The 72,089-nt window shown below is 36.9% G+C and overlaps 2 protein-coding genes across 4 annotated transcripts; both read left to right on the forward strand.

Moving 5' to 3' along the window:
• The first annotated feature begins 17,667 nt into the window (after positions 1-17,667).
• LOC148198282 (agamous-like MADS-box protein MADS1) lies at positions 17,668-24,720 on the forward strand. Of its 3 annotated transcripts, none has more exons than XM_088092066.1 (9): positions 17,675-17,961; positions 18,180-18,415; positions 21,941-22,022; positions 22,603-22,664; positions 22,743-22,842; positions 22,994-23,035; positions 23,346-23,387; positions 23,491-23,663; positions 24,415-24,720. In XM_088092066.1, the coding sequence occupies exons 1-9, from the start codon at positions 17,959-17,961 to the stop codon at positions 24,416-24,418; spliced, it is 744 nt and encodes a 247-aa protein (XP_087948192.1). In that variant the 5' UTR covers positions 17,675-17,958; the 3' UTR covers positions 24,419-24,720. The 3 variants fall into 3 exon arrangements, with proteins under 3 accessions (XP_087948193.1, XP_087948192.1, XP_087948194.1); XM_088092068.1 differs by having other exon boundaries at positions 17,677-17,881; XM_088092067.1 differs by lacking the exon at positions 24,415-24,720 and having other exon boundaries at positions 17,668-17,961; positions 23,491-23,667.
• Positions 24,721-33,744: 9,024 nt separating this feature from the next.
• On the forward strand, positions 33,745-46,340 carry LOC148198283 (uncharacterized). Its single transcript, XM_088115738.1, has 6 exons — positions 33,745-33,803; positions 33,923-34,089; positions 39,778-40,886; positions 40,989-42,815; positions 42,948-45,084; positions 45,139-46,340. The coding sequence occupies exons 1-6, from the start codon at positions 33,745-33,747 to the stop codon at positions 46,338-46,340; spliced, it is 6,501 nt and encodes a 2,166-aa protein (XP_087971864.1).
• The last annotated feature ends 25,749 nt before the right edge of the window (positions 46,341-72,089 follow it).

Consider the following 72,089-nt stretch of genomic DNA (forward strand, 5'->3'; position numbering starts at 1 on the left):
TTAGGAGTTCACTAAGAGCGTGCCCCAAGATCAAGGTGAGAGTTCACGAGCGTTCCTCACCGTTCGGTTTAGATTTTAGGAGTTCATTAGGAGCGTGCCCTAAGATCAAGGTGAGAGTTCACGAGGAGCGTTCCTCACCGTTCGGTTTAGATCTAAGGAGTTCATGAGGAGCATTCTCTAAGATCAATATGAGATTTCCCGAAGAGCTTCCTCACTGTTCGGTCTAGATCTTAGGAGTTCACTAAGAGTGTGTGCCAAGATCAAGGTGAGAGTTCACGAGAGCATTCCTCACCATTCGGTTTAGATCTTAGGAGTTCAGTAGGAGCGTGCCCTAAGATCAAGGTGACAGTTCACGAAGAGCTTCCTCACCATTCGGTTTAGATCTTAGGAGTTCACTAAGAGCGTGCCCCAAGATCAAGGTGAGAGTTTACGAGGAGCGTCCCTCACCGTTCGGTTTAGATCTTAGGAGTTCACTAGGAGCGTGCCCTAAGATTAATGTGAGAGTTCACGAGGAGCATTCCTCACCGTTCGATTTAGATCTTAGGAGTTCAGTAGGAGCGTGCCCTAAGATCAAGGTCAGTGTTCACGAGGAGCCACTAGTGCAAAATTAGGCTTTAACGTTTCCCCATAGACGTCGAACAACAAAATAACCAACGTAAATTATTGATCGGTGGCATTTTCGTAAATAAGTGGGCATATAGACGTCTGTTAGGAGGGCCCCCGACGTTTATAATATTATAGACGTCGGGGCAACTCCTACCAGACGTCGGGGCCCCTCCTACCAGACGTCTTAATGCCTGACAGGTAGGTGAAAAGTCATTCTTGTTCGCCTTCGCGACGTTCGATCCCGCCACCCCGACGTCTATATTTGATTATAGACGTCAGTGCCCCTCCTAACAGACATGTATATGTCTGACAGGTAGATGGAAAGTTATTTTTTTCAGCCGTAGAGACGTCCGATCACTCAAACCGACGTCTAAATGGCCTGTGAAAGGTTTTTTAGACATCATATTAGTGAGGGCCCCAACGTCTAGTTTAGAATAGACGTCGGTACACCTGGGGAGTCGACGTCTAGTTTGCTGTTAAATAATACATCAAACCCGCTGTTACGAGCACTTCATCGTCTTCCTTCTCGCCTTTTGTCTCCGCGACATTGCTTTTCCAGTTGCGTTTTTGTCTCTTTTGAACTGTTTAAATGTACTTTTATTCCAATTATATTAGTCTTTGGTTGATTATCTTTCATTTGAACCGATTAAAATGAGTTTTTGTTGTGTTTTGGTGTAGTTTTTCTCGTGTCTTTGGGTAGCGTTGTACTGCATTCTCCCTTTCCTAGTTTCCTCGTAAGAAAAGCTTGCGTCTTTTGGATGTCTTATAGCGTTTCAACCCAAAACCGAACTTCAATCCTTGCCTAGTTCTATTGTCACTGTTCGTTTTCATTGTCGGCTGAGATGATCTTTCCTGCATGTTGATCGTTCGGTTCCTTAGGGTCGTGTGTCGTCCTAACCATCGGTAATATATGAGCCCAAAGTAAGGTAGAAGCTCTCTTGCACCCTTACCGTTCGATCGAAAATGAGCCCATAGTAACATTAACTAATACTAAAGGGCGGTTTAATAGACGAGTTAATCTATTTCTTTATCACTTCATTGATAGAGATGTTAATTTTGTTGTGGCCTATGGATCACTCTCAATCCATTTCTAAATAAGTTTAATTTTTTTATTCATACTAAATACTAAATGAGAGATTTTAAAAATCCCTTAAAGCACGTTCTTAGAATGAGTTAGGATAAGGGAGAAAAAGTGTTTGATTCTATTACAAAGTGTTAACTAATTCTTAAATATATAATCTGTATTTTGAGTTGAATCGATTCGATCTAGATGGAAAGTTGAACTAAGTCAACTTGGGTTGAATAGTTGAGTTTCTAGTTTAAAGATCAATGTTAATTGTCCTGGATCAACAATTGAGCTAAGACGGTTGGGTCGAGGGTTGAACCAAGCTAGCTTGGATCGAGAATTTAGCCAAGATGGCCTAGGTCAAGCTGAGTTGGCTCAATTAATTAGTAATAACTAAAGGTCAAGTCAAGCTAACCTGAACTAATGATTGAGACAAGTCGAGCTGAATCGCCATGGGTTAAGGGTCGAGGAGATCGACTTGTGCTAAAGTTAAATCAAGTCAGTCTAAGATTAAGGTTGAGTTGAGCTCGCTTGAGCTGAATATTAAAACAAGTTCGTCATAATTGAAGTTGAGTCGATTCATCCCAAATCGATAGTCTGATCAAGCCTCGACAATTGGAGCTGAATATTAAAACAAGTTGGTCATAATTGAAGTTGAGTCGAGTCATCCCAAATCGATAGTCTGATCAAGCCTCGACAATTGGTTTAGTTAAGTCAACCTGAGCCAAAGAAATGAATTGAATCAACTTAGAATGAATGGCAGAGTCAAGACATCTCGAATCCAACCTATCTTGACCTAGACCAACTCACACAAATCAAGATATAGGACTTTTGTTACTATTTTAACTTTTTTAACTTTTTCTTATGTGAATTTATCACATCTCGTAAACTGAACTAAATTAATAAGTCTATTTAGATTTTTTTTTGCAAACTAGAGGAATACCAATTGTACTAATAAGACCTCCCGGCATAGACCGAGCGCCCAGCCATCTAGTAAGACCTCCCGGCATAGACCGAGCGCCCAGCCATCTAGTAAGACCTCCCGGCATAGACCGAGCGCCCAGCCATCTAGTAAATGCATGTTCGCCCAAGGATTGGACGTCCACCCAAGAGTTGGACGTCCGCCCAAGGAGTGGACGTTCGCCCAAGAGCTGGACGCCCGCCCAAGGATTTAACGTCCGCCCAAGAGCTGGACGCCCACCTAGGGTAACATCCCTGACCGACCATCATTCCCAACCGACGCACTTTGCTAATTACACGGTTAAATGCTAAATGACACGTTAAAGTCCTAAATAAAGATTAAGGCATTATTGGGCCGTTCCCAGGCCCCCAAAAGGTAAAAGCCCATTACAATTCACTATAAATAAAGGTCTCAGGTATGAACTCTAGACTAACTTGAATAACGATGCATACACGCATCACAATCGCTCTGTCATATTACTGACTTGAGCGTCGGAGTGCCTTTAGCAGGTACCCGGCCCCTCCCCAACTGGGAGTGTGGAGCAGCGCTAAGTACGGAAGGACGCCCGTCCAGCTTGGAGCAGAGAACGAAGGACCATCCGCCAGGAGAGGAGGACGTCCGCCAGGTTTGGAGCGTGGAGCGAGCGTCCGGATTGGAGGACGTCCGCCCGGCTTGGAGTAGAGAGCGAGCGTCCGGATTGGAGGACGTCCGCCCGGCTTGGAGCAAAGAGAGAGCGTCTGGATTGGAGGACGTCCGCCCGGTTTGGAGCGTGGTACAGCGATCGTCCATCTTGGTGCCGCCCGTCATTGCAGCTAGCTCCGGTTCGTAGGATTCAGCAGTGTCCGCCTGGTCCATGTATCTTCGCCGCCCGCCCGTTCGTCTTCGACAGTAAGTTTGTGTGTTTTTACAGGGTCCCCACCGATCCAGTCGAAACATTTGGCGCCCACCGTGGGGCCGTGTGACTTTAGTTACCCAGTGGTGACCACGAGAAATGAGCATCCGGCCCCCATTCTCGACCGTCCGACCTCAAGTATTAGCCGTCCAGCCTCAACCTTAGCTAAATTTGACATCCGGCCGTTTGGCCGCCAAGGTACGTACTCTAAATTGTACCAATTAGCCTTTCGGACCAGGTGCATAGCCAAATTTGGCCGTTCGGCCTCAACTGTCGGATATTAAGTCTACATTATATTCTCGGCCGTTCGGCCTCAACTTGATCTTGGCCGTTCGGCCTCAACATATTCTCGTCCGCTCGATCTTAACAAGAATACGACCGTTCGGCCATAAAGGAACAATCCTTTTCATCCGGATATCTTCAACCAAACAATCCACCTTACCAGGTATGAACACATACTTTCTTTAAACTAGAAATACGATCATGTTTCCCTCGTAATACAGGAGACCCGCCATAATTACACAACTGCACAAAGCAAAAAAGGTGCCTCCTTAATCGCGGCCGTCCGGCCTCACCTTTCGGCCACCCAGCCGCTTTCCAATAGCGCTCGTCTTTCCGGAGCAAAGGGCGCTCGTCCAGCCGGCCTGAACGAACGCACGTCCGTCAGGCCTCATCAGGCGTTCGACCACAGAATCAACCGTTCGCAACTTTGCCATTCGCTTCTACGAAAGCACGTCCGGCCTCGAACTTTCTGTCGTTCGTTTAAAGTGACCAGGACATCCGTCCACCAACCGTCCGGTCACTCAGCCTCCAAGGTACGTGTTCAGCTTCTACTTCCTGGCCGTTCGACCTTAGGTACTTAGCCAAATCTGCCATCAACATTGAGCCGTCCGGCCTCGTCAGACTCTCGGCCATTTCGGCGTCAACTACTGACCGTAGGGCTGAAAAGAACGCTCGTCCAATATGGACTCAAGCGCTCGCCCTTCCTGTTTCAATGTGCGTTCGTCCGTCAGCTTTCAAATAGCCCTCGTCCATTTGGCTCAAAGAGCGCTCGTCCAAATGGCCTCAGCATGAGCTCGTCCGTCCGGCCTCATCAAGCGTTCGGCCATCAGGCCCCAACTCTCGGCCGTCCGGCCTTGGCATGCATTCGAGCTCCAATTTATTCTATCATTACTTTTCTAAGTGTTCTTTAGGAATAACCATTCTCATCCGAGCATGCTCAACCCGCTAGTCCACCTTACAAGGTATGGGCATATACTTTCTTCAAACTTGAAATTTGCCATCTCCCTTTCATAATGCAGGTAGCCCGCAATGGTGGCACGAGTGCATATTTTGCAAAAGCAGCCCTTCAACGGAGGACCAGAACCGTCCGCCCTACCAAACCCAAGCTGGTGAAAAAGAGTGTTCCAACGAGAACAACTCTCAGCTTGGTTGGGCGACGAAGCGAAGAACCGTCCTCCCTACCAAACCCAAGCTGGTGAAAAAGAGTGTTCCAACGAGAACAACTCTCAGCTTGGTTGGGCGACAAAGCGAAGAACCGTCCTCCCTACCAAACCCAAGCTGGTGAAAAAGAGTGTTCCAACGAGAACAACTCTCAGCTTGGTTGGGCGACGAAGCGAAGAACCATCCTCCCTACCAAACCCAAGCTGGTGAAAAAGAGTGTTCCAACGAGAACAACTCTCAGCTTGGTTGGGCGACGAAGCGAAGAACCGTCCTCCCTACCAAACCCAAGCTGGTGAAAAAGAGTGTTCCAACGAGAACAACTCTCAGCTTGGTTGGGCGACGAAGCGAAGAACCGTCCTCCCTACCAAACCCAAGCTGGTGAAAAAGAGTGTTCCAACGAGAACAACTCTCAGCTTGGTTGGGCGACGAAGCGAAGACCCGTCCTCCCTACCAAACCCAAGCTGGTGAAAAAGAGTGTTCCAACGAGAACAACTCTTAGCTTGGTTGGGCGACGAAGCGAAGACCCGTCCTCCCTACCAAACCCAAGCTGGTGAAAAAGAGTGTTCCAACGAGAACAACTCTCAGCTTGGTTGGGCGACGAAGCGAATGACCGTCCACCCTACCAAACCCAAGCTGGTGAAAAAGAGTGTTCCAACGAGAACAACTCTCAGCTTGGTTGGGCCATGAAGCAATCGACCGGCCGTCCATAACTTAGCCAAATCTGGCATTCAGCAATTGACAGGCCGTCCATAACTTAGCCACATCTGGCATTCAGAATTGACCGGCCGTCCATAACTTAGCCAAATCTGGCATTCAGAATTGACCGGCCGTCCATAACTTAGCCAAATCTGGCATTCAGAATTGACCGGCCGTCCATAACTTAGCCAAATCTGGCATTCAGCAATTGACAGGTCGTCCATAACTTAGCCACATCTGGCATTCAGAATTGACCGGCCGTCCATAACTTAGCCAAATCTGGCATTCAGCAATTGACAGGCCGTCCATAACTTAGCCAAATCTGGCATTCAGAATTGACCGGCCGTCCATAACTTAGCCAAATCTGGCATTCAGAATTGACCGGCCGTCCATAACTTAGCCAAATCTGGCATTCAGCAATTGACCGGCCGTCCATAACTTAGCCAAATCTGGCATTCAGCAATTGACAGGCCGTCCATGACTTAGCCGAATCTGGCATTTATCATCAATCTGAAGTAGGAGGACGCCACTCAACCGCCCGGCCACTTGTCCTGCAAAGTACGCCAAGTCGACCTCCACGACAACCCAGCAATTCGGGGGCCATCTAAAATATCCCTTTGCACAATACAATTATGCTCGGGCTCGGGGGGCTAATGTACTAGGTCCGCCCGGCATAGGCCAAGCGCCCAACCATTCAGTGACGTCCCCCCGAGATAGGACGACCTCCAAAAGATGAAAAACAGGACGAGCGTCCCGCCATTTATACGTCCGCCAAGGACGGCAATCTGGCCGAGCGTCCCGCCATTTAGACGTCCGCCCAAGGACGGCAATCTGGCCGAGCGTCCAGCCATTTGGACGTCTGCCCTAAGATGGCAATCATGACGAACGTCCAGTCATTTGGACGTCCACCCAAGATGGCATGTCCGTTCAAGATGACGAGCGCCCACCCGTGTCAGTTACCAAGACTGAACGCCCAAAAGAACAGTTGTCCGAGCTTTCATAGATCCAGCGGTTTTCCAAATGTCGCCCATCCAAGCGCGGACAAACCCCTTCGCACAATAAAATTATGCTCGGGCTTGGGGGGCTTATGTACTAATAAGACCTCCCGGCACAGACCGAGCGCCCAGCCATCTAGTAAGACCTCCCGACATAGACCGAGCGCCCAGCCATCTAGTAAATGCATGTTCGCCCAAGGATTGGACGTCCACCCAAGAGCTGGACGTTCGCCCAAGGAGTGGATGTTCGCCCAAGAGCTGGACGCCCGCCCAAGGATTTAACGTCCGCCCAAGAGCTGGACGCCCACCTAGGGTAACATCCCTGACCGACCATCATTCCGAACCGACGCACTTTGCTGATTACACGGTTAAATGCTAAATGACACGTTAAAGTCCTAAATAAAGATTAAGGCATTATTGGGCCGTTCCCAGGCCCCCAAAAGGTAAAAGCCCATTACAATTGACTATAAATAAAGGTCTCAGGTATGAACTCTAGACTAACTTGAATAACGATGCATACACGCATCACAATCGCTCTGTCATATTACTGACTTGAGCGTCGGAGTGCCTTTAGCAGGTACCCGGCCCCTCCCCAACTGGGAGTGTGGAGCAGCGCTAAGTACGGAAGGACGCCCGTCCAACTTGGAGCAGAGAACGAAGGACCATCCGCCAGGAGAGGAGGACGTCCGCCCGGTTTGGAGCGTGGAGCGAGCGTCCGGATTGGAGGACGTCCGCCCGGCTTGGAGTAGAGAGCGAGCGTCCGGATTGGAGGACGTCCGCCCGGCTTGGAGCAAAGAGAGAGCGTCTGGATTGGAGGACGTCCGCCCGGTTTGGAGCGTGGTACAGCGATCGTCCATCTTGGTGCCGCCCGTCAGTGCAGCTAGCTCCGGTTCGTAGGATTCAGCAGTGTCCGCCCGGTCCATGTATCTTCGCCGCCCGCCCGTTCGTCTTCGACAGTAAGTTTGTGTGTTTTTACAGGATCCCCACCGATCCAGTCGAAACACCAATAATAGCTTTTTATTTTAAGATTATGGCATATAAATAGGATGGTATACAAATTGGATCATTCCAAAAGATTTTATATATATATATATATATATATATATATATATATATATATATATATATATATATATATATCTATATATATATATATATATAATATATATATATATATCTATATATATATAAAATAAAAAAAAATGGAGTGAGTGAAATTTCTAAAATCATATAGCTTTAGTCAATTATTTTTCTAACAAATAATCATCGTAATTTTCAAGTTTTGAAAGAATAGTAAAAGGAAAAGTGAAGTCCAGTGAAATTTTCATTGTAAAATATTATTGCTGATAAAAAAATGAAAATGTTAATTAACAATATATTCATGGTGTGTTATGTAAAAAAAAGTTGCTATAAAGTGAGTTAAGTGATGGGAGACATTGGATACATGAAAAATATTAATTAGTAATATATTTCTTAACAATTTTAATCGTGCTATTGTTTATTGAAAATTTATAATTATTACGCTCTATTCAATGGAGTGTACTCATGTTTTTAGTAAATTAATAAGTATTTTTTGAATGTGTTGGAAGTCCACATCGACTAGAGATAATGTTAATTTATAGTATATAAGTGGGTGCAGACCTCACCTTACAAGCCGATTTTGTAGGGTTGAGTTAGGGTTAAAGTCCACTTCTTAGCATGGTATTAGAGTCAGGTTAGAGCCTATCCTAGCGAGATTTGTGTGGACATATTGTTCCACCCACTATCGGGCCACTATTAGACCACCCATTAATGTCTAGTCTCACGCTCGAGATGTATATACCTCGGCGTGAGGGGGTATGTTGGAAGTCCCACATCGACTAGAGATAAGGCCAATTTATAGTATATAAGTGGGTGGAAACCTCACTTTATAAACCAGTTTTGTGGGGTTGAGTTAAGCTTAAAGTCCACTTCTTAACATGGTATCAAAGCTAGGTTAGAGCATATCCTAGCGGGATTTGTGTAGACATATTGTTCCACCCGTTATCGAACACTATCGGACCACTCATTAATGTTTAGTCTCATGCTCAAGATGTATATACCTCGACGTGAGGGGAGTGTATTGGAAGTCCCATATCGACTAGTTTCACGCTGGACATGTATATACCTCGGTGTGAGGGGAAGGTGTTGGAAGTCCCACATCGACTAGAGATAAGACCAATTTATAGTATATAAGTGGGTGCAAACCTCATCTTACAAGTCGGTTTTGTTGGGTTGAGTTAGGCTTAAAGTCCACTTCTTAACATGATGTATAAAAGACTTGTACAATTGTGTATTATGATAAAGTTTGCAATTATATTCTTGTAAACATTATATGAAAGACTTTACATTTTTATCCTTGTAAAAATTGTGTAAGAATATTTGCAATTTTTATGAGTAAAATTGTATATTGAATAATAATATATTTTTTGGTATTTGTAATGTAGGACTTGGAATGTCAAATCACATTTTATGTGTTTTTATTTAAATGTGTGGTTTTACTAGAAGAAACTATTTCTTATTATGTTTAATAGAGATATCAAGTCTAATTCTAATCTCGTTGCATGCTTATGCCATAAGAAATTATTTTTTATTGTTATATTTAACAGAGGTACCAAAGTCTAATTCTAATCTCGTTGCGATTTTGGTTGCAACACAAATCAATGGAAAAAGATGAAGAGTTTGATGTGTTGAATAGAGTAAATGTTGTGTTGCATCATTGGAGAAAGATTAATATAGATCATTCTTATAGTTGTGCAATCACTTCATTGATGCATGTGTGGTGAGATCTGACTTGACCAAGACGGTGTTGATGATTAATTTCACCTAAAATAATGATGAGTTGTTATAGCAATGACATGAAATGTGAATCTCATGTATAATGTGCAAGGTGCCAAGAGAAAATTTATTGACAAGATGTTTACATTAGAGCATAAAGAAGAAGGAGATGATGTTTGTGTATTTGTTGAAAATGGTATTAATCTTTTTGATGCATTGCTTTGAGATAAGTATGCAAGTTTTGTTTTTTCTTATCAAGAAAGAATATTATTAATTATATATACAAGAGATCCTAGGGTGTCTTAGTTGGGTAAACTAAAATGGGTGTTGGGTGTTTTTTTTGTTTTGTTAGTTATAAAATGAAAATGTCAAGAGTTTATTGTGTTATTGATAGTCATTAGTTATATAATCATACATAGGGCAAGGATGAAGAGTTTAAAGGGTGATAAAAACTATAAAATGAAAGAACATAATAGGTTTTCTTAGGCTTGTATTTTGACTATTATAGTTTCTAGTTTCTTTTTCTTAGTTTGGTTGTAAAGAAACTTATATATTCTTCTTTTCTTTAAGGTGTAAGCAATGTGAGACTTCATATAGCTTGGATTTAAAAACGAAAGAAGAATAAATAAGTCCTTTCTCCTTTTAGTTGCTTGTAATGCAAGTTACTTCATGTATAGTTTTAGTTTTGATCTTTAGACTAGTTAGGTAGCTTATATATCCTTAGGAGGTTGTAGAATTAAGAGATGTAGGACTTAAAATAGCCTTGAGAGTTGTTGTCCATACTTGTAGGCCTCCAAGTTCCACATCCTTTAGTTTTCTCCACCTACTTCATCTCCTAGTGCTATATAAGCAACCTAAAGTGTCCTTTGTACATACACCTTACACACCTTCAAAGTTGAATATAAAGAGTTTTGCATTCAATTGCATTACTTCTTTGAGATAACATTTTGTCTCTTAGTCTAAATTTGGGTCTTATCTTGTGAAGAACAAGTTGCGATCCTTCTTAGCACTTATCTTGGAACCTTCCAAGTGACATGTCTTTAAATCATAAGTTTCCTCTTCGTTCTCTTTTACATTTTTAGTATTTTAAATATCATTTCTTAATTGTTCTTGTTTAGTTCTTATTTGTATTTCTATCTAGACATGTTGTTCCATATCAATTAGTGTGTCATGTTTTATAATAATTAGCAAGCTTGTAGATGGAAAGCCAAAAATGAGTCCATAAAGTTCAAGTTATAGTGTTTGATCTAGTACAAGTGTATGACAAGTATTTGAATAGAAAGACTTTCAATAGTATCTCTGATATGAAAAAATCATCCAAACTTAAACATCTATAACCTAATAGAACCAAACCCTAATAATCCAAAATTAAACAACTATAACCTAATAAAACCAAACCCTTCCCATTTAAGATAATGAAATATTTCCTTATACTCAGTAATAAAAGCCATCACATTTGGCACACATTACATACTATTAAAATAAAGTTTTTAGTTAGAACAACCATGCAAACAAATACAACATCCAATGCTATGAGGTTGCCTATGCACCTACATCCAATCCCTATTTGAGACATATCTTTGTGCTATTGCCATGTCTTGAAACTGTTGAAGTTGTTATCTATTTAATTGAGAGTTTACAATTTAGCTAAAGCTTTGATTGTCAATTAGGGTGCAACTTTTTTGACTTAGAGCTTAGTAACCGAAGAACCATGATTTGAATATTGTAACTTGATTCACTTGTCGTACACCATAAAATAATTGATATTTGAACCTACAACTAGTGTTGTCAAATGAGGTTAGAACCCACGGGCTAACTCGGTCCACAATGAGTTAAGGTTGGGTTTGAAAAAAATGTAATTAGTTTATATGGGTCAATTTTCAACTCGGTCTACTAAGAACCCGACTCATCCGGGTTCAACCGTGGTGAGTTGGGTTGGCTCACTAACCCACCAAATTTAATTTAATTATTTTTTACTTTGTGTTTCAATATTATTAGTTAAAACTTTTTTTATTCTATTGTAGATGGAGATAAAGAAAATGTTTCAAGAGAGCAAAATATTATGGATTTATCCATTCAAAACTATAATCTTATAAATGGATAAATGACACAAAAATTATCAATATTTGAAATTTATTTGTTCGCATTTTGTGTTTGATTTTGGATTATATGCTACTTTTTTATTTTCAATTGTCTTTGGAGTTTAAAGACTCAAATTTATTTAGATTTGAATTACAAAATTTGTAATTTTTTTTAGATCTGAAAAAAAAATTATAATTAAATAAGCAAGTGAACCAACTCATTTAACACACTTTTGTACTAATTACATTACATTTTTTTATGTGATTTTATTTAGTCTTATTTATTATTATATTTTTTTCTTTACAAGACATCATTTTCTATTTTCTATTGTGTGTATATTGCTATTGTGATATTCTAATACCTAAGTATATTATTTCATGAAAAACAAAATACGAGTACAAAGGAGTTATTAGAGGTTAAACTCATCTATAAGGATATTATGAAATTATTTTAATAAAAACTATTTTTAAAATAATACTCCCTGAAACACGCAGTTGACAAAAGACTGGTCTCGTCGTGAATTAAGGGTGGAATTATGGGTGATGGTTTCATGTGGTCAAGTGGGGTGACTTTGAATTCTCAGTAGATATATCTTTCACATTACCTAATAATAATTAACGGACACAACGTTGAGGAAAATTATCGTTTTCAAAATAATATTAATATTTATAAGGATTAATCAAGATTTAATTATTTAATAAATTTAAATATTTTTAATTGATTCTTTATTAAAAAATATTTCATTAATAAGTGTTTAAAATATCTTTTAAATATCTTATTGTTTCATTTTCTTTTCAATAAGGTCATATGAGAGTTATTTTTATTGTCCTTTTATCTCACCAATCAATCTACTTCTTATTTCTTTAATTTCTTCTAACTTTTTATCAACTCGTTCTTAAAAAGAAAAAATCAGCTAACCAATAAATTGAGAAAAAATTGAAGAAAAAACAATAGTTAATCAATAGGTAGAAAACCAATTATTCGATAAACGATAATAAAATATAATACTTATACGAAAATAGAAGATATTTTAATGAGGAATAATATACATAATCTTTTTACATTCATTTAACACTACTCTTTTTTATTTTTTATTCTATTCTTTTTTTTAAAATCTACAAAAATTCACTTTTTATGTTCATCTTATTATATATGTTAAATGAATATAGATATATGTCATCTTATCATTACTATTTTAAACACTAATAAAATCAAATTTTTTAATTAACGCTTGATTGAAAATAGTAAAAAGAATATGATATAGTAAATATTCAATTAAATCAAATCAAAATGTTAAGATATTACTCTAACTAATTTGCATAAAGATAATTGAACAACAATCTATGGGATTCGGTGGAGTAAAAAATACATGGCAGATGCAATGACACACATGGCATATTCATATTGTAACTGCCCGAGTAAAAATCCAGAGAAATTTCTTGTTAGTTCTTTCCTTATGTTTCTTTTTTCTTTCTGATGTTGAGTAACTTAGTGTGAAAATAATAAGTACTTGGAAATCATAAGGGTGTTTGGTAAGGTGTTTGAAAAAGTCATGGATGATAAAAAACAATTCAATATTGTTTGAAAAAATATGAGTTCATAGTATAAAATTATCACAAAAAAAGGTGTTGTTATATTGATCTTCCTGCTGCACTAGTATCTTTAGGGCTCATTAGCTATCACTTCATCACTTTGACAAGATATTTTTGTTCCTTTACGCATGTTATTAGTTTTCCATATTATTGTCTTTACAATACAAAGTTTAAACATTCTGATTTAGAAAGTAAATGTTTAATCTACGAATATCTTGTGAATATATAAGGGATAAATGTTTATTCTACGATATGAAATCTTATTTGTGAATATATAACGGGTTTTGGTAGTCTATTGATGTTGTGTGAGAAATTCTGTATGGGTGAATTTAGTCACTAAATCAGTGGCTATTTATGCACAAATGGAGGTCAAGTTTTTGGCGTTTGAATTAACAACTTAAAGAACTATTGTACTAGCAACTGAAAATTTGATGTTCGTTAAATATATTTTTAAGAAAAGATCGTCTAAGAACCTTTTATTTTGAGATTCAACAAAATCTTTTATTGAATAAGAGTTTATCAAAAAGACTCTCTTGGATAACTCGCTAAATGCTATATGATTAAACATTATCCTAAACGTTGTAGTAAACGAACTATCCTAAACGCTACAATAAACAGTCTATTATTCAGATCCAATGTACGAATAGTTCTTTTGTCTATTGTGTAGTATATCTTTCTGTGCAAATCATATGAGGACAAAGTGCTTTATTTAAATGTTCTCTGTTGATTCAGAAAGACGTCAAGAGATACAAAGACATTCAAGGAATGTTTCCTCGCTGCTTTCTGTCTGACCATTCGTACAACAACACAATTTTTCTCTACATAACCAAAATAACATTTGACATTGTACAAAAGGCTACATTAACTCCATCAAAAGTCAATGATCTACTTTAACGAATCTTTATCCAAGTTCTCTATAAATTGAAGACTTCATGAAGAAGAGAAGAAAAACAATTCATTGCACATATTCTTACACTGTTGAAACTCTTTCTCTAGTTGTGCACCGTCTAGCTTTGAAAACATATCTTTGTAACAATTTTTTCATATCTATGTTGTTTATATTGTATCCTCTCTAAAAGACTTTTCATCTGTACTTATTTTAAACATACATTTGTTTCTAGATATTCAGAAGTGATTCTGGATATTTTAAACATACATTTGTTGGTAGTCACTTATGAAGGTTCCAACAAAGTTAAAAGAAACAAGCTCAATTTGTTTACTAGACAATATGAGTTGTTCACATGATAGATAATGAAAGCGTTCAAGTAATGTTTAGCCGCTTTCAAACTATCCTGAACGAGTTCAAATCCTTAGGTAAGACAAATGAAAACTTTGATCACATTGACAAAATTTTACGTAGCATTCCTTGTCAGTAGAGACCTCAAGTTACAATATTGAGAACATCTAAGAACCTTAATGGTCTCAATCTTAATGAGCTGGTTGGCTTCTTAAAGGTCCAAATCCTCCATTGCGGTATATATCAAGAGCATACTGCCTCGGTTCAAAGGAACCGAGTTCTAATCCTATATTGTTTTGCCTCGGTTCACAGAACCGAGGCATAAAAGTGCAGACCTTTTACCTCGTCTGTATATGCTTCGAGTCAAGAACCGGTGCCTATAGGCTAAAATAACCGGTGCCATAACCTCTGACTGCACTAGTGTGAAATAAGATTTTATCAAAAAGGCTCTCTTGGATAACTCGCTAAATGCTATATGACTAAACATTATCCTAAACGTTGTAGTAAACGAACTATCCTAAACGCTACAATAAACAGTCTATTATTCAGATCTGATATACGAATAGTTCTTTTGTCTATTGTGTAGTATATCTTTCTGTGCAAATCATATGAGGACAAAGTGCTTTATTTAAATGTTCTCTGTTGATTCAGAAAGACGTTAAGAGATACAAAGATATTCAAGGAATGTTTCCTCGCTGCTTTCTGTCTGACCATTCGTACAACAACACAATTTTTCTTTACATAACCAAAATAACATTTGACATTGTACAAAAGGCTACATTAACTCCATCAAAAGTCAATGATCTACTTTAACGAATCTTTATCCAAGTTCTCTATAAATTGAAGACTTCATGAAGAAGAGAAGAAAAACAATTCATTGCACATATTCTTACGCTGCTGAAACTCTTTCTCTAGTTGTGCACCGTCTAGCTTTGAAAACATATCTTTGTAACATATTTTTCATATCTATGTTGTTTATATTGTATCCTCTCTAAAAGACTTTTTCATCTGTACTTATTTTAAACATACATTTGTTTCTAGATATTCAGGAGTGATTCTGGATATTTTAAACATACATTTGTTGGTGGTCACTTATGAAGGTTCCAACAAAGTTAAAAGAAACAAGCTCAATTTGTTTACTAAACAATATGAGTTGTTCACCATGATAGATAATGAAAGCGTTCAAGTAATGTTTAACCGCTTTCAAACTATCCTGAACGAGTTAAAATCCTTAGGTAAGACATATGAAAACTTTGATGACATTGACAAAATTTTACAGTAGAGAGACATCAAGTTACAATATTGAGAACATCTAAGAACCTTAACAGTCTCAATCTTGAGGAGCTGGTTGACATCTTAAAGGTCCAAACTTAAAAAAAAATATAATTAGCCTAACCTAATTTTGTTATATTCTTTTAATGTATCAAATGACGTTTCGGGCTAATATTTATTTCTACTCTAATGCCAGTTTGAAACCCCGTTTAAGACAAAATTAAAATTAATGTAATTAGATCAAGAGAACTATATGCATTTATTTTATAAATTTTGAGACTAAAATATATAAAAGTTTAGGATATGAATAAATTTCAATTTTAGATCTAAGTTTAGGAACTATAAACATATTTAACTTTTAAAATACCAATTTTTATAATAAAAATAGTCATAATAACAGTTACAACAATAAAAATAAAATTATAAAAAAGGATACGAAAATAAAAAAATAATTACAAAAAGTAGTATGCTCTTTATATGTTATTATTTCAGGTAAATTTGAAGATAAAGGAAATATATATTATAAGTACATAATGAGTAATAAGTTGAAAAGAAGAAACAAAAACCATTAATATTTATCGTCAAATTTCAAATGTTACTTCTCGGTTGGCTTTTATATACACTGGCTTACGCTGAATGCATATACACAACAAAAGTTTATTTTATCTTGTATTCATTACTGGACCCTGTTTCTTGAGTAACTTTTATTATAAATTTACGTAATTGTATAGTGAACGATATATTAATTAATATCATTTAATATTTGAATATACATGAAGTTGATGTTAAATAATCAGTACTTTTTTTTTTCCACAATCGTTTCTTAGAATTTAGAAATGAAAGTACTACTGAATTTATAGATAGTTAATACAATCTTTAATATTTAAATATACATGATGGTGATGTTAACGCTGATTTGTTGTACGCACTTTTTCCCACCACGTCCATACTTTGAAAAAAACTGGCATTTTTATAGGACACTATTGAAGAAATTAAAAGTAAAAAGAAAATGAGAAAAATAGTATGACTATATTCTTCTTCCCATGTTTCAATAAATTAAAGTTTTCTAATTATTGAATCTTTAACCATTATTTTTAGAGAACTCTTTGTGATGACTCTTACACTTTTATCAGTCATTGTCTTTTCTTTTCTTTTCCACTACAAGTTCCATCATCCATTTGCAATTTAATCCATATTTGTTAGTATAAATGGTGGTATAAACCCCAAAAACTGTGAAAATGTTTATTATACTGTGGGAAAAGCAATCCTTCAGATAAAAGTGTCACCTATTTTACATACACTATGCCTAATTGTTTTCAAAATCTAAATGTTTAATTAGGGTTCTTGATATATTAACCCGGCCATCAAAATCGAAACGCAGAAAAGGGAAAGGAAGAAAAATTTCAAGTGAAAAATTCAAACCAACTTTCCCATTCCCACAAAGACTATCTGAAATATAAGTAGAAGAAATGAAGATTATGATCAGACATCACGTGGGAACCCTTCTTAGTTAAAATTGTAATAATTCAAGAGAGAGGGTCACAAGTCATTGGAAACTCTCAGGTTTTTCAATTTTAAAATACAGAAAAATAATTAAATGTAAAAAGGATCAATTAAAGGAGAGAAAAAGAAAAAAACCCTTGTTATATACTTATATTTTAACTTTTTGTTTCTTCAAAAACTAAAGCATAAATGTTAATATTAATCATTAAGAAATATTGGGTTGTTTTACTTTCTTTTTTCTATAAGTGCAAGCAAAGGCATATTTGAAGTAAAATGCCAAAAACAAAAAATCGAAGAAGCAAAATGGTTTTGTTCTTTGATGAGTTAAAAATTTGAAGCTTGAGAATTTTGCGTGCAAACTTTTATGTTGATGTCCCTCTCATTGAAATTGAATCAAACCCCACATTAACAAATTAAAGTCACTTTCGAAAAGAGCCTTTCATTATCTCCCTCTCCTTTTCCCCATACATGAAGAAATGGATGGTTTATGGAGCATGAAAGGTGAACCTCAAGTCACTCACACACACACATACACACAAACACTCTCTCTCTCTCTCTCTCATGCTTTAATTCTCAAACACGAGAAGTTAAATTTTAGTGTGAGTTGGGTAATTGTTGGAGGGTCTATTTTCAGTCCATAAATACCTGTCTGCTAGGCCAACTCACTTCCATATTTTGCATCCTTTGTACCTGAGTTCAAGGTTTACACCAAAGAACTACATATAGTGCAGATTCCTAAGGTTAGATCACATAGTGGACTTGTTTGTTTGCACCCTCTTACCCTAACTATTGTTTCTGCATATTGCTATCTAATTTCATGGTTAGTCACTACCTTATAGCATGCCAAAATCCAGATCACACCAAACCCTTGTTCACATACATACAATTATCATCACATATATCTTTCCTTTTGTTTTCTTTCCCTTTGTCTTCAACCTATTTCATCATTTGATTTGCATATATATTTTGTTTTTCAATGATCCAACTCGTACTGACTAATTTATCTGGTTTTGGTATATGCTGCTTAATCACTTTTAGCTTCAAACCATGGAGCTTCCAAATCAAGCTCAAGAAGGCTCTTCTCAAAAGAAGATGGGAAGAGGGAAGATTGAAATCAAACGGATCGAGAACACCACAAATAGGCAAGTCACCTTCTGCAAACGCCGCAACGGTTTGCTGAAGAAAGCTTATGAATTGTCAGTTCTGTGTGATGCTGAAGTTGCCCTTGTTGTCTTCTCAAGCCGTGGCCGTTTGTATGAGTATGCCAACAACAGGTTATATACCAACGCACAAACCCTTCTTAAATTTCTCCCAAATCTTCAAGGTGCTCTTTTGATTTGTTTACTAATATCCAAATAATGCTCGCTGATTTTGTCTCAGAATGTCTGCAACTTGTTTGAACAAATGAAACTGATATGTTAATCCCAGTTTCTCTTTTTTAATCTGTCATGAGGTTTTAAGATAGGACCAAGTTGGATTTCCCGGTTCTAATAAGGGTCAATTTCCTTTCTCCCCCAACACTTTTAATTTTGTCCCTTTTGTTTGTTTGTGTTTTTTAATGATAATGTTATTTTCCTTAATGAGCTTTGTGGTGTATGTGCATTGTTTATCTCACAAACCTATTGCTCTTTTATTCTTGTCCCCCAACTGTTTGTTTGAAAGGTTGCAGATCTGTGGTGAGAGATAGAAATAGGAGTTAAGGTGATAGATACTAGGAGTATGGCACTTGATAGATGAAGAAGAGGAACAGCTTTGAATAGGGTTACAAAGATTTGCAAGTCAGAGATCTTAGCTTCTTTGTGTATATTCTCCCATGCTCTTGATCTTTTTCCAATCCTTTTCCTTTCTCTCTCTCTTTCCCTAAACATGTCAACCATAAAACCTACAAAAGTCTGCCACATAAAGCTGCAAGCACTCATTATTGAACTTCTTCTCTTCTCTTCTCTTCTCTTCATCATCATCATCACTTTTTCTTCACACTCCTAATTAACTTGTCAGCTGATCAAAATTTCAACTTATCTAGGGTTTCGATTTTTCTTTAGTCACACCTAAATCCATTCATGTCTAAGTCTTTAGGGAAGTCAAATCAACGATGTGTATCTACTAATTTGATAACCTCATTGTGAAAAAGTGAACAGTAAAAGAATGTTTAAAAACTCTTTTATTGAATTTCTCACCGTACAAGGTAGTTATGAGGGTGAACCTTCCAAAACCCAAAATATTAGGGTTTCTGTGGTCAAAGATTTCAGATTGCTCTTACAGTTCAAACAGTTTTTTTTTTCTCATCATAAATTCATTTCCCATTTTTGTCCTTTACCATAGGGTCAAGGAAACATGGTACAGTTAGGGTTTCCCATCTTGTGTGGTGTTATCAATGTCAAATACTCTCTACGCCTTCCACAATAATTTTTTTTTCTTGCAGAGGGGATTTTGAAATATTCATGGAATTAGGGGCTACTTGTTTTTTTGTTAGAATATATGTGAAGTAAGGTTTTTGTGAGGATAGAAAAAGGAGATTTATTTTTGTTTCTCAAATATTTTTATTTCATAATTATAAAATAAAAATAAAATGATAGTAGTCCACATAAATTTAATATAGCAATCTTCTGTTTATTTTTATGATTATTATTTGATATTTTTTAATTTAAAAATAAAAGAATGTGCTCACTTTTTCTTTTTTTTTTCTCAGAAAATCCCATTTCCAAAACACCCACAGACACAATTAACTTAAGCTAGAAGAACTCCTCTCTAGGGTGGATATTTACATTTCTTGAATACATATAGAATATAAATTACTATTCATTAATTGCTTTTTTTGAAATGAATGAAATACAATTTGTTCTGAAAGAAAGGGTTAAGAAAATACGATTCACTGGTCACGTGAAGTTCTTATTATTTCTTAGTTCTTGAGTAAGGACAACAGGGCACAGTGGCATTTATTCTTCTGCAGGGTGTTTGGTTCATCTTTTTATATATATAATTGTAAGTTCATTTTCTTTCCGATTTGGTAGAATTTTGAAAGAAATTAGTATCCTAAAGAAGTTACATATTATGGTGTTTTGATGTTATTCTTTGTGGATGGTTTGTTTTTTACCCTGCGTTGCTAAAAGTAACAGCATGATATCAGATTCTAAGAATGGCTAAAAGCAAAGCACCCCTCTCTCTTTCATCTTTTTTCATTTCTTTCATCTTTGAGGAAATAAAGCTTCTTCACTCGACGTCAATCTTCTACCTACTCTCAATTATGTGTTTTGGAAATTTCAATAAAAAGGGAAACTTACATTTACATTATGGCCAGATGATCATAGCTAATCGGCTTCTTCCTACTCATCTCATTAACTATTTCCATTCGAACTTTCAACTTTAGCAAGTTTTCAAAAAGGGAGAGAGGGGTTTCACATTATATTCCTTAGTATATTTCAAACAGATGAGAGTTTTTATATATATAAACGATTTCTGCTTCAGCTGGTTTGTGTCCTTAGAAAATTTTGTGAGAAAGAAGGGTGTCTGAAGAGGGAGAAGAAACAAAGAGAGTACGATCCAATGAGAAGTTCTCAGACTTGATGACCTTCATTTCTTAGCTTTCAAAGTTTACTGACACACACTAGAACTACAGGAGCAATCTTCAAAGGGATTTATGGTGTTTTCTGAAGTTTTCAAGTGTTATATTTATTTGGGGAGAAATTATCTTTTGACACTTCACCAATATTTATTTCTTAAAATGATATGGTCATTATAAAAGTAAAAAATTTAGTTTTTATAGAAAAAATAAAAAGTAAAATAAGTAGACGTAAATGAAATTTTTTATCAAGATTGAGATATAGCAGAAAGTTTTTGGCATTCAAATGATCGTGTTGCAGAGAAAAAAAAGAGTTATAATAAACTTTATTTTCCTCACAACTATGAGAAAAGAAAAGTTTGAAAATAAGTCTCATCTCAACTTTTGAATATAATATTAATTATCTGTTTTTATTTGTACTCCAAACAAGATTAAGAGAGACAACACGAACTGAAAAATAAATGAGTAATCATAAAGTTAATTTTGTAAAATTGTTATGTTAATCATCTATTTATTATGATTTTTTATTTGTGTGAGAAAACTTAAAAAATGATACTTATTATTGGTTAAAGAGAGTATTATTTCTATTACTATAGATGGATCATTTGCAGAATAGAAGAATGTTTGTTCTTGATCATAATATTATTTTTCATGTCATAATTTTCAAGAGTGGTATTTAAGAATCAAAAGTAAAGAAATGGTAACATTTAATCTTATTTATGTATTTTTGCATTATAATATTTAATATTTTCATATATTTATTCAGAAAATGAAACACCCTTTAATATAGAAAAATCATTTATATAGATTGAGTTTTATGGAGGATATACATATGACAGTTTTAGTGGAAGAACTGCATCGTGACTTGTATGTCTCTTCAATTTCTTTGACTTTTATACTGACAGAAAACTGCCTTTATAAGACGAACGAATATTGTTTTAGACTTTGAATCACATATACAATACATAAATAATTTAAAATATTCTTGTTTCTCCAATAAATTATCATTTTCAAGTTGAAAGCTTAATCATATATGTAAAACTCGTATACGTGAATTTAATTGAGTTGCTGCGATGATCTTGATGCTTATATTTACTGTTGTAAATGGTATGTGTCAGCAAATTAAGGAAAATATTTATGATAGTAAACATATTTTTTGCACTTTTGCCAATATTGTTCGTAGATTTGTGGCACTGATCCACAAAATTTTACGCTTGCTTGAATTGTTTTCACTTTGCAGTGTTAGGGCAACTATTGAAAGGTACAAAAAGGCAAGTGCTGCTTCCACAAACGCAGAATCTGTATCTGAAGTTAATACGCAGGTAAATTTGTTAAGAAATATAAAAAAATAAATTATACTGCACAAAAACAATGTTTTCTTTTGGCTATTAGCAGATAACAAATGCACTACAATTTCTCAATTACAACCTTTTTGAACCAAAATGTTTTTATAGTCAAATCGCTCATGTGTATTTAATCTTTTAATAATAGTAAAATAATCACTAATATATATGCATCTTTTCTGAATAATACATACTAAAGCAAAAACAATGTTTCGTGGACTTTAATATGAATTTCCAGCGAATGAAATTTAATTTATGTCATTGCTTTTTCTTAAAACAATATTAATGTCATTATTTATGCACTTTATTAAGAAAAAAAAAATACTTTTTTGCTTAAACTTAAGTATCATATCTAATAAATATAATTAAGAACAATTGGTAAATGTTATTATTCTTTTTTTTTATTGTATTTGAGTTAAGAATAAAATCTTTTTAAATTATTAATTCATATTTCATCATAGCATACCTTGTATCCTAATTCTTCATTCCAAAAGATTATTTTTTATGATATACTATTTTATATATCTTCTTCTTCACGTATTAACACTGAGAACATCAGTTTTACCAGCAAGAATCATCCAAATTGAGAAGACAAATTCGGGATATTCAGAACCTAAACAGGTAAGTTTCTTAGATTTTTTGTACGTACTTTTAATATACTCTCTCCAGTGAATAGCTCACATCAATTTTTCTTTGTAGGCACATCCTTGGGGAAGCTCTCGGTTCTCTGAGTCTTAAGGAACTCAAGAACCTCGAGGGTAGATTGGAGAAAGGATTAAGTAGGGTTAGGTCTAGAAAGGTATATAATTAATATATATATATATATATATATATATATATATATATATATATATATAATGTATGCATATATATATGTATGTATGTATAAATCCTGTTTGTATGTCTTTATATCTTTATTCCTATAGACTGATGCACTAAAAATTTTGCAGCATGAAACACTGTTTGCTGATGTCGAGTTCATGCAAAAGCGGGTACTAATAACTTTTCTTTGGCGTTGTTAATTTATGTTTTACTTGTTTTTGCTTTTTATATACCAAAGCTACCATATATAGCAAGTTTCATGAACAGAATAAAGAAGAAGATGAGGTAAGTATAATCTGATTAGGGTTTACCTTTTCTTCTCTTCTACAATGATTTTATATATTGTATATCAAACTTCTCATGCTTTTATTTTTCTTTGTTGATTAATTGGTTTCATTTTACTTGCCATTTGATTTCACATCAAGGTTTGTCTGCACGAGTAACCAAATTCTGAAGTGTAAGTTTGCTGATATTATGCAGGAAATTGAGCTGCAAAACCATAACAATTATCTGCGAGCTAAGGTACTCTCATTATTCTATTAGCACACACAGTCCAAGAATCTATATGCAGAAACACATAAACATGGTGTCATTATTATTGAATGATGGTTGAATATTGATGCAGATAGCTGAACATGAGAGAGCTCAACAACAGCAACAACAGCAAACAAATATGATGCAAGGAACACTGTGTGAGTCACTTCCTTCACAATCTTATGACAGGAACTTTTTCCCTGTAAATCTCATAGGTTCTGATCAACAATATTCACGTCAAGACCAAACTGCTCTCCAACTCGTGTAAGCATTCATCACCTTCTACTAATACTGTGTTTGGTTGTTCATTTTTCACATCTCAGATGCATTTTCTTTTAAGTTATTATTAGCTTTGAAGATTGCTTCAAAATAAAACAACACCTAACAGCTTAAATGAGACTCTGCATGTTTGGTTTAACGTGAAATCAAGTCAAACGTGAATATATACCATCTACATGCAAACTGAAACTACTTTAAGTCATTTTTATTTTTACATTCAACTTTGGATTCTAAACACAGTTCCTTCATTATCAATCACTTCCAACACACTTACAAAAGTTACTGAATCTGATATTTATAACTAAAATATAAAAGTAAAAGCAGACTCCAATACTAGAACATTACAAAAATTTATAACCAAGTAAACTAATTTGTTCCTTCAAATTCTTTTTATACTAAAAAGGAGACAATTTTGTCCGCATAACTGTTTATAAATTGAACAATACACATGAAAAAGCTTCCATATTCTTTAATAATCTACCATGCATATTAATTAGTCCTAATTATTCATTAATTATAAACCTTTCTTTGAACACTTTTACATTAACTGTCTTTCTTTGGATTTTATCCTAATTTTATTTTTTTCAAGCCTTATCAAAAGAAGAGAGATTACATATGTGTAGACATAAAATTTATGGTGTGAAAAAAAAGTTAGAATCAACCTCCAAGTAATTAACAATTTTACAAAAGTAATTAATTAACCTTCCAGTTTTTTTCTATATGTATTTGAATGCAGCTGAAGACATGGTTGAAAATTAAAGCTACAGTGGAAGGTGTGGCACAGTGTTTATGGGTTAATTATGATAATCTTGCTAACTACTGTAATAGTTGTAGTGTTTACATAGTGGAGATCCAATAATGTCACATGCCTGTGTTTCCAGAACCATATTATATATAGTGCCTTTAGAATATACTTCTAAAGGTTATCAAACTGTGAACTAAAAATGAACCATCATTTTGGACCATTATTTCATACTATATATATAATGCTTAATTATGTATTTTTAATTAATAATAATTGTGTGTGATTGAGACCCTTGCATATATGCTTCTGATATAATCTAAGTTAGTTATTTATATATTTGGATGTATTAGATGGCTTAAAAGAATTCACCCTAACTTTTGTATTTGGATACATATGTTGATATTTATTTTCTTTTTCTTTTCTTATCATTTCATACCTTTTGTAAATCTACCATTTCACTCTTTTATATTTTTCATCATTCTAATATTGTTTTAGATAAAAAATTTTAGAAATAATTTATTTTTTTCAAAAAGTTAAATACTTCAGAGTAAAATGTTATTTAAAAGTGAAATTTTTATGAATTCCTGGTAGTAATTATGTTACTTAATATAAAATAAAAAAAAATCGAATTTCACTTAAAAATATTTGAAATATTTTACATTTTATTCTTTTTATAAATCTATGTTTTTTCTTTGTGAATTTTGGCTTTAGCTTATTCTCCAATGTTGACAAAGTTCTTTAAATTAAATTCGATTTTGTTATTGTCTTTGCCAATGTTATTATATAATTTGTTAATTAAGGATTTACTCGTCAATATCAATTATTGTTTGACTAAGGTTAAAAATAATTTTTTATGCCCTACCATAAAATTATTAAATAGCAATCAAATATAAATAAAAATAAAAATTAATTATCATATTAACTAAACTAAATATTCTTTTATAAAATAAAAATGATTAGAATTTAAAATAATCTTCAATTTATATAGAAACTAATTTAGAATCAATAATAAAAAATAATTAATATTTTAGTAACTAACATTAAAGACTAATTTAAACTTTAATTAGCAAATTAATTATAACTTTTTATTAATTATAAATATTATTTTAGATATTAATAATTTTAAATTTATAAATAACTTAGTCAGTATGATTATTTTGTCTTCAAATTTACTAATTTTTTCAGTGATGTCTTATATTGATGTCATTTATTAGTGTTTTTAAGTTAGTTATGTTTTACCATCAGTGATATGAGTATTTCTTGGGTCATCATGATATCAAGTATTATTTTTTATTGCAGTGAAATGAGACTTTTTTTGTTGTTGAAATAATTAAGTTCGAATTTGTGGTGGTGATGTTAATGAAAGTTATTTTCATGACATTATTAAAATTATTTATGAATTAATGTATATCAAAATTATTTGTTAGAATTTTTGGTGAGGTTATTTTCTAATTGATGTCACTTATTAGTTTAATTTTTTTCTCTATTTTCGTCATTAATATTATATGTTATGTAAAAGTTTTGTATTTATTATTAAAAGAAGTGCTATATCTAAATAAGAAATTAAAATTTTACAAATTAATATTATTTTATTTAAATACATTATTTAAAAATTAAAAAATGTAACATAAAATAATTTAAATTTCTTGAAAATTATAAAATTTCTTATTCAGATATAAAATGTTACGTATAGACTTGTCGTTGGTAATGAAGAATTGTTAAAATAAGATTAGTTGAACCAACCTACAACCTAGTCAAATTAGTCATGTCAAACTTTTTGCGTACGAAAGTTTCTGGAATAAAGAGATTAGTTATTTATGATAAGACCGATTAAATTATATCAACAAATAGGAAAAGATATAAGATTTAGAAGATGATGTTATTAATGATGAAATCTAAAACTTGTAGAATTTATAAATAGAAATTTTGACTTGCATAGTTGCAATTAAAAGAAAAAAGACATAAAATTATTGGGTACCACAAAAGGCTTGATAAATCTTTAAAGTTCACCATAAAAAATAACAAATTTTATAAAAATGTTTCATAGAAGAATTTTAATAGAGAATTTCTCTCCCCTTAAATGATAACTAAACATCTCTCTATTCCATTCATTCCCAAAGTATTTATACCTCTTTTACAGAAAAAACAACATAACTAAGTTTCTAAATTTTTTATTCAAAGTTTAACAAGTGGACATTCTATTCTCATTCAAGCAAACAACATATAAGTAGCACTTCTCTCATGTGAGCCTCCACATGTTAAGCATCATCATGTAATTGTACCTCCATTAGATTAGCCATCATTTGCAAGGTTTCTTGGGGCAATTTAGCTCCGACTCTTGTGATGAGCCCTCTTAAATCTTGTATTGGTCTCAAGCTTCCATTTGGTTTTGGGTATAGGCTTCATGACTCATGCACTTGAACTTGGTCAATGATTTCCACATCATTCCCTTCCTCTTCAAAATGTTTTGTTCTCAAATTCGATTAAAGGATACCAACAAAAGAAACAAGAGATTAGCCACATTAAAAATATTACTTACACCATACTCACCTGACACATGTAGTTTTTAGGTATTATCATTTATCTTGGCCAATACTTGAAAAGTATCATCACATCTTGGCATAACCTTAGACATATTTTGTGATGGAAAACACTCTTTTAAGAAATGTACGTATTCAATTACTTGCTTTAAATGTGATATTTTTCCTTCCTTTGTTAACATATGTTGCATACCCTTTCATTTTCTTCTCAATTTAGGCCCTGACTTCCCCATGTAACTTCTTGACATATCCTGCCCAAACTTATCCTATTAAATTTATTGAGAAATTATGGTAATGGTAACAAACCCAAACGAGTTAAATGATGAAAATCATAAACAATTTCAAAGGGGAACAATAATGTGTACAACTCTATTGTAAGAAAATTCAACATGAGGTAAACATTCTTTCCAAGTTCTAAGATTTTTCTTAACTATAGCTTTAATAAGAGTAAAAAAAGTTTTATTTACCAACTAGATTTTTCCATTTGTCTAGGGGTGGCATGTTATTGAAAACAACAATTTAGTTCTAATATTACACTACAAAGTCTTCCAGAAGTGACAAAGAAATTTGGAATCACAGTGACATACAATAATTATAGGAAATTCATACAATCTAACCACTTCTTTGAAAAATAAGTCAGCAACATCACATGCATCTTCTATTGTTTCAAGGTATAAAATGAGTCATCTTAGAATACTGTTAAGATGTCGGCAAGTGTACCGAATCGTATCAAGTAATAATAAATGGTAAGACCAAGTATCGTTTCTCAAGAGACTCACGACACTAGACAGTTATGTAATTACTTAACTAATTAAGACTTAAAAACAATTTTTGGGGGTTTTGAATGCAAATGAGATAAAAATAAACATGAATGCAATTTGATCAATTGAGGCTAAACACTAGAATGGATGGATGAAATTGATAATATGAGATGAATATGTTGTTGGGGTTTAGATTTTACCCAGTTTACTCTTATGAATATATGAATTCGTCTTCTTCATTCAATTGTTAATGTCACTCTCTAAATTACTTAAAATCCGATCCCTCGGCGAAGAAAGTCTATCCTTAATTACTAGACCACAATCCCTTGCATCCCAAATAATTAATTCTGCATAACGATTAGGAGCTTAAGACGACCAAAACTCATATCCCCATCCCTGAGCAATACTACTTTTGGGAGCAATTCTCCAGAACATGAATTGTAAGATACCTCCCGGTACTCATGCAAATCTTACATCATGCTATGAATGAGTTAAACATAACAAGCATTAAGCGAAGAAGAATTACCCTAACAATTAATGAAAGAAGCATATATAATTAAAACCAATTGAAACACATTAGAGTTTAAATGTTACATCTTCCCTAACAACAAATTGAATTTAGTTCCCCCTTGTCATGGGGAAACTAGATGAACAATGGAATGAAAGAGATAGAAAAACCCTAGAAAGAGAAGAGGAGAGTTGTCACATCCCTAAACTACCTACAAGCGGTGAAAAGTGTGTTTCTGTGCTCAAACCAACGAGAGATACAATCCTTAGGATGTCCAAGTCCTTAAATAGATCAAAATAATAACAGAAAATGGGTCCAAATCCACGTCACTGACCCTTAGTGCCCCTGGAAGGGGACCCAAGCGTGGTGCGGGAAGAAAACTGGCGCATCCATCAATAGATGCTTTCATCTGAATCCAGCAGCATCCATCAATAGATGTTAATCTTTCTCATCTTCATCGTCATCCATCAGTAGATGTCGCCAGTAGCATCCATTAGTAGACGCTTAATCACATAGCATCCATCAGTAGATGCTTAATTTAGTAGCATCCATTAGTAGATGCTTAATCTAGTAGCATTCATCAATAGATGCTCTCATCTAAATCTTCATCATCATATATAGTATCCATTAGTAGATGCTTTAATCTAGTAGCATCCATCAATAGATGTTGTTCTTCATATCCATCAGTAGATGCTATCATCTGAGTCCTCCTAGCATCCCTTAGTAGATGTTTCCAACATCCATCAGTAGATGCTGTCATTACTACAAAGCAAAATGAAATCCAGACCACACAAATAATCAATTAAAAAGAAAAAGTGAGAAATCGGGTTGCCTCCCAATAAGCGCTTGTTTAACGTCACGAGCCTGACACTATTAAGCACAATTTGAATTTTTGATATTGGTGCTTTTCTCTCTTTCAACAGATTCCTAGTCACCATCTTTACTCTCCTTGAATAAGGAGCCTCAATCTGAATAACTCCATTACCTTTAATATCTTTAATCACCCATAACCTATTCTTGAATTTCACTGGTTTGCCAAGGTAGGGTTCATTATTTTCATGCACAGAGTCTTGATGAACTAGTTTCTCTTCATTATCTACCTTCTTCATCTACTATTGGCAGTCTTCTCTACTTCCAAACCTAAAAAGAAAGATTCTAATTGCACTTGAAGTATGGCGCTCAACGCCCTCAATGGGACGCCCAAGTAGTGATGCGTGACATCCTGCGTTGAGGGTCGTTAAAGGGGCAATCAGGCGCCCTGCGACCTTCTTCAGTCTTCTTCTTTTTTTCATGATCTTATGCTCCTAGGACAAACTTTCAAATTTAATCCTGCAGACACTAAAGAACACTGCATTAGAGCACCCAATTAGCACAAACAAATAAAAAGATAAAATTAAAGATAAAACAAAAATTAAAAACAAAAAGATAAAATTAAAGATAAAAAGATAAAGATAAAAGATAAAAAGATAGAAAGATAAAATTAAAGATAAAGTCTAATCGGTTAAGAATCACACAAAAGTATAGTTTAAACCATGAGTCCCCGGCAACGGTGCCAAAAACTTTTTAAGATGTCGGCAAGTGTACCGAATCGTATCAAGTAATAATAAAGGGTAAGACCCCCCAAGAGACTCACGACACTAGACAGTTATGTAATTACTTAACTAATTAAGACTTAAGAACAATTTTTGGGGTTTTTGAATTTAAATGCAATAAAAATAAACATGAATGCAATTTGATGAATTGAGGCTAAACACTAGAATGGATGGATGAAGTTGATAATATGAGATGAATAAGCAATACTGCTTTTGGGAGCAATTCTTCATACATTAATTGTAAGATACCTCCCGGTACTCATGCAAATCATACATCATGCCATGAATGAGTTAAACATAACAAGCATTGAGCGAAGAAGAATTACCCTAACAATTAATGAAAGAAGCATATATAATTAAAACCAATTCAAACACATGAGAGTTTAAATGTTACATCTTCCCTAACAAGAAATTGAATTTAGTTCCCCCTTGTCATGGGGAAACTAGATGAACAATGGAATGAAAGAGATAGAAAAACCCTAAAAAGAGAAGAGGAGAGCTGTCACATCCCTAAACTACCCACAAGCGGTGAAAAGTGTGTTTCTGTGCTCAAACCAACGAGAGATACAATCCTTAGGACGTCAAAGTCCTTAAATAGATCAAAATAATAACAGAAAATGGGTCCAAATCCACGTCACTGACCCTTAGTGCCCCTGGAAGGGGACCCAAGCATGGTGCGGGAAGAAAACTGGCGCTCAGCCCCCCTTAGGAGTGCTCAACCCTGGGGGTAGCATTCCAAAACTCACTTTTTTTGTTGTTTTCCTTGCTTTTATGGTTGATTCAGCTTTATACAGCTCTATATATTGTTGGAGATTCTTCCAGGCACATTATTAGCTACAAAATAAAGGGAATTTATTGATAAAATCATAAAGTATAACTTCTACTCACTTATTCTCAAAACTAAAGCTAAAACATGAGTTCAAGCAATTTTCTAAGTCAAAAGGGTGTGTTTAGTATCAAAATTGAATCACAGATAACAGTATATTTAACAATTATCAAATATCTATCAACCACCACAAAAAATTGAATCCTTTCTTGATGGAAACCCATTTAGGGAACTAAATGGATATCTATATAAGGAGTATCAACTTAAGCTAAAGCTAAAAGAGTGGAAGTAAAAGGATTTTTCAAGCTCATTCTTGCTTTTCTTCAAGCCTTAGAAGACATTGGACCTCTCATGGTCAAGAAGATGGAAGAGGAATATGGAACTTCAAGATTCTATTCTCATGGAAGATCGCATTTTTAGTCTTCTTTTATCTTGAACACTTTTGTAAATATATAGTATAACTTCATAAGGTATTGTATTTAGCCAAGAAACTTTGTTTAGTCCTTTTTAAAGGGATTGGTGCTCTTAAAGTAGATAAGAATGCACCAATAGGACCTTAGAAAAAAAATAGTGCCTAAATGGGTTAGAAATGGGTTAAAAATGGATTTTTGAAAGGAGTTAGTTACAAGGAGAATTTGCATTAAATGCTAGGTTAGTTAGTTAAAGGCTCATCCTCATTAATGTTTAGGCTCCTCCATTAACTGTGGATCCTGGATTACGAGCTAGCAGCTCATTTGCATAATCATATATCCTTTTATATTGGTCTTTGAAAGACTCATCAACATGGTTTGAAGTAATGACTTTTTCCCTATAAGCCATGCATCTGGATATACCTACATTCCATTTTTATTTATCTTCTCACGAATTTCCACTCCCTTTACTTTCGAATTTTCTCTAACAGTTTTCTCCAACCTCTTACTCAGCCATTTTGCATTAAGTAATTTTACTTTGTGCTCTCTACTACAACTGTGGTTGTCAACAATAGTCTTTAATTACCATGTATGTATTGCATCCATATAAGAAAAATATGTCATCCAGGGGCATTTTCCTTTAGCACCCAAACATTTTAGCCTAATTTTCTTCTTATCATTTTAAAGAAATCTTATATTTCTACCATTTTCTACTGCATACTTTTTATGGCATCCAAAAAATCTTGCTTCTCAGCAAAATAAGTGCTTAAATCCCATTTGTAATCCACCATTGTTTTAGGCATACAAAATGTTACAAACTTCCCATAACCTTCTTCTTCATCATCTTCTCCATCACTTTCTACTCACTAGTACAGTCAGGGGAAACGACAATGGTTATTTTTGCCTATAGGCAGCGGTTTTCGAACCGAGGCATAAAAATAGAGGATTTGGCCTCGGTTTAGCCTTAACCCAAGCAGTAAAGTTTTTGGTTTTTTAATTTTTTTTTCCTAGGACTTTATGCCTCAGTTCCCTTGAACCGAGGCAGTATGTCCCACTCTACTACCTCGGTTGTAGCTGGAACCGAGACAATAGACTTTTTTTTTTCTCATCTGCATGACTTTCTACTTCGGGTGTGACCATAACCGAGGCCATAACGGGTCTTTCTACTTTGGTTATGACGTGAACCGAGGCATATATCCTTGTTTTTTTTAAAAGAATGAGGTATGTTTCTGCAACATTCCCAACAACAGAAACAGACCTGCATACATATTTACAGCCAGAACAGTCCAGAATAATCCAGAAACATATATTTTGAATGAAAATTATAATAAAACATAAATACATTCAATTGAATCATAAATCAACTTCTTAGAAGCATAAATCAATCCAATGTAATCATAAATCAAGTTTGAAGCATAAATCAATGTAATGTACAAAGTTAAACGAATAATAATGTAGAGAAACATCAAACAACTTAGAAATATAAACTTAGAACTTACTATATCCTAATACCTACTACATACTATTATATAAATGAATTACATATTTAGCCAATGCTTTCCTCACAAGTTGAAGTGACTTCTCTAGAATTGGAGCAGTCCTATTGAATCTCTGCATAAAATACAATGATTTCAATTAGTGTATTTGAAATCTAAACTATAGGGAAAATAAAATTCAAACCTAAATGTCAACACTCAATTTTGTCCGGGTTGAAAAAAAAGAAGTGTTTTTATTGGTTTTTTTTTTATCTTATTCTACCTTTTTGTTTTATTCTATTTTTATTGCTTTTAATTCAATTTCTATTTTATTTCTTATTTTCAATTTGTTTTAATAGAGTTAATTAATCATAATTAAAAAATTGAAAAATAAAATTAAAATTAAAAATAATGAAAATAAATAAAATAAAATTGAAATAAAAAATAAAAAAATAAAAAAAAAACGTGGAAAAGGGGGAGAGGATGAATGGGACGCGTGTCTGGGGTGAGGGGGACCAGGTGGTTAGAAAGGAATATTTCCCGAGATTTTGGGAGGGGGATTTTGGTTGGGATCAGAGAGAAAAAAAAAGGGGGAGGCACACGAGTAACGATCATCTGAAATCATATAGCATTGGCACCGGCACCGGCGAGAAGAGATCACCGGATATTCGTAGCTAGCAGTAGCCTTAGAGCTCCGAGAGGTAAGCCTCTTGCTCCCCTGTGTGGTCATGTATGCTTACTGTATAACTGCCTTTGATGCTTATTCCATTTTGTTTATGCTATGGTAAGTCTGCTACATTCCCCATTTTATAATCTTATAGCATTTGTTTATCCTCTTCCTCTGAGCATCCATCTTCATCTTTTCTTAACACTGAACCTCCAACTTCCTTCATCCATATTCACCCACTGCCACAAGACACATTAACACCCACGGCCGTCATCAATCTTCACGTCCAACACTTGATCATCTCCATTACCTGCTGAAACTCCCACCCATCATCACGGGCACATACGCAAGCTTTGTATTCCTCCATTTACTCAATCAAACCTCATTCCCTCATCCACTCATAAACCATCATCCATATTTGCCCACGGCCACTACCAACGCCTCACGGTCACCGCCTTATTCCTCCATTGGAACCTCCATTCCAACCCACGCATAGCACCATCATCCTCAACCTGCATTATACAAAGCCACAGCCTAGAACAATGACCAATTTCCAGCCCTCAAACACCAGTACATACTTTACCTTCACTGAGCCAAAGCGGTGATTGGTCATTGTGTCGTTCACCGTCGCCTTCAACCACGCAACCACACACCACCACCTTCAGGCTCACCGTCTCGTTGTAGAATACTAAATTAGGATAATGGTGCTGAGGGGATCAGAGATGAACGCGGAGGAAGACCCTCCCTGAGAATCGCCGTTTTCGAAGTGAGAAAGGTGGAGACAGTGGCGTCGTGGCTGGTGGTGGTTCTGGTGGCGCGAGTTGCCGCCGGCGAGGCCAAGGTTGTTCTGGGCGAGGTGATGGTGGCCGGTTATGACGGAGATGGCGGTGAGTCGTGGTGCTGAGTAGGAGATCTTGGATCTCTGGAGAAAGCACGAGCCGGCGTGAAGGAGTGAATGAGAGTGAACCTCCTAAACCCCTAGAAAATTCTAGGTTAGAAACCATTCAATTGGGCCAGGCCCAAAATTGAGCGTACGTCCGGGAACCTTTGTTTGTCGAGCGTTCGTCATCCAGCCTCACAATTCCAACGAACGCTCGTCCATAACGAGCGTTTGTCATCCAACGCTCATTTTCCCAACGAACGCTCGTCCATAACGAGCGTTCGTCATCCAACCTCATTTTCCCAACGAACGCTCGTCATAACGAGCGTTCGCCATCCAGCCTCATCTTCCCAACGAACGCTCGTCCAAACGAGCGCTCGTCGTTCATCATCCAGCCTCATCTTCCCAACGAACGCTCGTCCAAACGAGCGCTCGTCGTTCATCATCCAGCCTCATCTTCCCAACGAACGCTCGTGCAAGCGAGCGCTCGTCGTTCGTCATCCCGCCTCATCATCCCAACGAACGCTCGTCCATAACGAGTATGCGCCATCCAACCTCATTTTCCTAACGAACGCTCGTCCCAAACGAGCGCTCGTCATTTGGCCTCCACTCACCTCAGCTACCCAACGAACGCTCAACCCAACGAGCGCTCGTAGACTAGCCTCCTCTTCTCAGCGTCCGTTCGTCACATCATCCATTGAACGCTCGTCATCTACCTTCCTATACTCAACGTACGTTCGTCGTATCACCCAACGAACGCTCGTTATTCAGCCTACATTCACAACGTTCGTTCATCCTCTATCAACGAGCGTTCGTCATTCAGCCTTAGTTACCAACGTTCGTCCTTTATATTCCCCAACGAACGTTCGTCCTTAAGCTTCCATATCTGAACGTCCGTTCGTCATGTCAATAACGAACGTTCGTCCTTAAGCTTCCATTTTTGAATGACCGTTCGTCATGTCAATAACGAACGTTCGTCCTTAGGCTTCCATTTTTGAACGACCGTTCGTCCTGTCAATAATGAACGTTCGTCCTTATGGTTCCATTTTTGAACGTCCGTTTGTAGTTTCAAACAATGAGCGTTCGTCTTTAAGCTTCCATTGTTGAACGTTCGTTCGTCATTCAATAACGAGCGTTCGTCACAGCTTCAATTTCTCAACGTCCGTTCAGCCATTTTCATTTCTTTTGTTTATTTATTTTATTTTTATTTATTTTAAACATCTATTTAGCCTTAAATATATATGTAATAATACAATATTTTAAATAAATAAATTTACAAAAATATGTTTTAAAGGTTTAAGCACACGTGTGACCGCTCGCGTCGTCCTTGTGCTAAAAACCTTTTTCTTCTTTTCTTAAATAAAATTTCAAAAATACGTTTAAAGGTTGAACACTCGTGTGATCGTTCGCATCGTCCTAGTGTTCAATACTTTTCTCTCTTATTTACGTAATATTAAACGAGGGTATGAGTGCTCGTGCGATCGTCCGCATCAGCCTAGCACTCAATACTCTCAAGTTTTTCTAAATAAGTAAATAATGGTATGTGTGCTCGTGCGATCGTCCGCATCAGCCTAGCACTCAATACCCTTAAGTTTTCCTAAATAAGTAGATAACGGTATGAGTGCTCGTGTGATCGTTCGCATCGGCCTAGTGCTTAATATCGTTATCTCTCTTTTCAAAAATAATTAAAAATATTTAAATATCATTTTAAAGGTATGAGTACTCGTGCGACCGTTCGCGTCGGCCTAGTACTCATTACCTTCTTTTTCTCGAAAATATTAAAAACATAAAAATCTCCAAAAATTAAAAACATCTGCTTTTTCAAACAAACAAACAGTCTTTCAAGCTAGAACTACGTAACCCTGATTTCTCATTTTGAATGAGAATACGTAGGAGCAAGGTCAATCCTTGTCGGGCCCAAAAAACTAAAAAATATATTTTGTTTCTTTAGAGTTTTATTTTAAGGGATAGTTAAACATTTTGAAAACCACATCATATTCGTGCATTTAGTTAAAGGTACTGCCTTAGGGCAGGCGTTGTAGGGTGCTAACACCTTCCCTACGCGTAACCGACTCCCGAACCCAGAATATGGTTTTCGTGGACCATGTCTTATTATTTTATGGTTTTTTCGTAGTTTTCCATAATAAACTATGGTGGCGACTCCAAATCTCTTTTTCAAAACCCCGTTTCTTTTTGGATCGTCGTCCCGTCGCGATTCCGGTTGCGACAGATGGCGACTCCACTGGGGACTTTTAGAGAGTCGAGCCATTTAATTAGATGCGCGAATTTGGTGTGGTTTTGCTTTGTGTTTTTCTTTCCCTTTTCTCTATCTATGCGTGATATTCGGAATAACTGCAATAACTGTGGAATATTGAACCCTAGGGTAGATAATATGTTTATATCTGCCTGGGAATTTTTCTGGTTGTTTTGCAGGTGAGGGTTTGGGTGTGCATAATTTCCTCCCTTCACACACACACTTTTGGCATATCATGAGTGGGGCCCTATACCCGGGTCTGAGCGTAGCTTAGAATTAGAGGAGTTGTGTAGCGGTGTCACTCTGGGATGTACTTCCTGTTTGGCTATCGTGAGAACTCCAGTTAGAGTCTGTTCTCTTCATATGTGTTTTCACACCTAGTTGATTACTCGACTGTTGTGGAAATGCTATGAAGGGGGCCATAGCTCTAGTGACCTTTGACCTTTAGGTTCAGGAAATCATCCTTGTGAGATTTCATATACTTGACCTTGAACTCAAAGCAGTGAACCTTTGGTAGGGCACGAAGGGAGGAATATATGCTTCTGTAACCCTCACGCTGTTCGTTTTTTATGATATTACATTTCATACCATGCATGTGTTTTGTTTTGTCATGTTATTTTATTATCATGCATCATATTCATACATCATTTAGTAACATGTTAATTTTAAGGGAAATCACAGATACCTACTTGACTGCATACGAGATGGATGTTAACACAAGATCCGATGCTACACGGCATACCGACTCTTCCGATTTAAGAAAGAAGTATAGTCTAAGGACTCATGTTGGAAATTTGACCGGGCTGATAAACTTGGGCAAAAGGCTTAAGACTATAAAGAGAGAAACCTTTCAGAGAAGATATGGAAATTTGTTGAATTTAATGGAGGTTGAAGTACAAATACCCGCTATCACAGCCTTGGCACAATATTATGATTCTCCGCTTCGATGTTTCACATTTCAAGACTTTCAGTTGGCGCCAACCATAGAGGAGTTCGAGCATATCTTGGGTTTACCATTGGAGGGCACCACTCCCTACCAACATTTAGAGCATCATGCCTCTATACCTACCATTGCTGCCATCATGAAATTACATCCCAAGGAGCTTGAAGACAGGATGATGATAAGGAATCAAGTGCATGGGTTATCACAGGGATATCTAGAGCAGTATTTACAGCACTTGGCTGATAAAGAGGATTGGGAAACTTTCATGGATGTATTAGCCCTCACCATATATGGCATTGTCTTGTTTCCCAAAATAGAAGAATTTGTGGATTACATCGCGATAGACGTCTTCGTGGCGAGTAAAACTAGATCAGAGAATCCTGTAACAGCAGTTCTTGCGGATGTTTATGGGACTTTAAGTTTTTGCCATGAGAGAAAGGGAAAGAAGATTCTTTGTTGCTTACCGGCGTTGTATACATGGATGACAACCGCGCGTGTTTAAAGAGATGGTCGACGTTAAGAGTCTATCGGAGAATTTGTCACACCAAGGGCTTAAAGGTAAAGGAGGAAACGATTGGGCCCGATTCCTTGCCGGCTTCAGCGAAAGAAGTATAAAATGGCGCCTTCCTTGGCTCGGAAATAAACTGGCTATACAACATTGTGGTAGTTTTCCTAATGTGCCTCTCATAGGTGCCCGGTACTGTATCAATTACAACCCCCTTTTGGTGCAAAGACAATTTGGGCATCCCATGAAAGGGGCACCTTCATCAGATTACCTTGCTACCCTATTCATTTATTACGAAGACGGGCATTTCATCGAATTGTTAAGAAAGGTTAAAAGCGCCTGGGAAAATGTTGTTCGAGCAGAGAAGGACTTGAGGGATGGAGTAGTGGATAGCAGTATTAGTTATCACACCTGGATTCTGGAGAGAGTGAAAGTGGTCAAGTTGCCTTTCAAGCCAATCAAGGATCAATCAACTAGTGAAGGACCATCTCAAGCCCCAGAAAGTGAAGAGGTGCAACAATTGAAAGCTGAGATGGAGAAATTGAAAATTAGGAATGCTAGGTTGGAAAACGAATTACAAAGGGCGCGTAATGATCTTGTGGATATGAAAAATGATAATGAAGAAAAGTCGCGGGCTTATGAAAACCTTGTCAAAAGCCAGAAGGCTGAGAGGGATTACACATTTCGAGTGAAACAGGATCTAGCCGCCGCGAGTAAGGAATTATCCATGAGGGTAAATGAGAAGAAGGTGGCTTTAGAGGAGGGAAAGGAGTGGAAGCACCTCTACGAAGAAGCCAAAAGAGATAAACGAGAAGCCCTGAAGAGATTAAGAGAAGCGCAGATTCAGATAGAAAAAGCGGGGCATGAGATGAAAGAGATGGCCATGTCGTTTGAGGCGGATATGAATAGGGAGCGTTGGAAGCTAACGGAAGCAGAGGAAGAGCATCGAACTCTGATAAAACAAATGGAGGAATATATCGAGGAACAGGAGGAGCGATGGAGGTCGATAGATTTTGAAGAAAGGCATCAGGCCTTGATAAAGCGAATGGAAGAGCACATCGCCGAGCAAGAAATGGCTGTAAAGCACTGGAAGGAAAGTTTCTCTCAGTTGGCTGCTTTGGCAAACGGGGCAATTGAAGACATCCCCAGGATGGTGTCGAATGCTGAAGTAAGCACTCATTTTTGTAACTCACCAGCGGAAATAGAATTGTTTATTAATCATTGTAAATGGTTGGTGGGAGAAATGAAATCTTTCATTGCCCGGGCGCGGGATTGATGTACATCGGAATTATGTGTTTTGTTCCTTAGACTATGTAATGGATCAAATTTCCTTTAAATGAAAGATAAGGGATGTTTGTTGGTATCGGCTTGTGTTAATTTTCCATCAGTATTGTCATCGTTATCCTGTGATTTCCACTTATCACTAGCATGCATCATGTTTTCTTTTGTTTTGCATTTTTCATCCTTATCTAATTTAATTTAATAAAAAAAATAATAATAATCAGCAATACAAGTGAGAAAACAACGGCAAATTTTCCACGACATCCATACAGGACCAGAGCTAACTCAAAGGTCATGGAGAATTGGGAGCAGTCACACGAATCTATTAAGGCCGATGTCAACCAGTTGAAGGATCAGATGGCCCAGATTTTGGCGGCTCTCGAAGCCCTGAAGACTACGGGAGGGGCGACGCCTGCGCAAGTTGAGGGAAGTGCTCATTATTACCCTCCGGTGTTCAGTTCTGGGAGCCAATCTGTTCCGTTCCCAATGTATGGATTACCTCCAGGTTACACCCCACCTGTGGGAGAATACACAGAAGGGGAGCAGACTTCATTCTCTTTCCCTACCACTGCCAACGTACCGCCAATCAGTATTCAGGGACCTGTTGTAATGTCCGCACCCATGATAAATGAAGGAATGCATGCAAGCATGTCTGATGGAATACGAGTAACTCCGGTGCCGCCTGTGATTACCGGAGAGGGCTTTTCTACAGGGGCTGCACCACATACCTCGTTTCAGGGGGTAATTAGTAATGTTGATGGGGCGAAAGATAAACTGGAGAGCCTAGAGGCAAGATTGAGGGCTGTGGAGGGGTATGAAAGTTATGGATTTGGGGATGTTGCCAGATTGAGTTTGGTTCCTGGCGTCAAATTACCACATAAGTTCAAGGCACCAGATTTTGAGAAGTATAAGGGAAATACATGCCCAAAGAGCCATCTGACCATGTTTTGCAGAAAGATGGCTGCATATGCTTATGATGAGCAGCTGCTCATCCATGTTTTTCAAGATAGTTTGGCTGGAGTGGCGTTAAATTGGTATACCCATTTGGAGCCGGCTCGAATTCGTTGTTGGGCAGACTTGGCTGATGCTTTTGTGAAGCAGTACATATACAATACACATGTCGCGCCAGATCGTTTACAGCTGCAAAACATGTCGAAGAAAGACAATGAAACTTTTAAGGAGTATGCTCAGCGGTGGAGGGAATTGGCTGCACAAGTTGAGCCGCCTTTGTATGATAAAGAAATGGTGGCAATGTTTGTAAATACGCTCCAACCACCATTTTATGAACATATGGTGGGAAATGTATCTTCAAATTTTGCCGATATCATCGTGATAGGCGAGCGAATAGAGATCGGGTTGAAAAATGGGAAGATTGCATATGGCTCGTCGGCGGGTGCAAACTCCAAAAAACCCAATTTCAACTCAGGGAAAAGAAAGGAGGGAGATGTGCATGCAACATCTGCAACCCCCGTGTGGAGAGGTCAGGCTCCCACTCATAACTATCGACCATACTGGGGTCAACATCCACATGCAGCTAACGCGTCATTTGGTCATCAAATTAGGCCTCAACAACAACCGGGATACTATCAACCACAATACATCCCGACGAATAATTGGAGGGGAGGGGCAAATGTAGGTTCCAATATGAATGTGGGTCCAAATGCTTATCCAAGAAGGAACCAGGAAAGAAATTATGTTAACTTTACTCCAATTCCTACAACTTATACGGAATTATTGCCTCAGCTTATCAAACAAGGGCTAGTTGTCGTTTGTCCCCTGAAGCCTTTGCAGCCTCCGTATCCAAGAGGTTATGATGCAGATGCAAAGTGTAGTTATCATGGAGGGGCCGCTGGTCATTCCACTGAGAGGTGTCTGGCTTTCAAGCATAAAGTGCAGACTCTAATTGATTCTGGGTGGTTAAAGTTCCAAGAGGATAAGCCTAATGTCGAGGCCAATCCTTTATCTGGGCATGGAAGTGCTTCGACGAATGCTGTCGAAGTGAAAGAACATGAGCTGGTGAGAAATGTGAAAGAAGTCAAGAGCTCTAGGAGATTTATTTTGGAGGCGTTGCTGAAAGTGGGTATCTTGAAGGGTGATTATGATGAGAGTATGGCATGCGCGCTCCACCCGGAGGCTAAGCACTCCATTGAGGAGTGTGTTGAATTTGAAGAAATTCTGCAAGACCTGCTAGATCGCGGTCTGATGCAGGTATGCTACAAGAAGGATGAGGGTGAGGTATTTGCACAGACTGGTGATGAATCCGGTATGATTTTACCAGAACCATTAGTGATTCGTTTCACTAAGACTACTTCTATCCCACCAACTCAAGGAAGGTCGCCTGTAGTTATCCATGTACCAGCCCCTTTTCCTTACAAGAACGAAAAAGCCGTCCCATGGAGATATGAGACGTATGCGTCAGGCGAAACGCAAAGCGTTGACCCTGTCGTCAAAAACATATCAGGGATAGGGGGAATGACTAGGAGTGGTCGAATTTTCACATCACCTGAGTTGGCACGAGAAAAGGTTAATGATAATGAAGCAACGATGGCCGCGAAGGCAAAAGAATTCTTAAAGGGGAAGGGGGCACAGACAGAGGAAATCCCCGACAAGGAAGAGAGGAGGGAGGTTTCTGAAGAGGAGGCTTGTGAATTTTTAAAATTCATACAACAAAGTGAATATAAGGTGGTGGAACAGTTAAATCGTATGCCTGCTCGTATATCCTTGTTAGATTTGCTCATGCATTCGGCATCACACAGAAAGTTGCTAATGAAGATACTCAGTGAGGCTCACGTGGAGCAAGGTATTTCGTTGAATAAATTCGAGGGTATTGTTGGCAATATTGTTGCTAATAATTATCTCACCTTTACGGATGAAGAGGTACCTGCTGAAGGAAGAGGGCATAACAAGGCTCTTCACGTCTCTGTGAAATGCCTGGATCATGTTATAGCGCGTGTTTTAGTGGACAATGGGTCCTCCTTGAATGTCATGCCGAAAGCAACTCTGGAAAAGCTACCTTGCGAAGGAATGCATATGAGGCCGAGTTCAATGATTGTGAGGGCGTTTGATGGCAGTAAAAGAGAAGTGATGGGAGAAGTGGATTTACCAATGCAAGTTGGCCCATGCGTTTTTCAAATAACATTCCAGGTTATGGATATCCTGCCAGCTTATAGTTGTCTGTTGGGACGCCCCTGGATTCATTCGGCGGGAGTTGTGCCTTCTACACTACACCAGAAGTTGAAGTATGTGATAGGAGATAAGTTGGTGATAGTATCAGGAGAAGAGGATCTTCTTGTGAGTGGACCATCATCCACGCGTTACATCGAGGCGGCTGAAGAAGCTCTCGAGACAACCTTCCAATCGTTGGAAATTGTGGGAAATGCTTGTGTGGAACCGTTTCCAGTAAATCCTCGCCTATCATGTGCTTCTATTATGATGGCCAAGATTATGCTAAGAGAGGGCTATATATATGGGGAAGGTTTGGGCAAATATCGGCAGGGGCGAGCATTCCCTCTAGAAATCGTTGAAAATAAGAACAGATATGGCTTGGGGTACAAACCTACCAAGGAAGACAGGAAAAGGGTGATTGAAGAAAGAAAAGAGCGCAGTCTGGCCCGTGCAGAAAGACGAGGGCCCAGAGAAAGCAAAATTCACATTGTTGACATCAAGGAAAGCTTCCGCAGTGCTGGGTGGATCAACACTGGCCAGATAGCAGCCGTGGAAGATGAAGAAAGGCCTCAAAGTTCGAGCTTTGTGTGGGCTTGCTCCCCTGATACTCAACTCAACAATTGGGAAACACTGGATTTACCTGTGATGCTTAATGTGAACAAAATATGTGACAATGATTGTTTTGAAAATAATGATATCAATGTTCCTAATTTTGAGCACCCTATCAATAATACGGAAGATGATTTCGAAGATGATGTGGAACCCTCTCCAGAATTATTGAGATTAGTGGAACAAGAGTCTAAGGAGATAAAACCCCATCAGGAGAAGATTGAAATACTTAACTTGGGAGAGAAGGATGAGATAAAGGAAGTGAAAATCGGTACTAGTATGAAAACGGAAGTGAGGGAAAGATTGCGTGCCCTATTGAAGGAGTTTAAAGATGTATTCGCGTGGTCTTACAATGACATGCCGGGTCTGGATACCGATATTGTGCAGCATAAGCTCCCACTCAAGCCAGAATGCCCTCCAGTCAAGCAAAAACTAAGAAGAATGAAGCCGGAAATGTCACTAAAAATTAAAGAGGAGGTCCAAAAGCAATTTGACGCAGGATTTTTGGCCGTGGCAAGATACCCACAATGGGTAGCGAATGTTGTACCAGTGCCTAAGAAGGATGGGAAGGTTCGAATGTGTGTTGACTATCGTGATTTGAATCGTGCAAGTCCGAAGGATAATTTCCCGTTACCACACATTGATACTCTGGTTGATAATACGGCCAAATTTTCGTTATTTTCATTCATGGATGGATTCTCGGGATATAATCAAATTAAAATGGCACCGGAAGATATGGAGAAGACGACCTTTATCACGTTATGGGGAACATTTTGTTATAAGGTGATGTCTTTCGGACTCAAGAATGCTGGAGCAACATACCAAAGGGCAATGGTGACACTCTTTCATGATATGATGCATAAGGAAATTGAAGTTTATGTGGATGACATGATTGCAAAGTCTGAATCAGAAGAGGAGCATATTTTCAATCTAAGGAAATTGTTTGAGAGGCTGAGAAAGTACAAACTCAGGTTAAATCCTTCCAAATGCACGTTTGGAGTAAAGTCTGGAAAATTGTTGGGCTTTATTGTCAGCCAAAGAGGAATAGAAGTTGATCCTGACAAAGTAAGAGCGATAACGGAAATGCCTGCGCCCAGAACAGAAAAGGAGGTTCGAGGTTTTTTGGGAAGATTGAACTACATTGCTAGGTTCATCTCCCAATTAACTGCTACTTGTGAACCAATGTTCAAGTTACTACGGAAAAACCAGGCCGTAGTCTGGAATGAAGATTGTCAAGTTGCTTTTGAAAAAGTCAAACAATACCTGCAAGACCCTCCTGTATTGCGTCCACCTATGCCAGGAAGGCCGCTCATTTTGTATTTGACCGTATTGGATAATTCAATGGGTTGTGTATTGGGTCAGCATGATGAAGATGGGAAAAGAGAGCATGCTATATATTACTTGAGCAAAAGATTCACAGATTGCGAACAACGATATTCGTCGTTAGAGCGAACTTGTTGTGCACTGGCGTGGGCTACTCATCGCCTAAGGCAATACATGTTGAGCCACTCTACTTGGTTGATATCCAAGATGGATCCTATCAAGTATATTTTCGAAAAGCCTGCTCTCACTGGAAGGATAGCTCGATGGCAGATGCTATTGTCAGAGTACGACATTGTATATGTTACTCAGAAATCTATCAAGGGTAGCGCTTTAGCGGAATATTTAGCCCATCAACCCATTAGTGATTATCAGCCAATGCAACCTGAATTTCCTGATGAAGATATCATGGCTTTATTTGCTGAGAACAAAGATGACAAAGATGAAAAAGCATGGACGGTATTATTCGATGGGGCTTCGAATGTAATGGGGCATGGAATAGGGGCAGTGCTTATCTCTCCTAAGAATCAATACATTCCAATGACGGCAAGGTTGTGTTTTAATTGCACGAATAATATCGCAGAATATGAAGCCTGTGCCATGGGAATTCGAGCAGCTATAGAGTCTAAAGCAAAAATTCTGGATGTATATGGAGATTCAGCTTTGGTCATCCATCAATTGAAGGGAGAATGGGAGACTAGGGATACTAAATTAATTCCATACCAAGCTTACATCAGGGGATTAATTGAGTATTTCGATTCCATCACGTTTAATCATATACCGAGAGAAGATAATCAATTAGCAGACGCATTGGCTACCTTGTCATCGATGTTTGAAGTTGATCAAGATGCAGAATTGCCAATGATTGAAATGAAGAGTCATGCGAAACCAGCGTATTGTCATTTCATCGAGGAGGAAGTAGATGGTAAACCTTGGTACTTTGACATCAAACATTATCTTAAGACTCGAGAATATCCAGAGAAGGCATCCGAAAACGATAAAAGGGCGTTAAGGAGATTGGTTGGCAGTTTCATTTTGAGTGGGGATATTCTATATAAGAGGAACCATGACATGGTTCTCCTTAGATGCGTAGATGCAAAAGAAGCCGAGCTGATACTAAAAGAAGTACACGAGGGTACATTTGGCACGCACATGAATGGGCACTCAATGGCCAGGAAGATACTGAGAGCGGGGTATTTTTGGTTGACTATGGAAAATGATTGTTGTACACATGTGAGGAAGTGTGAGAAATGCCAGGTATACGCAAGTAATATCAATGTTCCACCCACGACCTTGAACGTGTTGTCTGCACCATGGCCCTTTTCGATGTGGGGAATAGATGTCATCGGAGCTATAGAGCCAAAGGCATCAAATGGACACCGTTTCATATTAGTTGCAATCGATTACTTCACAAAATGGGTTGAGGCCGCTTCTTATGCTAATGTGACTAGAAAGGTAGTGACCAAGTTCATAAAAAGGGAGTTGATTTGCAGATACGGGATCCCTAACAGGATCATCACTGATAATGCCACTAACTTGAACAACCAGATGATGACAGAGTTATGTGAGGAGTTCAAAATTCATCATCTTAATTCTTCTCCTTATCGTCCAAAGATGAATGGGGCAGTAGAGGCTGCTAACAAAAATATCAAGAAGATTGTGCAGAAAATGGTGGTCACGTATAAGGATTGGCATGAAATGCTTCCTTTTGCTTTACATGGTTATCGCACTTCGGTACGAACATCGACTGGGGCAACGCCTTTCTCGCTTGTATATGGAATGGAAGCAGTACTTCCGTTTGAAGTGGAAATTCCGTCCTTACGAGTTTTAATAGAAACCCAATTAGAGGAGGCTGAGTGGGTTCAAGCTCGTTTCGACCAGCTCAATCTCATCGATGAAAAGAGACTAACAGCAGTATGCCATGGACAATTGTATCAAAGAAGAATGAAGAAGGCATTTGACAAAAAGGTACAGCCAAGAGAATTTCATGAAGGTGAGCTGGTGTTGAAGAAGATCCTACCTATACAAAAAGATCATAGAGGCAAATGGACTCCAAATTATGAAGGGCCATTTGTAGTGAAGAAAGCATTTTCTGGTGGGGCACTAATTCTCACAAGAATGGACGGAGAGGAGTTACCATTGCCAGTTAATTCTGATGCAGTAAAAAAGTTTTACGCATGATGATTCCGTGATAGTGGTTGCTATTAAAGGGATGTTGATATTATCTTCAACGCTTATTGTACTCTGTGTTTTATTCAATAAATAAATTTCACGTGATTTCATTCATATTTTGGTTGTTTGCATTCCATCTGAAATATTGCATGTCACGCTGAGCTGTTAAGTAGTCAAGTGAAAATGAAAATGAAAATAAGTAAACGCGTGTTGATAAAAGCATCACAGGTATATCAGGTTGGCGAGCTCGGTCCTGGAGGATGTCGGAAAGGAAAAACGAAAAAAAAAGGGTTACATGTTGAGTTTGTTGTTAATAAAGTTGTCAAGGACATAGTATTTTCGAAAAAGGAGTTTTGAAAAAATATCGTTGGTGAGCCTTTTCCTGATTCAAGGTTTTGGGTGTAACCGGTGTTCTTTTCTTAATAAAGCATTTGCATTCACATTACTTGAACCCTAACTTTTTTCGTTTCCCACAAGACGAAGGATTTCGCCATATGCCTAATATTGGGGCAGTTTTCATCATGTTACATACCACCGATAATCCATTGATTAGGGAGATATAAAAAAAAATAATAAAAAAAAAATGAAATGAAAAATGAAGTTGATGTGTCAAGCACTACATAGTTTCGTTTCAGGTTTAAATTCAAGAGAAAGTCAGACAAACAAGATTCGGAATGACGTGCGGCCATTTTTCGTTATCCAATCGTCAAAAGTAGTTCATCCAATTGCACCCCTTTTGAGCCAAAATTCATAATTGTTTTCATCACCCTAGACAAGAATCATTAGCATGTCGATGTCAATTTGAAAGGGTACATCACAAGCATCCAAAGTTGAGAAAAAATGAATGAAAGGGGAAATATCATAAAAGACCACAACAGGGGCAACGAAAAGAATGATCCAAAGGGAAAGAAAGAAAAAACAACAATAAATATGCTTGAAGTTCAAATCCCTAAAGACAGTCGACTGGGCACCTTGCAAATGATTCTTGTTTAAAGACTTTAACCGTCAAACACTTATTTGGGCCTTTGTTATCCTTTCTTTCAAAACCTTTCGACCTTTAGCCACGGTACAAGCCAATAAAAGTCCACACTGACTGAAGACTGTTGGTCCTAATCTTTCCCACGAATTTAACTTTGAAACAGAATAATGTGGTGAACGACACAATTCAGTGTTATTTTCAAAAAAAAAAAAAAAAAACGTCTCCCTGTCAATCGAAGATCATCCAATTTGGGGGAATCCTTCATACCCAAATCTTTTCACTTTTCCATTGTGCAAAATTGGGGCAGTATGGGAGCACAACATATTAATAGCACTTTTCCCCAAAGGAGGGACACGCATACGTTAATCATTATTCATTTGCTTTTCATAACCATTCTTCCACATTCTACAGGGTTCAAGTTAATTTGGATTGTAAAAAGCGATAAAAAGAATTTTAACTCAGGGTTACACTTTCTTCCTGCACATTAAAGGGTTCTATACCAATCAACGTTGTTTTAAGGAATGCGTTTTGAACATACATTGGGTTTGATGACAATATTAACAATGGATTCCAAGCATGGAATTTTCAAAAAAAAAAAAAAAAAAAAAAAAAAAATGTGATGAAAGGCGAGGGTAAAAGAAAAGACCAAAATGAAGGTCTCATGTGTCCATGCATCCATGCATCATCATGACATAACATCATCTTAGAAGAAGCGAGGAGAATTGTTTGCAAAATCTCCATGTTTTACTCGGCATTTATCAACTTTTCAAAGTTACAAATCAGGTTTTAATTTTCTGTTATCGACCCTCTGCATGGCAATGGTCGGATTTAAATCTCTGTTCTGTGAGTTTGGCCCTCTGCGAGGCAATGGTCAAATCCAGGTTTTAATTTTCTGTTATCGACCCTCTGCATGGCAATGGTCAGATTTAAATTTCTGTTCTGTGAGTTTGGCCCTCTGCGAGGCAATGGTCAAATCCAGGTTTTAATTTTCTGTTATCGACCCTCTGCATGGCAATGGTCAGATTTAAATTTCTGTTCTGTGAGTTTGGCCCTCTGCGAGGCAATGGTCAAATCCAGGTTTTAATTTTCTGTTATCGACCCTCTGCATGGCAATGGTCGGATTTAAATTTCCGTTCTGTGAGTTTGGCCCTCTGCGAGGCAATGGTCAAATCCAGGTTTTAATTTTCTGTTATCGACCCTCTGCATGGCAATGGTCGGATTTAAATTTCCGTTCTGTGAGTTTGGCCCTCTGCGAGGCAATGGTCAAATCCAGGTTTTAATTTTCTGTTATTGACCCTCTGCATGGCAATGGTCGGATTTAAATTTATGTTCTGCGAGTTTGGCCCTCTGCGAGGCAATGGTCAAATCCAGGTTTCAGTTTTTTGTTACTGATACTTTACTTAACATTGGTCGTTTAGCATCGGGACTTGAACCCTTTTGTTTGTTTTCTTTCATGATTGAAACCCGGACAAAATTAGTGTCTTTATCTTTACTTAGCTTTACTTAAATAATAAGAAAAGATTAAATTTTCATATTATTTAGTAATATCTAAGTAAAGAGGGGCAGCTGTCAACACTCAATTTTGTCCGGGTTGAAAAAAAAGAAGTGTTTTTATTGGTTTTTTTTTTATCTTATTCTACCTTTTTGTTTTATTCTATTTTTATTGCTTTTAATTCAATTTCTATTTTATTTCTTATTTTCAATTTGTTTTAATAGAGTTAATTAATCATAATTAAAAAATTGAAAAATAAAATTAAAATTAAAAATAATGAAAATAAATAAAATAAAATTGAAATAAAAAATAAAAAAATAAAAAAAAAACGTGGAAAAGGGGGAGAGGATGAATGGGACGCGTGTCTGGGGTGAGGGGGACCAGGTGGTTAGAAAGGAATATTTCCCGAGATTTTGGGAGGGGGATTTTGGTTGGGATCAGAGAGAAAAAAAAAGGGGGAGGCACACGAGTAACGATCATCTGAAATCATATAGCATTGGCACCGGCACCGGCGAGAAGAGATCACCGGATATTCGTAGCTAGCAGTAGCCTTAGAGCTCCGAGAGGTAAGCCTCTTGCTCCCCTGTGTGGTCATGTATGCTTACTGTATAACTGCCTTTGATGCTTATTCCATTTTGTTTATGCTATGGTAAGTCTGCTACATTCCCCATTTTATAATCTTATAGCATTTGTTTATCCTCTTCCTCTGAGCATCCATCTTCATCTTTTCTTAACACTGAACCTCCAACTTCCTTCATCCATATTCACCCACTGCCACAAGACACATTAACACCCACGGCCGTCATCAATCTTCACGTCCAACACTTGATCATCTCCATTACCTGCTGAAACTCCCACCCATCATCACGGGCACATACGCAAGCTTTGTATTCCTCCATTTACTCAATCAAACCTCATTCCCTCATCCACTCATAAACCATCATCCATATTTGCCCACGGCCACTACCAACGCCTCACGGTCACCGCCTTATTCCTCCATTGGAACCTCCATTCCAACCCACGCATAGCACCATCATCCTCAACCTGCATTATACAAAGCCACAGCCTAGAACAATGACCAATTTCCAGCCCTCAAACACCAGTACATACTTTACCTTCACTGAGCCAAAGCGGTGATTGGTCATTGTGTCGTTCACCGTCGCCTTCAACCACGCAACCACACACCACCACCTTCAGGCTCACCGTCTCGTTGTAGAATACTAAATTAGGATAATGGTGCTGAGGGGATCAGAGATGAACGCGGAGGAAGACCCTCCCTGAGAATCGCCGTTTTCGAAGTGAGAAAGGTGGAGACAGTGGCGTCGTGGCTGGTGGTGGTTCTGGTGGCGCGAGTTGCCGCCGGCGAGGCCAAGGTTGTTCTGGGCGAGGTGATGGTGGCCGGTTATGACGGAGATGGCGGTGAGTCGTGGTGCTGAGTAGGAGATCTTGGATCTCTGGAGAAAGCACGAGCCGGCGTGAAGGAGTGAATGAGAGTGAACCTCCTAAACCCCTAGAAAATTCTAGGTTAGAAACCATTCAATTGGGCCAGGCCCAAAATTGAGCGTACGTCCGGGAACCTTTGTTTGTCGAGCGTTCGTCATCCAGCCTCACAATTCCAACGAACGCTCGTCCATAACGAGCGTTTGTCATCCAACGCTCATTTTCCCAACGAACGCTCGTCCATAACGAGCGTTCGTCATCCAACCTCATTTTCCCAACGAACGCTCGTCATAACGAGCGTTCGCCATCCAGCCTCATCTTCCCAACGAACGCTCGTCCAAACGAGCGCTCGTCGTTCATCATCCAGCCTCATCTTCCCAACGAACGCTCGTCCAAACGAGCGCTCGTCGTTCATCATCCAGTCTCATCTTCCCAACGAACGCTCGTGCAAGCGAGCGCTCGTCGTTCGTCATCCCGCCTCATCATCCCAACGAACGCTCGTCCATAACGAGTATGCGCCATCCAACCTCATTTTCCTAACGAACGCTCGTCCCAAACGAGCGCTCGTCATTTGGCCTCCACTCACCTCAGCTACCCAACGAACGCTCAACCCAACGAGCGCTCGTAGACTAGCCTCCTCTTCTCAGCGTCCGTTCGTCACATCATCCATTGAACGCTCGTCATCTACCTTCCTGTACTCAACGTACGTTCGTCGTATCACCCAACGAACGCTCGTTATTCAGCCTACATTCACAACGTTCGTTCATCCTCTATCAACGAGCGTTCGTCATTCAGCCTTAGTTACCAACGTTCGTCCTTTATATTCCCCAACGAACGTTCGTCCTTAAGCTTCCATATCTGAACGTCCGTTCGTCATGTCAATAACGAACGTTCGTCCTTAAGCTTCCATTTTTGAATGACCGTTCGTCATGTCAATAACGAACGTTCGTCCTTAGGCTTCCATTTTTGAACGACCGTTCGTCCTGTCAATAATGAACGTTCGTCCTTATGGTTCCATTTTTGAACGTCCGTTTGTAGTTTCAAACAATGAGCGTTCGTCTTTAAGCTTCCATTGTTGAACGTTCGTTCGTCATTCAATAACGAGCGTTCGTCACAGCTTCAATTTCTCAACGTCCGTTCAGCCATTTTCATTTCTTTTGTTTATTTATTTTATTTTTATTTATTTTAAACATCTATTTAGCCTTAAATATATATGTAATAATACAATATTTTAAATAAATAAATTTACAAAAATATGTTTTAAAGGTTTAAGCACACGTGTGACCGCTCGCGTCGTCCTTGTGCTAAAAACCTCTTCTTCTTTTCTTAAATAAAATTTCAAAAAATACGTTTTAAAGGTTTAAGCACACGTGTGACCGCTCGCGTCGTCCTTGTGCTAAAAGCCTCTTCTTCTTTTCTTAAATAAAATTTCAAAAATACGTTTTAAAGGTTTAAACACACGTGTGACCGCTCGCGTCGTCCTTGTGCTAAAAACCTTTTTCTTCTTTTCTTAAATAAAATTTCAAAAATACGTTTAAAGGTTGAACACTCGTGTGATCGTTCGCATCGTCCTAGTGTTCAATACTTTTCTCTCTTATTTACGTAATATTAAACGAGGGTATGAGTGCTCGTGCGATCGTCCGCATCAGCCTAGCACTCAATACTCTCAAGTTTTTCTAAATAAGTAAATAATGGTATGTGTGCTCGTGCGATCGTCCGCATCAGCCTAGCACTCAATACCCTTAAGTTTTCCTAAATAAGTAGATAACGGTATGAGTGCTCGTGTGATCGTTCGCATCGGCCTAGTGCTTAATATCGTTATCTCTCTTTTCAAAAATAATTAAAAATATTTAAATATCATTTTAAAGGTATGAGTACTCGTGCGACCGTTCGCGTCGGCCTAGTACTCATTACCTTCTTTTTCTCGAAAATATTAAAAACATAAAAATCTCCAAAAATTAAAAACATCTGCTTTTTCAAACAAACAAACAGTCTTTCAAGCTAGAACTACATAACCCTGATTTCTCATTTTGAATGAGAATACGTAGGAGCAAGGTCAATCCTTGTCGGGCCCAAAAAACTAAAAAATATATTTTGTTTCTTTAGAGTTTTATTTTAAGGGATAGTTAAACATTTTGAAAACCACATCATATTCGTGCATTTAGTTAAAGGTACTGCCTTAGGGCAGGCGTTGTAGGGTGCTAACACCTTCCCTACGCGTAACCGACTCCCGAACCCAGAATATGGTTTTCGTGGACCATGTCTTATTATTTTATGGTTTTTTCGTAGTTTTCCATAATAAACTATGGTGGCGACTCGAAATCTCTTTTTCAAAACCCCGTTTCTTTTTGGATCGTCGTCCCGTCGCGATTCCGGTTGCGACACTAAATAATACCGTTTCCCATCCACTGGTGTAATGTGCACGAATAATGGTCATCATCTAAAACATGACGTAGTAACCACATTCATATGACCCCGTTTGTATATTACACTACAATATATCATCATAATTATAAAATGTTAAGTAACATCATTTGAATGGAACCAAATGTAACAAAGTATGGACTAAAATACCAAACCTTAAGGGCAACCCATGCAAGCTTTTTAGATGTAGCAGTAGATCTCCCAGATAACATCATATGTGTTGCAAGGGAACTATTGAAAACAATTCCTTTAGCATACATTTATATAACAAAAAAGTCGAAACATTGAGATTCTTACCAATCTACTACATGTCGAAGAGGGCTGGGAGGAGACTTCTGCAATGAACAAAACCAGACAGCAGTGTTCTCCGGTATGGAGATCATAAGTAGCTGCCAATGACACCTGAAATTGGTAATAACTTATGAATCATATACCAAAATTAATAAATGAATGTGTTGAAGTTAACAAACTTCACTTACCCATGTATATAAGGGAGAAAATATATCTCCTTCCCCATTCCAAAGCAGGTGGTGATGTATGTTTGGATATCATCAAATTTATTTCTTTCATGAGTCATAGACGCCATGTTTCTTCACTGACGCCACGTTTCTTCGTCAATTGCTGAATATTTGGAACATGGATTTTCATTACTTTTTGGTCCAAATATATATCTAGACGTCAATTTTGTCTTAAACCCTCGAAATCTTTCTGCAATTGCAGATAAACACCTATTCCTTAAGCTCTCGACGTTTGGCATATCAAATGTTATCTGCAACAAAGAAAGTAATAACCTTATATCAATACAGATTTATCAATATAATGAATATAGAATTTGGAGCAATATTGCTTAACTTACCAATAGATCTTGCCAGATAAGATTTCGATCAGCCTCAGAAACATGGTCAAAGGATGGAGTAAGTATAGAGATACGATCACGTGCCAGTACTCCATGGTAAGACCTAAATACATCTGCATTTGGGCCATATGCAACTCCAGTGACCACGTCAATAATGACAAGTGTCCTCTCACCTGCATTTCTTCTAAGTATAAGCTGTCGTAACCTCGTTGCTCCTCTCGTCCGTCTAGAAGTGGTGGGGACTTCATCGCCTGACGAATGAGGTGACTCAGCCATATATCTGTCACAAAAAATAAGATGAAAGATAAATAAAACACTTATAAAATAACATATATTATTTAACAAAAGCCATAAATATTTACACAAACATGAAATTCATACATAATCATATGGATTGGTCATATATATATTCCCTCATTGTGATCTTCTCGTATTGCTTGTATATCATCAATTAGAGGGTCGTCATCGAAATTTATTGTCGTTTTAAATGGATGGTTGTCAGCGATATGAAGATTACTTAGATTCTCTTCTTTATCTTCAATTTTCCTTTTTCCTTGGAGAGCAACATACCAATGGTCAGATGCAGGATCTTTGACATAAAAAACCTGACTTGCTTGATATGCCATGATGAACGGTTCGTCTCCATAACTAACCTTTCGAAAATCAACAAGTGTCATACCAGATTAATCTATTTTGACACCATTCTTATTGTCTACCCACTTACACTTGAAGAGTGCAACAGAAAACTTAGTGTAATCAACTTCCCATATCTCTTCAATTTTACCATAATATCTCATGGATCCAACTACAGGATTTTGATCTTTGGATGTGGAAAACTGTAGCGACTCAGCTTCTAGACTGACGCCACTATTTTGTACTGTGCTTTTATCATCCAAAGTATTTGTATAGAATGTGCAATTATTAATTTCGTAGCCTGTACAACATACAACATCAAACTTCAAGCCATTTGCTAACCACAACAAAGTCTCAGAGGACCGTGATTCTTTCGAAACTTCAGATTTGAACCAGGACAAGAATGTTCTGTTATGCTCCATCAACTACCATTTCTCTGATTGTTGTGGATAGTTGTCCTTTACAACGGCTTTGTGTGCTTCCAAAAATGGGATCACTTCATCTGTGTTGTTTAATATGTACAGATGTGCTTGCATCAATTCTTCACAACTTTTCGTCACCACATTCACACCTCGGATGCTTTTACTTGTAGAATATCTATTCAACCATGATGTCCGAGGGACTCCTATCGGATTTGCTTTAGTCATATACTCAGAGCAAAACTCTATACTTTCTTCAACAATATATCTTTCAATCATTGAACCTTTTGGACGATATTGATTTTTGACGTACCCTTTCAAAATCTTTATAAAACGCTCAATAGGGTACATCCATCTTAAGTATACTGGTCCACACAACTTTATTTCTCTGACCAAATGAACAAGTAAATGCACCATGATCTCAAAAAAGGATGGAGGGAAACACATTTGTAGCTGACACAAGATGATGATAATTTCGCTTTGAAGTTCATCTAACTTTGTAGGATCGATGACTTTACTACAAATTGACGAGAAAAATGAGCACAATCGAGTTATGGTCTGCCTAACTTTTTGGGCAAAATTCCACGAATTGCCACCGGTAATAATTGTTGCATTAAGACGTGGCAATCGTGAGACTTCAGTCCAACAAGCTTTAAGTCCTGCATTGACACTAAGCTCTTGATATTTGAAGAGTATCCTTGTGGTACCTTGATACTCTTTAAACAAAGACAAAAACTTATCTTCTCTTGTTTGGAAATTGTGTAACATGCAGGGGGCAAATAAGTACGTTTACCAAATCCAAACGCGCATTCACTCCATCTTTTATTTTTCCCTAGATGTTTAGTAGTGTACCAATCAAGCTATCATAAACATTTTTCTCAACATGCATGACATCTATGCAATGTCTAACATCTAACTTTGACCAATATGGAAGATCAAAGAATATTGATTTCTTCTTCCAAGGGGTCGTTACAGAAGACTTCTTCGACGTTTTCCCAAATATATGATGTACTCTATTAACTTTCTCAGCAACTTCAAGTCCAGTAAGTGGAATGGGTTCATTGTCTTTCTCTTGTTCTCCATTGAATGTTTTCTTTAACCTTCGATATGGATTATTAGATTGTAAAAATCACCGATGACACATATACAATGTCTTCCTTCCGTGTTTTAATTGTTGAACTACAGTGTTTTCTTCACATATAGGACATGCTTTATGACCCTTCACACTGTACCCCGACAAATTACCGTAAGCTGGAAAACCATTAATGGTGCAAAATAACATGGCATGCATCATGAAAGTTTCTGAAGCAAAGGCATCAAATATTTCAACCTCATCAACCCACAACAACTTCAAGTCTTCAACTAGTGGCCTTAGATAAACATCGATGTCATTTCCAGGCTGCTTTGGACCAGATATCAACATTCACAACATCATGTACTTTCTTTTCATGCACAATCCAGGAGATAAGTTGTAAATTATCAGTATAACGGGCCAACAACTGTGATTGGTACTTAAATTACCAAATGGATTCATTCCATCAGTATCTAAGCCAAACCTAAGATTTCTACATTCTTCACCAAATTGGGGGAATTCTTGATCAATAATTTTCCATTGATTGTAATCAGCTGGATGACGATGCAGCCCATCAGTTGCTCTCTCATCTGCATGCCATCTTAGGCTTTTAGCGTCTTTGGGACTCACGAACAAACGCTTAAGTCTGGAAACTAGTGCAAGGTACCAAACTACTTTCAAAGCAGAACCATTCTTTTCTGTATGACTACCATCTTCACCGTTGTTTTTTTACTTGTATCGTGATAACCCACATTTTGGACACTTTATCAAAACTTCATTCTCATTCCAATATAATATGCAATCATTCGGACATGCATGTATCCGTTTATATTCCATACCCATCGGACAAAGAATTTTTTTTGCATCATAATTACAATTGGGTAACGTATTTCCATCTGGCAGCATTTCATTCAACAACGACAACAATTCTGTAAAACTCTTATCACTCCATCCATTGCTCGCCTTTAAATTCATGAGCCTTAACACCGTTGACAACCGTGTGAACTTAGTTGAACCCATACAAAGGAGTCTCCGCATCAGTGGACATCGTTTCATACACATGCGCTTGGGCAAAAGCTTCTGCGCCAACATCGCGGATCATGTCCTCTAAGTTGTCTTCTTCTGCTTGATCTTCCATATCCATTGTGGAATCATAAACATTTTCAGTTGGAGAGACAATTGGAAAGTCTGTTAATTCGTCGTGCCATATCCATGTTGTATAACTTCGTATGAAACCATCACATATAAGATGTTCCCTAATATCAATTGCGTTCAACTTCCTCCCATTTAAACAGTTCACACAGGGACATCTGAACTTGACTTCATCATCACCACTTGTACTCGCATTACGTTGCGCAAACTCTATAAATTCTTTTACCCCTCTCTCGTACTCAGTGCTCATGCGTGGTAAATTAATCCACCCTCGATCCGTATGCATGTTTACTGAAATTGTTTACATAATTTCAATAATCTTGAATGATCACTTTGATCGTGTTTGTATTCAAGGTGTGACCCTATGCCATTCAAGAAGATTCACTTTTTTTAATTTATTAAACATATCAATTTTAAACTACATATCTTAAATTTCACGAAATTTTGCCAGCATTTCGCATTGGTCTTCAGGTTACACGAAATGAAAGTGATTATCAATCACAATCAAATATGCACCCGAAGATCAATACAAAACACAACGACAAATTTTCGTGAAATTTAAGACATGTATATTAAAATTGATATGTTATAATAAACAATGAAAAAATTATTACTCTTCTTAAACTGTCCAACCGGACAATTCAAGATTCAATACTTGTAAATTATTATTACCATCTCCTCTATTTTCATTTGTAAATAGTACGTTTGTTCAAAAAGTCTAGAGATAGTAAATAATTTTTGTATTGAATCTCAAACGGGAAGATAAGGCTAATTGTCAACAACAACAATATATTCAAGCAAATTAATAATTACATATGCAACATGTAATATATTCTACCAAATTAATAATTACATATGCAACATGTAATATATTTAAAGCTGTTGTGTATATATAATTGAGAAGAAAAGTATTAAAGCTATTGTGTATATATATCACCTTAGTCACATAAAAATTGTACTTTATATCTCGAATGTATATTATATCTCTATGGCGTGGCCGACCTTATATCTTATGCCACAAACTAATAATATTTTCAGGATTTCACTTGAGAATAATCAAACTATTCAGAACCCTGACCTTCCACTACCTTTCAAATTGTAGCACATAGTTCCACTCATACTTAGTTCTAGAAGACGATTACAATTTCATAAATTATTATTATTATTACATAAATTAAGTATATATTCAATTTTATATGAAAATGATAATACCAAATCGGTAATATAATAAAATGGTTTACATAAAAAAAATGAATTAAAGTTATATATCAATTAAATAGGTTATGCTAGTTTTGAAAGTATCATATTACTTTTATATTTTACTCTTAAATATTATTAATTTGTATTAATTAAATATAATGAATTAAATTTGTTCGTCTTATTTGATATAAGGCTAGCTTTTCCTTTTAATTAGCCATTAATTTATATTCAAAGCTTTAATTAGTCATTATTTATTTATTTGTTTATTTATTATTAATAGTATTAAAGTAATAACCACATTATATCCGAGTTGTTTTTGGTGGGTTCTAAAAATTGGTTCTAAAATTGTATTGAAGCTCATTGTGCCAACTCCAAATCGATAGTGAGGCTTATCTAAACCTAAAGTTCTGATACCAAGTTTGTTCCTTTGAATAAGTAGATGTTTCTATAACAAATTATAAAGCAAAACGCAGAGAGCAGGGACTGCAATAGTTTCAATCAACAGAGCAACTCAAATTAATATTAAAGACATTTCAAAAATTTACCGTGATGCACAGTGAGGGCGCGGGCAGCAACGGCTACGACGACAGCGACCAAGGTAGCACCGAAAACGTAGGCAGCAAAGCGGCAACGACTCGCGGCGGCGATGAAGAAACAATGGTGGCGACACAGACGAACCAACGGCGCGAGGAAGCAGCGAAGAAGCAGCGAATCAGTTGTTCAACGGAGCACAGAGAAAGAAGAAGCAGAACGAACATGCAGCGTGAGAAAAATGAAACTGGAGCTGAAACTTTCCAACTTAAGAAACCATACTACCTCGGCTTCCAAAAACAACCGAAGCAGTAGAGCACTATATGCCTCAGTCAGAAGAGCACCCGAAGCCGAAAAAGCCAATGAAACCGGTCCTAAAGCAACCGAGGTTGTAACTCTTGGACAAAACGGATTGAAACGTCAAAAAGTGCTTCAAAAAGTGGTACGGTGCAAAGGTGGCAAAGGCTTTATGCCTCGGTTCTGAGAGAAACCGAAGCAGTATAGCCTTTTCATAAAGTTGTCAACTAGCGTGTTCAGTGTAGAGGTGCAGAGGCTTTATGCCTCGGTTTTCGAAGAAATCGAAGTAGTAGCATCTTCGGTAGGTGGTTTTAGGCACCGGTTCTGAAAGCAGCGAGGTGGTTACCAGATTATGCTTCGGTTTGCCATGCAACCGAGGCATCTAAATTGAACTTAATTTCAAATTTGCCACCGTGTTTTGATACGCAGCGGTTCTGTATAAAATGAGGTATAATGTGCGAGTTTAAAGGCAAAAATTCTACTAGTGTACTGAGTACCTTTCCTCTTGCAAGAGGATAGAAAGGTAAGTCTCTTCGTCTTTAAGAGGCGGTAGAAGAGACAAGATTCGAGTGCCACTTTTTCCTCTTTCGACGGGTAGAAAGGGTAGGATGTCTCGCCCGTAGGTTTCCAGTCAAGCTGAGTATAGTGCCGTTGTGAAAGCGGAGTTTTTACTCATAAGTCTTGAGGAGCAGGGGAGATAGATTTGAAGCTGCGGTGGAGGATGACTCGAACTATCCTGTTTTGGTGAACAGGTGTCCTATTTTGGTGAACAAGTTTCATATAGTAAAGTACAAAAGGACAACGTGTGTCTTTTTGGACTCTTTTGGTTATGGTATACTTGATTGAATGTGCATGTTAACAATATTACTTTGTTGACTAACAATTGATGTGTTGATGTGTTATTAGATGTTGAATATGATAGCTTACCCTTATTGTTTGTGTGTGTGAATGCAATGATTGTATAATTCGTGTTGTTATACGGGAGCAAACGTTAATATAGGTGTTCTAGTTGATGATTAGAGCGACAAGAGATTGTGAAGAAATTGGGAAAGATTTCTTTTGTTTTACTTTCAAACATTTTGGGTTAATTTGATTTATTGGATTTTGGAAGTTGAATTAGAAGTTACATGTTTGTAATAAAAGTCTTTTTATTGGCATTTTAATGGACTGTTACTTAATTTCTCAGACTAAGAATTATATGAATGTTCTTTTAAGTTATTAAATTATTGACTCATGACATTCTAAAATGGGATGTTACATGGGGGACCAGATTGCAATCAATAAGGAAATAGGAATGAGCAAGCAATATTGTGAGACAACCCCAATATCCCCACATCGACGTTTGCAAAATGGGAAACCCATAAAAGGACAAAATCATCAAACAATTAAATCAACTTCACGATACGTGATTCACCGCCAACAACTTGTCGATTCCACCGAAAAACCACCGATAGATGACGCCAAAATTGTAAAACGAAACTTTATTGAGAACTAAGTTGTGACTAAAACCCTATTTTCCCCAATTTCGAACTAGAACATGGAACCCACTAAAACCCTATTTTCCTTAATTTTCCTTAACTTCGCACACATTCAACAATTTAACCACAAAATCCCTAAGTTATCCCTAATACGTTTTATTTTCATTTCGAAAAATAAATAAAACGTTGTCTTTTTATTAAATTTAAAACTTATTTAAAACTTAAAATAAAATAATTCCACCTAAGGTGACCTCACTATGCCACATCACAAATAATTGTTTGCTTAGCATGCCACCAGATAGTAAATTTAACGCCATTGCTAATTTTGTGTAATAGTCTATTTCCCACTTTTATAAGTGTGTCAAGTGACTCTTAAGTGTCATTTACATAGTCACATAGGGCCGCTAGCATTACTTACTTCCATAACATTCAATTCCTTTCTAGTTTCCTTTTATACATTGTTTTATTATTCCTTTTTAAGTCTGCGTGGTACTTCGGACATTTGAAAGCATTTAAGTAAACCTTTATTTGGTTTTTAGGAGAATTCTTTCATAAACATTTAAAAAAGTTTTGGAAGATTTTTTCTTAGAAGCTTAGGTAAGGCTAACTCAAGGACACTCTGTCTAAGAAAGACTTGGTTTATAAGCTTGTCTATTGTGACTCACCTCTCTTTCTTGGGAGCTACTTGAAAGATCTTTACTCTATTGTTTCTCTTTTGAAATCCTTGACCAAAAACAAAAGCTTAATTGTGGAAACCTTTTCTCATTCATAATTGTAGAGTGTTTTGAAAACCTTGTGAAAATACTTTGAAACTTTACAACATGAGTGATCAATCACACCATTCTAGTGTTCATGGTAGTGTGAAGGATAATCAAGAAGGTTTACAGCTTAGGAATGAACTTAATTAACAAAAGAAGGAAATAAGTGAGATTAAGGAGTTGTTAACCAAATAAGTGTTAGATCAAAACAAAGGGAAATAACATGCTGAATCATCCATAAGGAGAAGGTACAATAGGACTCCTTCACCTAGTTTTAGTGAAGACCAAAATGAAGATTCCTACCAATCCCTACCTAAGAGACATTAAAGGGAAAAATAGCATATTCCTAAGGAACCTAAACTTGACCCTCTCTCATTCTATGGTAGAGAGAGTTGAAGAATATTTAGATTGGGAAATGAAGATAGAGTAATTGCTTGAGTGATACAAGATTAGTGAAGAGAGGAAGGTTACTTTAGCCACCCTTAGCTTCCAACAATCAGCCTTATATTGGTGGACTACCTTGGTGCAAGATAGGCGTCTTAATAACCTCCCTCAAATCCATTATTGGAATGAGCTAGCCACTGTCCTTAGAAATAGGCATGTACGTTCTTACTATGATAGGGACTTGATGGACAAGCTCCAAAGACTCCACCAAAATAATATGGGTGTAGAAGAGTATAGGCAAAATATGGAGCTATTAATGTTAAGGGTTGGGATTAGGAAGGAACCAAGAATAACAATTGTGAGGTTTCAAAGTGGGCTTAATTATGAAATAAGAGATAAAGTATAACTCTTGACATTTAGAGATCTTAATGACTTGGTTCAATTAAGCATTAAGCTAGAACAACAATTAAAGAGGAAAACTTCTTCAGAAAGAGACTACTCTAGCGCTTCCTACCCTAAGGAAAATCCCAGGAGGGAGCGTGAACCCTACTCTAGCTCTTCCTACTCTAGCTCTTCCCACCCTACCTATCATGTAACCTTGTAAAGCATTGTAGTGATTGATGAGTGCATATTTATGCCCACATTTATGCTTTAAAATTCAATTTTTTGATGGGATAATTGTGCTTAAATGATTGATTTTAAGTGAATTTGTGATGATTGGAATTGTTGGGTTTGGGAAATAAAGAGACGTATAGAGTGAGTTTTAGCGCATAAATTATTCTTGGATGTTCTAATGTTTATTTGTGCAGCTGAGAATATAAGTTTTATTGGTCCAAATGGCAATTCAAGGCCCAAAATCAGATTTTATTTGAAAAATTCAGAACGGGCTAAAGTACAGATAGAAGAAATTTCAGGGCATTTGTGTAATTTTGGAAAGTCAAAAAATCTAAAAGATAAAATTCAGTTGTTGAATTTAATTTGGGAATATCAACAGAAAATATCTTCCAAATAATTTTATCATTATCTAAATCTTTTAGTTATTTGGAAGATATAGGATATAAGATAATTGAGTTAATATCTATCAAATATTCTTTAAAACTGATTTAATCTAATGAATATTTGAAAGATATAATATATCAATAGAAAATATCTTATCAACAAACTATTCAGAGTCCAAGCCCAATCAAGCCTATATAAAGAGACCCAAGGGAGGCAGAAAAGGGGGACTTCACTTAATTCATTCTCTCATACTCCTCTCACTTTTCTTTCATCTTGTATTCAACTCCATTCATGGAGAGCTAAGCATCTAGGGCTATTCTGCTGTAATTCCATGACGGATTCTGAGGTTACGTTCAGTTAATGCAATTGTTTACTTTGATTATTGATTTAAGTTGTTCTCTCTATGTCTTTCATCTCTCTATTTTGTTAAAAGCAAAGCTTTTTGCATCATAATATGTTTGAATCTACATGCATATTGATTATATGAGTTTTAGGGTTTCTAGGTTTAAATTGAGAATCTACTTTGATTTAATTTAGGAACTTTCATATGATTAAATGGTTTTTACTATCAATTGAGAATGTACTTTGATTGATTAGTAATAATTTCAACTATAATCAATTGAGAATTTACTTTGATTGATTAGCTTTTAATTTGGTTAGGAGATTTAAGAATAAACATGATTAAACACAATAGAATTTGATTGAGAATGTACTTTGGTTGAATTTATTGTGAATAATCTAGAAAGGTTTTGCATTTGATTGAGAATTTACTTTGGTTAAATGCATGATCGCCGTCAAATTAATTAAGAATGTACTTTAATTAATTTGAAACTTAAACAATAATCAATTGAACAATTATCCGTGAATAACCGATGATGAATCTATCTTGGAAAAGCAGTGGAATTAGCCTATTTCATCGTAACTGTTTTTAAGTTTCTTATTTATTCTTTAAACACTCTTCAACCATTACTTTTATTCATAAGCATTGCATAGCATTCGTAAGAGTCACAGATATTCAAAAGCAATTCCGTGTTCGTTGGGAGACGACTCAGGGTTACTTCAACCCTGTCTACTTTCTTGAATACTACTTGGCAATACTGAAGTTGCCTTGAAAAGTAGTATTAATTTGATAGCTTCAACGACAACCTATTAGTGATCAATTCTAGTTTTGCTAGGTCTATATAATTCCTCATGACAATATTAGCTCGCTATAGTCTAGCTAAAAATGTGTTCTCCCACACTAAATATCGCTATAGAAACCTTCAACTCTCACCACCTAAACCTTGTTTTTTATGATTATTGAGACTCATAATACATATCCTAACACTAGAGAATTAACTACATTCATACAATTCATAAATAAACCAAAATCTTCATTTGCAATCCTCTTATAATCAGGAAATAATCACTTTCACCACTTGAATATCATTTTTCTATTCTCATTCATACAATATGTTCATCCATAAAATATAATAGTTCAAACCAGTAATTTTATATCACAAAAAAACCTTGATTCTATTCACATTCACACTTAATTCATATTGTATAAAATCCTTTATCTTTAAAAATTTTCATTTCTCAAGCAATCACTACACAATTCACATATCACATTTATCATTACTTCAAGAAAATAACATATGAAACACCTTTTCATCAAAACAAAAGGTTCATATTTCCAAATTAATGTTCAGCAGCAAGAACCAACGACTAACATCAGGAAGGTTAGTGCCCAACGTCTAGGCAACTAGCGCGTAGCACCTATATGTTAAGGAAAAATCGTCTATACATCTAAACGCTTTCATGTTTTAAAGTTTAATCAAATAACATTAAAATGAGATAAGAATTTGAAAACACCTAGACCTGAAGAATAAAAACACCTAAACCTGAAGAATAGGATAGGTAGAAACGCAAATGCTAGAAACAAGATTCTCAAATCATTCATCAACATAGAAAATCCTTAGGAAAAAGGTGTCGAGACAATGCCTTTGACTAAACCCTCTAAAAGCCTTAAACAAAGCTTGAAAACTTATAAAAAAAGAAACATGCTAAATGCTCAAACTCTAAAAAGCAATATCCCAAAAAGCGTTTACATCAGACTAAACGATACCATGAGCTAAAACCTTTATTTCGTCTAACGATGAAGTTCAAACTCAATGCTTAGTATCATAGAGAAAAAACTTAATAAATGCTACCTCAACGGTAGAAAATGGACAAATCACTTTGTTGTTTTGAACAAGCATTAAATGTTATTAAATAACATTCAAAAACAACAAAAATAATAAGAGATAAGACATATATGTTGCGTGCACAATCTACTCTATTATATGTAGGTAGCCTGCTAAACACCTTCACTATTTTATTTGAAATATATCAGAAGTGGACGTTAGAGACAAAAGAGACATTCACGGAATGTTATCTTCCTAAAAAGAAGTGTTTGAAAGAAAGTACAATCTACTTTAAGCAAAGTACTAAAAAAGCAAGTTTGCTTTGACAAGTTGAATTTAACCAACGACTGCTTTACATGAAGAAAAGAGAAGACACAAGAATCAAGGCCAAGAGCTTAGTCTAACGGATATCTTTTCAAGGAGCCTTTAAATAGAAGATCATTCAAAGGAAGAATAAAGAGGATAGCCGAAGAGAAAAGATTACAACGAAAATATAATCCTACGAAAAGAGTTTAGAAGAGAAGCACATAAAAGCTCAAGAAAAAAAAGAATACCTAAGCAGAGAAAGAAGAAAAGTCAAGCAATACTCTTGAGTTTCATTGTAGTATTTGCTTACTATTGTAAGAAGAGAAAAAAGAGAAAAGAGAGAAATACTAGTGAGTCTCTAGACTGTATTGTATTGTACATATATCCTCTCTATGAAACGACTTGTAAGCAATCATTGATTACAATTTTGAAGAGAATTAAAACACTTGTTGTTGAAACTCTAAGGAGTTAAGGAAATCTAAGCAACATATCAGAGGATATCATAATTGTCTAGTACCAAGAGTGGTGCAAATATTCAACTAGTCTAGACTAACGAAAGGTTATTTGTTTACTAGAGATACTATGAATGGTGAAAAATATTGCACTACCAAGAGTAGATGAAACTCAACTAGGTAGTGTATATATGGATACTAGGAGTAGTGAGAATACTCAGTTGGAATTTTGTTGAAGATTATAATGGAACCCTTTGTGGATAGAAGAGACTGGACATAGCTCAATTGGAGTGAACGGGTATAAAAAATATCTTTGCATTTATTATTTACTTATGCCTAAACACTTCTCTTATAAAACCTGTAGTTGTATTTTAGTTTTACATACAAAAAACTTCCCACACTTAATGATTGTTCTTTAACGAAATGAGTTCTTATTAACACTACAATGTATATTCTAAATAGCACATAAAAAAAAGTTATCGTTTATAATCACTTATAAAGTCGAGCATTTGACAACTACTTGATAAATCTTGTACTCGACGGACGTGCTATATTATAAGGGTTGCGTAAATATTTTTCTATTAACACTATTCAATCTCCCTTCTAGTGTTTTTCAAGTACTCACTAGGGCTTACTAGAATTCAATTTCCATGTGACATCTAGTCGTACTTGTGGGCACCTAGCATTGAGGTTGGTCACCGAAGCTCATTATAATTCAAATTCCCATTACTACCGAGCAACACTAATACACCACCCAATGCAAATGCAAAGTTTCTACACCATATATAAGGAATTCTATCTGAGCAATTCAACTTTTTTCTAGTACCAAAAGACTTTCATTTTAGTTCAAAACAATCTCAATTAGAATTAATCTACCAAATTGATATCTCAACTCAGATGAACAAACTACTCAAGTTAACTTAAAATATAACGAGTTCCTTGTCAAATTTTAAAACCGAATCAAGATAGCCTTATAATTAAAATTTTCCAGTTTCTTCATCATCACAAGTGTTACCATTAGTTACATAAAATCATTAACTCTAACCATCAAAAATTTCACAACCAAATCATACAAAATATCAATATTTCACGAACCAACAACACATGTCATCATACAAATTCATATTCTTAATTATACTTAGCAAATTATCTTGGTACGAATACAAGTTCACCACTATTCCAATCCCAGCAATACAGAAATAATTGAATATACCTACATAATTTCAATTTATTTTCAACTAATCTTATCGACAATTTATTCATAATATCACTACTTTACATACTTCAGTTTATTAAATCAAAACATTAACATATATAAAATAACACTAGTCTCCAAAATTAGTTTTTCTTATTGTAAAACTCCTTTAACTTAAGAAGGATTGTTACTCAAAACTAAAAACCTAAAGTAAATTATCCAAAGAAAACAAAATTTGATAAATTAAGATAATCACTTTTCTCAACTTATTCTATTAAGGTTGATAACCATAAAAATTAGAAAAGTGATGATATATAATAAATATAAACCTATTTTATTTTAAAATTTGATCAGTTAAAAACAACACTACAAAAAAGTTGGGCATTACCGAAGGCCAGAAGCCCTCGGAAACTGCCATAAGTCGTCGATAAAGGGTGTTTACCGAAGGCTTATCGACGGCCAAAAATCCTTCGGTAAATCTCTTGTCGCTAACAATTACCGAGGGCTTTTACCCTTCGGTAATTACCGAGGGCCAAAAGCCTTCGGTAATTACCGAAGGGCAGAAGCCCTCGGTAATTTCCGAAGGGCGAAACCCTTCGGTAATGACCATACGAGGGTAATTACCGAAGGGCAGAAGCCTTCGGTAATGACCTACTGTGGGCATTTACCGAAGGGCAAAAGCCTTCGGTAAATTGCAGAGAAGGTTTCAGAGAAATGGTATTTCTTGTGCAACCCAGACCTGTATATCAAATTTCAATTACAAACAGACCTGCATATCAGTTTTCAAGCACATACAAACATGCATAATGTGCATCTCAAAGATGCAATCAATTATCAATATCCATTGAACATCAATTAATCCAACGAACATCCATTAATGTATAGATAATGTAATTATAGTGCAAATATAAAATAATGTAACAAAAGGATGTTCTAACATCCAAAGTCTGGAAGTAGATCTAACTAACATTGAAATCATATCAAGTCAAAAATGTTCTAATATCCAAATGTTTGTGTAACAAGTAATAAGAAAATGAAACTAATAATGTACATAACTATCATCAGAATGATCTTCATCATCCTGCTCCTGTACTGATGGCTGGACTGGTGTGGGTTGGACTGATGAGGGTTGGACTGATGTGCGCTGCTGAGTGGCAGCAGGTGATGAGGAGGGTCGTGGCTGGGTCGGAGGGATATTTTGTACGTCCTGTGAGGTTTCAGGCAAGACTCTCATGACCAGGGCCTTAAAGTTTGTAAACTCTGCTCTGAGATCAGTGATCTCCTGGTCACGTTGCCGGAGTTCCTGCGTGAGGCGAAAAACGACCTCGTCAGGAGTACTGGTGGAAGAAGAAGGTTGGTGCTTCAGAGTACCTCCTCTGGATGCTGTATAGTTTGCAGCAAGTTGTCCCGCACCATACACTCGTCCTTTTTTCTTCCCACCAACGATGTCGATCCAGCACTGTGTCCTACAGATGTCATCATCTGCATTACTGGCATCATCCGGTGTAGGAGCTGACTCATGTTCAGATCTAACCTGTGAAAGTCTCGTAGAAAAGTCTTCCTGTTGAAACATTAAAAGCAATGTCAGGGAACGATAGTATAACATAAATGAAAAATTAGTAATAGTAATAGTGTTATTTGCTTACATGAGTCTTCCGAGATCTTTCATCAACAAACTGATTAGTTCCCTTCCGAACATGAGTCTATGCAAAGACCTCATCAACATGGACCGCCCGTCCTAGAGCCTGTGCCTGTAACATAATTAAGAATTACAAGCGTACATATGAAATAGAATATACATAATTTATGTATGAAAGAAAAAGTTATGTAATGAGATTATACCATACGAATGGCATGCTCATGAATGGTGATCGACCCACCAGTATGCAGGGTGCCTCCCCTTTCAGACGCTCTGTTCCTCTAGGCTTTGGCACATTTATTGCGAAACTCTACCGTATTCCAATGAGCCAGTAAAGAGTTCCAAATTTGTTCACCCAGCCAATAAGGGCGCTGTCCTGCATTGCGGGCATCCCTAAACATCTCTGACAGTCGATGAGATGCTTTCATGTGGAAATTTCTGTGTATCTGACTTTCATGTTCAGGTTTCCACTGCACCTTCATCTGTAACATTAAAGAGAACAAACATTGATTACAGAACATACTCAAATAAGAGTGACAATTAGTTAAATAGATTGTTCACCTGTAAGCGCTCCTAGAATGCCTTTCTGTCGTCATCAGGATTTGCTCCCCAAGTAGGCCATGGACTTAGAAATTGTTGCTTAATTGAACGTGTGATGGCCTGGGAAGCAACCCTAGATGGAATAAACCTATAGGATAAAAGTCATTTGAATTACAATAGGGTTTAAACATCAAATTATATCAAGAGATTAAAAACTTACCCTTTACCATACGGCTCAATCATTGGTCGATCATGGAGGGGGGGGGGGGTCAAGACCTTCACCATCACCACTTGAATCTTGATCAGCAGATGGTTTGACAGTGTCAGAAGGCGGTATAACAGATGAGGAAGGTATAGAAGTAGGGTCAGGGACAGGAGTGGGGGTTATAACCACAGGGGGAGGAGTGGGGGTTATAATTACAGGAGGAGGAAGAGGGTCTGTTGCAGGGGTAGTAGAAGGGTGTACTGCAACAGAGGTAGTAGAAGGGTGTACTGCAGCAGGGGTAGGAGTAGGGTGTACTGTAGCAGGGGTAGGAGTAGGGTCTACTACAGGTGTAGGAGGCTGTACTGTAGGGGTAGGAGGAGGCCCCACAGATGATGTAGTGCCGGCAGCAGTGGTAGGTAGTCTAGCAGGCACCCTAAGTACATACTTTGGTGCATGTCGTTGCCTCTTTCTAGGCCTTGCTACCCCCTTTCCTTTATCAGGACGTTCTGAACCTTGTCCTGTCATTACTGCATTGAAATGGTTACAAATAAAGCGAAAAAATAGAAATGATTAACGAAGGATCAATGCTTTTTAAAGTAAATGTATAAATAATTGCATACAACTTTTAACATGGTATTTTAGATAACTGTATTGAAATGACAGTTCAATTTGCTACAATGGATGTCCAACATTCAATCGTCGTCATCATGATCGTCATCTTCATCTTCTTCTTCATCATCGTCTTTATCATCATCGTCTTCGTCTTCTTCTTCGTCGTCGTCATCATCATCATCATCATCATCTTCTTGTTCGTTTTCTTCTTCTTCTTCTTCTTCTTCTTCTTCCTCTTCTTCTTGTTCTTCATCACCTTGTATTGTTGCTTGTAATTCATCTCCATCACCATCAGGGTCGACCAATGCGGTTATACGTTCAACTTCAATAACTTCTTGTGGTTGTGACATTTGGTCAAGTTGGTAGGCAACATCTTCCTCAACCTCATTTGAGTCAATGCGACCTCTTGGCTTGGTTTGTATTGCTACGGCCCAACCACGCTTGTCAATATTGCGGAATGGTGGATATGGCACATAATAAACCTGTTTGACATTACTTGGTAGAATGAAAGGATCAAACGGTCCATATCTTAATCTCTGGTTGAGTTCGAAAATATTAAAGCGTGGATCGACTCTAGTACCAGCTCTAGAAGGATCAAACCATTCACAATAAAAAAGTACTACTCTGTTTGGAGAAGTAGTGCTGTTGTACTCTAACTCATATATTTTATGAATGATGCCATAGAAATCATCATAACAACCCTCTGTTAGGCCCTTCACATACACACCACAATTTGATGTTTTCTTTCCTTTAGACCATTCATGTGTATGGAATTTGTAACCATTGGTGAAGTAAGTGTGCCATTCTTTGACACATCTCATTGGCCAATTCGACAGATGTCTTAACTCTTGAACCGTGGGAGTTAATGCCTGATTAAAAACCTACAAAGGTACTAACAAAATTATAAAAGCAAGAGTCAGGTTAACCTTGGTCTAAATGTAGGAAAAAGTACGGACCTGATTTCTAAACCAATGGGGAAACTCTGAGTGTATTCTAGCAGAAGTATTTCCTTCTGCGACTTGCTCAGCCACAACAAATGAGCTGGTACAAATGAAATTCATTAGTGTATAATAATTGAACCCATTTGAAAGACAATGTAAATGGATGATGACATACTCAAGGTATGGCTTTACTTCACTGCAATTGATTAAGACATGGACATGAGCAGAGTTGAATTCAGCATCAGTTAACCAATGAGTGAATTCTTTCCCTGCGTGACGGCCTGATTGTCGGAACACTGATAATTGCATTTCATTTCTGACATGAGTGGGGGACAACATGAAGTTTTTGAAATAATGTGAACAAAAATACGTTGTCTCTCTGTGCAAGTAAGCTACACAAATTGAGCCTTCTACTCTAGCTTTATTTTTAACTGAACGTTTGGATTCTCCCATAAACCTTTCAAATGGATACATCCACCTGTACTGCACAGGTCCCCCAAGCCAAGCTTCATATGCAAGATGAATTGGAATATGCTCCATTGAATCAAAGAATGCAGGAGGGAATATTCTTTCTAATTTGCAGAGAATAATTGGGATATTTTCATCCATCTTTTTAAGGGAATTCTCCTTTAGTGTTGTGCAACACAAATCTTTAAAGAAGTTACTGATCTCTATTAGTGGATTTAACATGTGCATTGGCAAACAACTGAACGCAAGAGGGATTAAAGTCTCCATGAATACATGACAATCATGACTCTTCAACCCTTGAATAGTACCATTCTGAACATTGGCACATCTGGACAAGTTAGAAGCATATCCATCTGGCATTCTAAGCTCCTTGATCCATCCACACACTATTCTTGCCTCGTCTTTTGAAATCGTGTAATTTGCTTTTGGTTTAAATAATCGGCCGTTACCTTGCGCCTTTAACTCTAAGTCTTTTCGTCCACAATACAAAGGTAAATCTTTTCTTGCTTTCTCATTATCTTTTGTTTTACCTATAACATTCATAACTGTGTTGAAGACATTGTCAAAGAAATTCTTTTCTGTGTGCATGACATCGAGGTTGTGTCTTAGCAAGTTGTCTTTCCAATAGGGAAGTTCCCAGAATATGCTTCTTTTAGTCCAATTATGCCATTCTCCAAACCCTTCTATCCTATTCTGACTAGATTCAGTGACTTTTGGATAGTCTTTCACTCTTCTCCAAACGTGTGATCCAGTGAACTTGGGTGGGGGCATATCCGTTTCAACTTGCCCTTTGCGAAATGCCTTTTTGTTTCTTCTAAAGGGGTGATCAATGGGCAAGAACCGTCGATGACAGTCAAACCAACTACTTTTCCGACCATAACTCAATTGGAATGACTTTGTATGTTCCATGCAATGTGGACAAGCTAATCGACCATGCGTGCTCCAACCAGATAACATCCCATACGCTGGGAAGTCATTAATAGTCCACATCAAGGCTGCCCTCATAAGGAAATTTTGCTTCCTTGAAACGTCATACATCCAAACACCATTCCATAACTTCTTCAAATCATCAATCAAAGGCTTCAAATAAACATCAATCAATGATTTGGGATTAGATGGAC

This window comes from Vigna umbellata, chromosome 5, assembly GCF_029865625.1.
Source record: "Vigna umbellata cultivar VRB3 chromosome 5, Vumbellata_1.0, whole genome shotgun sequence".
Taxonomy (NCBI): domain Eukaryota; kingdom Viridiplantae; phylum Streptophyta; class Magnoliopsida; order Fabales; family Fabaceae; genus Vigna; species Vigna umbellata.

Bases quoted from the DNA above. Each gene is read 5' to 3' on its own strand.
- LOC148198282 (XM_088092067.1), top strand. The intron at 22,665-22,742 runs GTAAGTTTCTTA...TTTTCTTTGTAG, and splicing joins GATATTCAGAACCTAAACAG to GCACATCCTTGGGGAAGCTC. The intron at 23,036-23,345 runs GTACTAATAACT...GATATTATGCAG, and splicing joins TCGAGTTCATGCAAAAGCGG to GAAATTGAGCTGCAAAACCA.
- LOC148198283 (XM_088115738.1), top strand. From the start codon at position 33,745: ATGACCAATTTCCAGCCCTCAAACACCAGTACATACTTTACCTTCACT. The intron at 40,887-40,988 runs GCAAAGTGTAGT...GGGTGGTTAAAG, and splicing joins CAAGAGGTTATGATGCAGAT to TTCCAAGAGGATAAGCCTAA. The intron at 42,816-42,947 runs GTGTGGGCTTGC...CCTAATTTTGAG, and splicing joins GGCCTCAAAGTTCGAGCTTT to CACCCTATCAATAATACGGA.